Genomic DNA, 72,089 nt, shown 5'->3' on the forward strand with positions numbered 1-72,089 from the left:
TCCAAACTTCCATTAATGTTTTTTAATATATATTCAAATAACATAATTGTTTGATAAAAAACAAATTCTTACCTAATATTTCAAATTTAATCATACTAAACATTGAATTCATCTATTTTCTTCAAACCAAACCATGCCCTAAATTGGAGGGAATGTAAACATTGTATTGGAATAATTAAAATGTGTGTTAAAAACCATGATTATGTTAGTGTGTTCAATTTGGCATTTTGGGGTTGCATAGTTTTGGTTTGAGTGAACATAAATACATTCATTCTTCATACTTCAATTTCCTATACATAGTTTTGGGGTTTGTCTGGTACATGCTAAAAAGGTATAATTATGAGATTTAGGAGCTACCAAAATGCAAACCACAATTTTCTAGATTTAATAGGATTATGTTTTGGCAAAACGCATTACGAGGTTTTTCATCAATTTGTTTGATTTTAGTTATATTAAGTTTTTTTTTTTTTTACTTTGATATGTTAAGCATTTAGGTTTTTATTTTTAGCACATTAAGTCTATAATAATTAGAAAATTCAATTTTTAATATAAAACTCGATTAATAGAGTATTATTCATTTTATGTACGTTTAAAATTTATATTTCTAGAAGTTCAAAAATAACATTTTTTTTTATATATAGAGGGCGAGCCTTGGCGCAACGGTAAAACGTTGTTGCCGTGTGACCTGAGGTCACGGGTTCGAGTCTTAGGAGCGGCCTCTTGCCAATTAAATTGGCAAGGGAAGGCTTGCCCCCAATACACCCTTGTGGTGGGACCCCTCCCCGGACCCTCGCTCAGCGGGGACGCGTAATGCGACCGGGCCGCCCTTTTATAGTGTACAGAAACTATAAAAAAATTATTTCGAACGGTAGAAAAAAAAATTCAAACACAAATAAAATGAGTAACGCTCTACTAAAATAAATTAGAAATTTGATATGTTAAAATACAGAATTAGAAACTCTATCTAGTAAATTGAAACGATTAGATTATGTTTTTATCTTATATTTCACATGATGTTTTTTAAATAAAAAGAACAAATGATTATAATAAATCCAAATGGTGAGTCTGCCCATTAAAAAGAGGAAAGGTGGAAGCCTACTCAAACCGACCAGAAAGAGAGTCAACGACTCTAGTTAATGAATGAGTCACATTGTTTGTTGCTACGAAGCAAAAAAAAAATACAACAAGATAATTACTATGGATGGAAGAACGAAGGATCACCAAGAAAGAGTAAATATCATCTTAGAGATGTCTCTTGACAATTTTATTAAAAAAAAAAAGACAATTTACTGTAAAGATTAATCGTTTTACTAGAATCTAATAGAAGACTATCCCTAATCTAAAACACCTCCTCCATACCAGCCCTAAAGAAAACAAAGTCGCCATCAACAACAAAAAAAACAAAAAAAAAAAAAAGTCTCTTAGTGATTTGAGCAGCCACTAAGAGGCTGTTGGAGCTGAATTTTCATTCTCCCTCCTCAAATTTTAACTTAAGAGTCTCTTCATCCCCTCTATTAATAGAAAGTCTCTCTCCACCTCTTAGTACCCCCTAACTTCATTTTTTATTAATAGTTTTTTATTAAAAAGTCTCTCTCTTTTCACTATTGGTAAATATAACATCAATTGATAATTTTAATGATAAAATAATAAATAAAGATTGAATATAAAGAGTATTGTTGGAGATGATATGTCTTAGTCACTCTTAAATCACTAAGAGTCAATTATTTATATTATTTTTAGAGAGTATACTAAAAGTCTCTTGAAAATGCTTTAAGAGGCTCTTGAAAATGCTCTTAAATAGTTAGTATTGGAAATGCTCCTGACTATTAGTAATTCACATTTCAAAAGGAAAGTATTACAATTCAAAATTAAGAGGTGCAATGTATGAGTATGATTTTTGCCTTAAGCTTAATACATCAGGTGCCCCTTGTAGTTGGCCTAAAAAATTGATTGACAATCTAAACATAGAAAGTGTCCCGTTACTTGCTGAACTTACTTGAATGACATGGTTGCTACATATAAGAATAATAGAAAATTTGGACAAATTAAAAAATATATAACTTTAAGCAAGTCCAGGAAGACAATAGATCACTATGCAATTTCAAGAGGGCTAATATGTCACTTTAAACAAATCCAAGTCCAGGGGTGTAGACAAAGGAGAGCCTGGGGGCCCGAGCCCCTCCGACCGCTAGAACCACCTTGACTCGGGTAGTTTCGGCCTCCTGTCTCAAATTTTTTTTACCGGGTGTTGAATCAGCCCTCCAAAATGGTCCATTACGTGTTAGACTAGTCCAAAATTCAAAATTTCAATATTTTGAGCCTATTAGGTACTTCCTAAATCCAAATTTCTATTTTTTTTTTGCCTGTTAGATCTCTCTAAATCCAAATTTCTATTTTTTTTTACCTGTTAGGGCTTCTTAAATCCAAATTATTAATTTTTTTTGCATGGTAGGCCCTCTAAAGTCAAAATTTTTAATTTTTTTTACCTGTTTAGCCCTCATTAAATCAAATTTTTTTACATGTTAGGACTCTTAACGAAATCTAACTTAATTTTAAGAAATTGTATATTAATACTTAAAAATTGGTTCTTGAACATTTAAATTATAACACGCATGTATACAAAAAAAACTGAGCAAATTCAATTTAGCAAATTTTTTTTTTTTTTTGCAAACACAACCGTGTAAAATCGGCCCTCCAACCGAGTAATCCTATATTTGCCACTGTAAAACCCTAAAGCACTTGGAACTGGAAGTTTCAAGTGAGACATTTGATATCACACAATTTTTTATGAATGCATGTGGACCAATGATATACCCCGTTCATCAAATGTAACCGTTAGAGCCATGTGATGTTTTAAATATCATGCACATTCTGATCCACATCTAGCGTTGTGATTATCAGAATCATAGATACAATTATTGTAATTGTTGATATCTCTAATAAATGACTGTCACTCACATTTAAGGTACACAACTTTAATCTTCTATTATAAATAGAAGATATACAATACTAAAAATATATTAATTTCATTCTATTTATTCACTTAAGTATTACTTCACATCAATGATTTAGACAATAAAAGTCCTTTTTTACCATTTTTCTATTTTATCTCATATATTTTAAGCAATCATAAAAGCTTAGTTGAGATTCTTTTCCATGAGGGCTCAAGATTTTTTCTTTGTACCTAAACTAATGATAATGATAATGGAGATGCACAAGAACATGCATACATCATCCTAGTACTAGACAATTAATTAATTAGTCTTCGTGGTGCGTGAGGATAAGATTATTAATGAGTGGGATGGGTTCAGCAAGACATTAATTTGTGAACCCCAACATTGCCCTCTTCTTCTACCTTTAATCGCAACTCTGTCCCATATCATATGGATATGCCTCTTCTCGGAATGGGATGTTGTACTTGTACCCCCACCATACCCACCATCACCATTTAAATAAAAATATGGCTTAATACATCATTTGCCTCCTGAACTTATCCAAAATGATTGATTGGCTCTCTTGAACTTTTAAAGTATCTCGATAGCTCATGAATTTACAAAAAATGTTTATTTAGCCCCCTGAACTTGCGTAAAACGTAATCAATTGATCACTCGGTTGCAAAAAAGTAAATTAAATGCGGAAGATTTATTCCACGTGTCTTAAAATGTTATTATATAATTTAAGAATAGAGTAAAAATGAAGTTATTACTTGCTCAACTATTAACCTTGTATTCTCTAATATTACAACCGTAATACCTCGATCTTGATTGTTTTACTTTTTTTAAGACGCGTGTAATACATTTTCCGTATTTAACTTACTTTTTTTTGCAACCGAGTGATCAATTGATTACGTTTTACGCAAGTTCAGGGGGCTAACTGAACATTTTATGTAAGTTCAGGGAGCTATCGAGACACTTTGAAATTTCAGGGGGCCAATCAACCATTTTGGACAAGTTCAAGGAGCAACTGATGTATTAAGCCTAAAAATATATATTACAATTAAAAATATTATAATAAATTGTTATATTTCTATTAGCAAGGTCCAATGATCGGGACTATAATAAAATTTCTCCAACTAGATGGTTAAAATATTATGTGAAAACTACAAGTAGGGCTGTAAATGAACAGAGCCGCTCATGAGCGGCTCGATGATCGGCTCGATAAAAGCTCGGCTCGACTCGGTTCGATTTGTAAACGAGCCGCTCGTGAACACGATTTACTGGCTCGGTTCGTAAACGAGCCAAATTTGAGCAGGCCAAAGCTCGCGATCAGGCTCGATTAGAACATTTATGAACAAATTTTAGTTTTGTAGAAAACTATATAGTTTTGTGTTAGTTCATAAATATTTAAACTTGATATTATTTCATTTGCTATTAGATGAGTTCGTTCACAAACATAATAAATGAGTAATAGACGAACTATTTGTAAGCATTTTGTTTATTTATTCACGAACTTTGCTTGTGAGCTTGTTTATGTACACAATTAAAGAGTTATTTGCGAGCAAACTTCACAAATATAATTAACATTTTACTCACAAACAATTCATGGTTAGATAATTTTCTTAATGAACCAAATCCAAAAGATGATTTTGGGCTCGAAACAAGCTCGAAGCTCGGTTCCAGCTCGTTGAGCAAGCCAAAGCTCGGCTCGGGCTCGGCTCGTTAATTTTATAGCAAGCTCGGCTCGGGCTCGAGCTCGTTAATTTTATAGCGAGCCGAGCTTGAACATGCCAAAACTCGGCTCGGCTCGGCTCGATTACAGCCCTAACTACAAGACATGATCAGTTGATGAAAATATGATTGAAATTAGACTAAAATTAGTCGAAAGAAAAAATAACAACAAAGCACAATAAAAAATAAACAATATACATCGTGTGAAATGTGAAATGTGAGTGAAAGTATGTGAAAGTAACTCAAATTCGATGAAATGGACTAAAATGGGATGATATCACTTAAAATAACCAGAAACAAAATAAATAAATAAAAAAATCTATATATGAAAATTTTGATATAACTAGATGAAAAAATATTAGTAAAATTGGGTGTAGCGTAATTAACTGAATCGATTAGAAAAAACATAACACGACAAAAACCAACAAAAAAACAATATATATCATAGGAAATGTGATTAAAAGTGTATGAAAGTGATTCAAGTTGGGTGTGAAATTGACTATTATTTATTAAAATCCAATAAAATTACGAGAAAAAAGGCTATATATGTAGTGTTGTAATTGAATCAAACTTTGGTCTGTTTATACTTGACTTGAAAGAAAATGGACGACATTGAGTCCAACTTCATTAAGAAAATTATTTCACGAGCTGCTTGCGAACAACTCGTTTATTCTTTCACGAGCTTTGCTCGCAAACAACTCGTTTATTTGTTCACGATTTTTACAATGGAGAAGATGGAGGACTCTGATACTTTGAGGAGTGAGTCGAGTGAAGATAAGGAAGGCAAGGAGCTATGCGGCGGTGGCCCCTGAAAATTGACGAATGAAGAATTGAAGTCTCTCATTTCAAATTTCTTTAACACAAAACTACATAGTTTCAAAACTTCACAAAATAAATATTCACACAAAATTATATAGTTTTACGTTTTCTCCTCACCGTTATTAAAATAATAATCGAAGCAAACTTCCTCACAAGTTTGTTCATGAACATTGTGATCAAGGTTGTTCATAAGCTTGTTCACAAATATATAACCGAGTCTGCTCGTGAACTTTCGAGTGGAGTTTCGTCATGCTCAAACTCGACTTATTTATGAACCGAGCCTCAAAATTGTGCTCTATTTCAACTTGTTTATAAATCGATCTGAACAAGATTGAGTTTTTATCAAGCGGCTCAGCTCATTTACAATTTCATAAAATTTTAGTCAGTTTTAATCTGTTTCACACCAATATTATCTCTGAGGGCAAATATTAAAGCTAAAATTACTCCTACGTGTAAACGTTAAAGATATTTTTGCAATTTATTTTTTCATAGCAATAAAATAGAAGCTAATTAATTTAGAGTAAACAAAGTTAATGAAGGAAAACAATATTAATTAAAAAGTTAGGACAGTAGATAGTATAAAATTCAAATCTCAAAACTACCTGTGACAAAATGCCAAGAGCAAGAAGCATCTCCAGAGAGTTTGAACACAAGAAAGAGACGTTTGAAAGAAACTAAAAATAAATATTATAAAATATGATCTAATCCTAATCCTAATTAACAATTCTGTCTCTTCTCATACAAACACTATTTTTTTTTTTTTTTTAAGGATTTTGCTTCGTACGAGAACATGTAGGTCTAATTTGTTTGGTTGAGAGGTTTTTGCTTTCGTCATCCAAATCCAATTTACAAATAAAAACTAATTAACCTGATTTACATTAGTAGATGCGAATCTAGCTAGGATTAGGATTAGGATTAGTTGCTACTGCTTTGTAATTTGAAACTTCTAATTTTGAAACTAGGGTTTCTTTGTGTGGATATCATTGGAATAGAATTTTAAATGCTTTATCTAATTTTATTGGAAAATTGTATCCTAATTAAGGTCCTTCATTATTCCAATTTTTAGTCCGATTGAGTCTTTAATTTTTTTTTTTTTATTTTAACACATCAAGCTTGTGATTTTTTTTGTTGTATTAAACTCATGTGATTAAGTTAAAAGAACATTACTCATTGATATGGAACTTCTTGAAAACTTCACTTCCGAGTGCTTCTGATGACTTAAGATCATAAAGAACGTCAGAAAAGGGGATGGTGTTCCGGCGAACCCTCAAGTTAACTTAGAACAAGGAAATGAGTAATACAATGATTGAAGTAAGTGACGGTTGTCGAATCCACCAAAAATAAAATATAACTTCACAGCCCTTAGGCTTGCACAAGGGTAAGCAAAGGTCGTACCCAAAGGACTAATACTGATCTAATTTGTAAATATAACCAAGCAAATATAAAAAGTAGAAAGGGGGAATTGGAATAGTTGATTGCTAAATTAACAAAAGCAATAGAGTTGAGTTGAAATTGAATAAAATGATTAATTAGAATTTCAGCTAAGGGATTCTCAGGCAATGAATTCGGTTAGTCTTGATCATTGACAGAAATGATGTTTCTTCTAAATTGCATATCAGATTAGTTTGGTATATTCTTCCTAAATAATGAATTAACCAAGTAAGACTGTAGTTAACTCCTAATTAACGAATAACCTTACCTCAACGGCTAAGATTCAACTCGTTAACAGCGTTATGAATTAGAAGAAACTAATCTAAGCCAACCGATTCTCAGCGATATCGGTTCAGAAACTTAATTACTCATTCACTTGATGTGATAAAGTCGGAAATAGATGTATTAATGTCACTCGAAGAGCTCTCAGATTGTCGACCTGATTATCCCCAAATACAATCTAGATTTCAACTTTATAGCATCAATTGCTACTAATTCAGATTTAACTAAATAATGATTCGTTGATTATCTAGTTTAATCCGACAGCTATATGCCAGTTTAATCAAATGAACAATCGGCCTTATCATTCAAAAGCAAACTAACAAGTGAGATAAAATCTCTAAACACAGTGAATCAACGAATGATATGAATAAAGAGAAAATACTAAAAGAGAAACGATCTCACAATACTTGAAGATTCCTGCCTTCGAATTATCCCTTAACCGAAACAAAGGGTTTAGCTACTCATAACCATGGAACTTGGCTATGATAGCTTTACAAAACCTTGAAGATAAAACAAGTTCTCCCTGTTCTGGAATTCTCAGCAAAGTTTAATACTCAAAGAAAACCTAAAAACAAAAAAAAAACATCGTAATCCCCTTTTAGTTATCTAAATCTAAAGGAAAAAGGTCATAAGAGTCCTATTCTAACCAAAACTCCCCATTCCCCACGGAATCAGATGATTTTGAACAGTCCTTCGCATACTAGGATGCTTGTACACAAAGTAAATCTTGAATCTGCTGAGTTGGCAATTCTGCTGTTGTCGACCTTCCTTAGTCTTGGGCCAGACTAAGTCATCTCTGATCAAAATTCTGCAACTTAGGTAAAAATGCCCAATTAAGCTCCGAATAGCTTTACTTTCTCCAAATTGACTCCTGCAAGTACCTTATGATAATAACAAGTAAAAAGCTCCAAAATCAAGGAATAAAATACGAATAAGTACGAAAATAAAGCATGTTTACTTGTTACTTTTTGCACTTATCAGTAAGATACATGCGAACGTGGGCTTCCAAGCTATTTATAAGTAAAAATATGGTGTACCTGGACATGTGACAACATTTGATTGGTCTTCAGACCCTATCTTTCTATGCTATGACATATATGAGATTGGGGAGCGTGTTTTTGGAATCCAGAATGCTCATTGGTCCACATGTCTCCTTAAGCAGCTCCCGAAGAGAAACTTTCGGGCGTCAAGTGGCCGAAGTCATGGCTTCGGCCAAGAAGAATGCAATTATGGACTTTGGTGGAATCGAGCTCATATGACGACTCCGGATTATGGCCAGGACTCAACTGCCAAAAGCCCAATAACTTAATATTATCACTTATTTTATCTGTGTTTGAATTTTTTTTTTTTTTGTGATTTAAATAAGATTTTTATAATTCTTTATCGCCACATCTCACATATAAGAAGCTATTTTTAAACTATAGTTTCTTATCCTCTTAGAAGGCGATCCTCTCGATTTCACTTTTTGGTATCAGAGCCTGGGGGGAAGGGCTATCTAAGTTAATCTACAGTTTTTTAGACTGTGTAAGATTAAGATCTAGCAGGTATAACAAGAAGAAGGAACTAAAGTGTGGAAACGTTGGTCCGCCCTGAAGGCTATGCGTTGGTCAGCCAAAGTGAGCTTAAAATACGCGTAAGTGGTCCCGCATTGGTTGGGTGGTCCCGTCAAAACACAGGGTCAATTTCTACTGTTTAACCTCTAGTTAAATTTAATACAGTCTTAAATGAGTAGATTATCTAGATTTCTTTCTCGAAATATAGGCTCTAGTTCAAACTCAGAAGATGATAATAATTCAGACTTAAACTCCATGGAAATAAATGCTGCACAAATCGAAAATGACCTATTTGACTAGACAATACCTAAACAGGATGTTAAAACAATTTATTCAGTTGGCACATTTGAATTATTGACTGATTATTCTATTAAGACGACAGAACAAACTGTAGCTATAAATCAAGAACATGAAAACATACAGTTATTTTCAGAAAGAGCAATAAATGAACATAAAGGTAAAAGATACAAATTTTTACATATTGGATCTGTTCAGATTGCAATAAAACCATTGTTTAGATTAGGTCTTGATATTCCTGTATTAATGTGTTTAAGAGATGCTAGACATGTAAACTTCACTAATTCTCTTTTAGCTATGGCAGAAACTAATTTAGCTAATGGTCCTGTATATTTTAATTGTTATTCTGGATTCTCTATAAGTCTCTATGATCCCAATATATTAGACACATTAACCCTGACAGTTAAAACTAAAAACTTAAATTTTAAGGATAATGTTAGGTCAGTAGCAGTAATTTATAGAATATATTATAAAGTTATGACCACAACCTTGAACCCAAGATCAAAAAGGACACTAAAAAGGGATGAAACCCTATTATTTGAAGCAAATAAAGCTCATTCTAATATACAGATTCCTAAAAGGCTAAAATGGAACGAAATTACTAGGTCAGGAAGCTGGGATTTTCAAGAGATATGTGAACCTAGTCCAATTAATATTGATAATCAATTTTCAACTATAACTGAACAAAGCGATGGTTCGGTCAGAATTGACTTTTCAGCCAGTATGTTTCAGCCAGCCAGAATTTCCACCTATTCAATAATAGGCCTTCAACTAGTTCTATGAGTTCTATCCCACGTAGTGCTTCAGTCAGGAATTTAGATATAAGAGGAGTAGATTTTAATGAAAATATTCCTAGGCCAATTTATACTGAAGAACAGAAAAGTGAATCTTCAATAAGTCCAACTAGATCTCAAATGGAAGCATTTTCCCAAATAAATTAAAAATGAGAGATTTTCAAATAAATAAAGAATACTTAAGAGAAGAATTGAAAGCCGAATATAATAAAGAAAAAAGAGAATGGTATTTTAGTAATTTTACCCAACAGGAATTAAACACATTTAGAACGATTTGGTATGAAAATATGGAAAAAATGAAAATTAACATTCCGCTATTCTTATGGTTTGAAAACTACTGTTATGAAAATAAAATTGAGTTTCCTTTTAACAAAGAACTCAATACGTGTTCTAAAATTACTAAAACTTGGACCATAGTAGATAATAAAACTGTAATTGCCATACATCCACCATTAGAAAAGATTATTATAAAAGGGGAAGAAAAAGCATATATATTGCAGAACCATTCAGAGAAATAAGAGGTGATCTAGATGTTAATAAGGAAGTACAACATGTTATTTTACAAAATAATTATACAAATAAGATTCTAAATACAGTGACCACTCAATTAAATAGAGTAGAATCTATAGTTCAAGATTCTAATATAATTGATAATAAAACAGTATCATTCCCAAGTACTTCAAAATCAGTTAATGGAGAATCCATTTGAATTTTCTCCAGGAACAATGATTAGCCTAAAAGGTGAAGATTCAGTTTTAAAGAAAATTGAAGAAAAATTATCACTATTAAGCCTAAACGAAAAGTTAAATGATAAGCAAATTACAGTTATTAATAAGAACAATCAATCAAAGACTGATGATGAACAATCTGATGAAGAACAGCAAAATATAAGAAATATAGAAGAGCGATTTACAGTTCAAAAAATAAGGTTTAATACATACACTCCGAGACCTGAAACAAAAAATTTTTATCCACAACCAACACCACCTGATGTTCAATATGAAGAAAGAAATATAGTTCAAGCAAGAGGAAATACTGAGTTACAAGTTGTCCAAGCCTTAATATCTGGTTTTACTGGTCAGTTAAAAGGATGGTGGGATTACTATATTTCCTTCCATGATAAGCAAAAGGTTTTAACTGCAAAAAAGATAATTATTAAAGAGGAACATGGTCAAGTAATAGAAACGTCTCAAGATGATATGGTAGCAACTTTAGTCTTTGCTATTATGAAAAGTTTTGTAGGAGACCCAAGACAATACCAAGATAGAAATTCAGAAATCTTACAAAACTTAACTTGTCCTAAATTACAAGATTTTAGGTGGTATAAAGATTTATTTTTAACCAAAGTAATGTCTAGAGAAGATTGTAATAATGCTTATTGGAAAGAAAGGTTTATTACAGGTTTACCCAAATTATTTGCAGAAAGAATTCGAACTAAATTGAAAGCTGATTATAATGGAATGGTTCCTTATCAAGAGTTAACCTATGGACAGTTAATAAATTATATTAATAATGAAGGTTTAGCCATTTGTACAGATTTAAAACTTAGAGCCAAATTGAAAAAGGAGAGTATGCTAGGAAGGAAGGAATTAGGTTCATTCTGCCAACAATATGGTTATGAACAAATAAGTGCTCCATCAGCTAGACATAAGAAAAGATTAAAAAGAATAAGTGTTCCTAGAAAAAGGAACCCTATGAGTTATAATAAAAAAGGAGAAAATTATCAAGAGAAAAGACCCGTAAAAAAGAGACATTATAAAACTAAAAAACCTAAGCAATATTCTAAAAAGGACATAGTCATTTGCTATAAGTGTGGTAAACAATGACATTATTCAAGAGACTGTAAGGTGAAAAAGAGAATAAATAACTTAGATATAACAGAAGAATTAAAGGAAGAAATAATGAAAATAATGATTAATGACTCTTCAGAAAATAGTGAAATTTCTGATTACTCTGATGATGATTTGAATATTATAAGTGAAGAGGTAAGTACGAGCACTGAAACTGATTCATGTGCTTGTGAAGGGCCCTGTCAATGTAATAGTATAAATATGTTAAATAATGAAAAGAAATTTTTATTAGATATTATTGATAAAATAGATGACCCAGAAGTTAAGAAAAGTTATTTGTTAAAGTTAAAATATATTATAGGAGCAAGAGATAAGAATTTTAAGCCTTATAATTTCAAAGAAATTTGTGACAAATTTAATGTTCCCAAAGAAACCTCAATTCAAGATCTACAAGAAGAAATAAAAAACATAAAATAAGAGATAAGGTATTAAAAGGGAAAATTCAAAATTTAGAAATAGTAAATTTTCAAATAAATTTAAGCAATATCATTCAAGAAAAGAAGAACGAAGCCTCTTCAAGTAGAATTGTAATAAATTATATCTCTCGAATTAATTATCAAAAATGGTATGTAAAATTAAGTATAATAATTAATAATGATTTTCATTTAGAAACTTTAACACTCATTGACAGTGGAGCTGATCAAAATTGTATTCAAGAAGGAATTGTGCCAACCCAATATTATGAAAAAACCTCAGAGAGACTAAGTACGGCTAGTGGTGCAAAGTTAATTATAAACTATAAATTACCTAGAGTAAAGATTTGTAACAAAGGATATTGTTATAAGACTCATTTGATTCTAGTAAAAAATCTAAACTCAGCCCTAATCTTAGGGACTCCTTTTATAACTATGTTGTATCCATTTCAAGTTTGCGATAATGGTATTTTAACAAAAGTCTTAGATAAAGATATTCTCTTTGAATTTGCTTTTCTAATGATAACAAAAGAAGTTAGTCAATTAAAAAATAATATTCAGAAAATCAATTTAATTCAGAATAAGCAAAAACAAATTAAATATTTGATAAATGAGATCGAAGAAAAAAGGATTGGAATCCAATTAGAAGATTTAGAGATTAAGAAAAAAATCAAAGAAATAGAAGATACATTTTCGAAAGACATTTGTGTTCCTGTTCCTAATGCTTTTTGGAATAGAAAACAACATATTGTAAGCTTACCATATATTAAAGAATTTGATGAGAAGAAAATCCCTACTAGGTCTAAAGCTATTCATATGTCAGAAGAATTAGAAAAGTTTTGTAGAAAAGAGATTCAAGATTTAAAAGAAAGGGGTTTAGTTAAAGATTCTAAGTCTCCATGGTCTTGTTCTGCCTTCTATGTTATGAACGCATCAGAAATTGAAAGAGGAACTCCTAGGTTAGTTATTAATTATAAACCCTTAAATAAGGTACTTCAATGGATTAGATATGGGTAAATTTCATCGATGGTGTACAATCTTTGTCCCATTTCACACTTTGGTGTACAACCTTCAATTTGTCTCACTAATATGTACAAACTTATAGGTGACCTCCCACTATGGTGTACATCAGGTAAAAATGACCGGTCAACGCTCAGTCAACGCGCCACCTCAGCTTTGATCGGTCAAAAAGTAACAAAAAAATTAACCACTTAATATAAAACTACTTCTATACCCCTATCTCTCCATCTATTCATCTTCTTCCCTCCATTTCTTTCTCTATCTTCAAATTTCTCTCTCTAACTCCTCTCTGTAACCTCTTTCTCTCTCTTCCATCAAACTCTTATGAAGTGATCTTTGGGAGATTAGGAATCGGGATTGAAAAGAGCAGTGGAATAGATGGTTTTATGCATCCCTCGGAAATTATTTCAACCGCCATTTTCATTTTCCTATTGAATGAGCTGAAGAAAAAATATATATCCAGGCATAAATTATGGATGAATATAAGTTCAAGAACAATGACTCAACATACACATACTTATTAAAATATATAGAATACTTTATCAAAATATATATATATATATATAGCAAATGTTACAGATAGAACAAAATCATAATATAAATCCAATAAAATTATTGTATAACATGAGTGGGTGAATAAAATCCGTAAGTGGCAAGTTAGCCAGAATTACATCAGAAACTGGTGATAAGAATGGCCAGGTGTCTTCAACTCGGGCGATAAATTCTACATCGGGCGATAAATTCTAACAGATACTCTTCTCTCAGCTTCCCCTTATATGTCTTTAACTCAACACTAAAAGGCTCATAGTGGGTAAGCTTTTATTGGGCTGGTGTCAAATTCCGATTACTGATATTGGTTTTCCGGTGGATTCTCTTAGGTTCCTTAATTACCAGTTACGGGATATAGTTGGAACAAGAGGTCATGTGATTATCAATTTTGCTATCAAGTTGACTGGTTTAAGAGTTAACTAAAATTAGTAAGAGTTATATGAAAATCTTAATTACATAATCCTATACAATGCAAATTACAATAAATCTTAATTTTCAGTTAGAAGGAATAACTTCAGTAGTCAATTAAGTTCAAAAGGTTAGAGAGAGAGTTTGATATAGAATAAATCTTGTTTTGGATATAGAATTGATGAGAGTTTGATGGAAGGGAGAGAAAGAGATTAGAGAGAGAGAGAGGAGTTAGAGAGAGAAAGAAATGGAGGGAAGAAGATGAATAGATAGAGAGATAAGGGTATAGAAGTAATTTTATATTAAGTGGTTAATTTTTTTTACTTTTTGACCAGTCAAAGCTTAGGTGGCGCGTTGACTGAGCGTTGACCGGTCATTTTTACATGTTGTACACCATAGTGGGAGGTCACCTATAAGTTCGTACATATTAGTGAGACAAATTGAAGGTTGTACACCAAAGTGTGAAATGGGACAAAGGTTGTACACCATCGATGAAATTTACCCGATTAGATATCCAATGCCAAATAAAAGAGATTTATTAAAAAGGCTTTATAATGCAAAGATTTTCTCCAAATTCGATATGAAATCAGGTTTTTGGCAAATTCAGATTGAAGAAAAAGAAAGATATAAAACTGGATTTAATGTACCTTTTGGCCATTTTGAATGGAATGTTATGCCTTTTGGCTTAAAAAATGCTCTATCAGAATTTCAAAATATTATGAATGATATACTAAAACCTTTAAATGAATTCTCAATAGTTTATATCGATAATGTCTTAATATTCTCATCTTCTATTAATCAGCACATTAGTCATTTAAGAAAATTTTATAATGTTATACACTCAAACGGGCTTGTTGTTTCTGCTAGTAAAATGAAACTTTTTCAAACGAATATTAGATTCTAGGACTGACATTGACCAAGGGACGATAAAACCTATCAATAGGAGTTTAGAATTTACCAGTAAAATTCCCAACGAAATGAAAGATAAAAACAACTACAAAGGTTCCTAGGATGTTTAAACTATGTTCATGATTTTTTCAAAGATTTAGGAAAATTATGCAAGCCATTATACAATAGGTTAAAGAAGAATCCAGAACCATGGACCGAAGAACATTATAAAATAGTTAGAGAAATTAAAGAAAAGATCAAAAGTCTTCATTGTCTTAATATCCCTCATCCGGATGCTTTTCTTATTGTTGAAACCGATGCAAGTGATATAGGATACGGGGGTGTTCTTAAACAAAAAAGAAAAGGATTCGATAAAGAAGAATTAGTAAGATTTTATTCAGGAAGTTGGAATCAGGCTCAAAAGAATTATTCTACTATTAAGAAAGAAATTTTAAGCATAGTCTTGTGCATTACAAAGTTTGAAGACGATTTATATATGAAAAGGTTTTTACTTAGAATCGACTGTTTATCGGCAAAGCATGTTCTAGAAAAAGATGTTAAAAACCTTATTTCAAAACAAATTTTTGCTAGATGGCAAGCTCTATTAAGTAATTTTGATTTTGATATTGAATTTATAAAAGGAAAAAATAATAGCTTACCTGATTTTCTTTCTCGTGAATTTTTACAGGGAAAATGAGTCTAAATTCTAATAAGAAAGTTATTTTAACTAAAGCTACTCTTTATCAAAATTCTCCTCAGTCAACCAATTCTAATCAGTTTATCTCCCCTAACCAATTTGCTCCCCTTAGCCCTATACCTAGACATCCAGCCTTTGCCTCACCTATACTAAGACCCCAATTACCACAAACCAAATCCTCTACATATTCATCAGTTCTCGCACATTCTCCTAATTCTCCAAAGTCTCAAACCTCTTCCTCCACCTCTACTCCCAAGAAAACAGCTACTCAATATTTTCAAAATCCCAATCGACAGTTTGTCAAAATCCTTGAACCTGAAGAGATCAGCTTGGTAGAAAATCAAAGCTTCTATAGGTTGATCGGCTTTATATTCCCCAATGGATTTCATTTTCATGAAGACGATATGAACAGATACAAGAGAGTTTTATCAGACGATTCTAATAGATACCGAGTCAGTCGAAATTGAACACAATTCTAATTCAGAGGATGCTACCAGAATTGGATATAGCAAGGTTAAAATTATCAAGGTGATCACTCAGAAAGAATGGAATCAGAAACCTTATTCTATGAAGACATTATCAGGGAATCCCGAAAGAATGATCTACAGCTACTATGATTATCAAGAAGCTTGGTATAAGGCGTTTTATTTAAGGAATTATAATCATTCTTGGTTCTTTTAGTTTGGAAACAAATTTTCTGGAGAAACTCCAAATTGGTTCGTCAGATGGTTTAAGTTTTTTGGGACACGAGAAGAAATCTTCCCACGGGCGGTTCAACCGGGATATTCGAAATTTTTAAGCTACAACAGTGGAAGTCCTCAAAACCCATTAGCTCCACATAATATGCTTTTAAATTTTTCTGCTACATTTCATGTACCATGGATTATCACCTGGACGTATCATTTCTCATCAGAAAATTCTCTCGCAGTTCTTTATCGAGAATACAGGGTTAAATGGTGGGAATCATTCGACATCAGCAAAGCTAATGAAGAAGCAGTATTCATTTATTATTCAAGCGAAATAAATTCTAAACAGCAGCAATAGCAGCCACAAGCATCAGAGTTTCAAAGAACTAAAAATCAGTTAATCAACTTATTATCCTCAGCTAAATCAGAAGCAGAAGTGGCAGATATTCTTTCAAAGGCATGTTCAGAAATGAGTACTTCAGACGATGAAACTCCTCCTCCTCAACCACGTCATTTTCAAGATTCTCAAGATCCTTTTGCAGATATTGTCATCTAAATAATTTTTGAATCAGTAATGTAAAAATTAAAATTAGTGAAATGTAAAATAAAGAGTCATGCTAGACTGAAAACCCTTAGGGGCAGTCTAGGCAAAATTATGACTTAAAAAAAAAATAATAATAATAAAAATAAATAAATAATAAAAAAATCCGAAATGATGAATTATTATCCACAGGAACCCACTCAGCACAAGCAGACAACATTGTCAACAGTCACAATTGCATTATTCAAGAAATTGGCAGACACAACATCATCTCGAAGATAAGGTTACCAGATCTAGATAAGATTATTAGATTTCCAAAGGATAAGAGACCATTCAGAAATCGCCAACTCAACAGATGATAAGGCTCCTCATCAGAACAATTACACTTCTCTTCAGCTATAAAACAAGGCTTTCACTCTTCATCAAAGGGCAGAACGAATACAGCAACCCAACATCCTTCAAGATAGATAAAAAAAAACAGAAAACCCTTCTTCTTATTTCTACCTCTCATTGTAATAAAACCTTAGACTTGCAACTTGTATTCTCAAAAGCTTGTTCATGTACTACCCCTCCTTCTCCTGTCGACGATTGTAATTCTTCTTCAGATATTAATAATACTTCAGGTATTTTATTCTAAAAATGAGTACTTTTGTTGAAAAATTTGTTGATCGTTTTTACAGATTAGAATTTTCAAATGATCTTAGAGAATTAAGAGAAGAACTATTAAGTTCTCTAGATTCGTTACATGAAAACTCTATACAATCACATTCAGATGATCATTGTGATTGTGTTGATGTTTTTATAAAACGTTGTTTTGTTGGTTCAATGATACGTTTTATTGATAGTATGTTAGCAAACTGATTTCTTATAAAAGTACACAATATGAGTTTTTCATTTTCGAATTCAGGACAAAATTCTAATTCTAATTTTATATCTTCAGATATTGATCAGTTTATTTCATCCCTAAATAGATTGTGTTTTACAGAGGAACATGAAATAGTTTTAATATTAAATAAATTAGCCCTTTTGAAAGTATATAATCATGCTGCTAACAGACTTCTTCATTACAAAGGAAAGTGCAACTGTCAAACTTATAATAAGAGGATGAAAATATTAGATGTTTTAACAGACACACTTTATAGTTTCTTATCCTCTTAGAAGGCTATCCTCTCGATTTCACTTTTTGGTATCAGAGCCTAGGGGGAAGGGCTATCTAAGTTAATCTTTAAATAAGATTTTTATAATTCTTTATCGCCACATCTCACATATAAGAAGCTATTTTTAAACTGTTAACAAGTTGCAAATACAACGAAATAAATAATATTTTATTAATCGGGGTTTATTATCAAAACTAATTTTATGGTCATCAAATATTATTTAATGCGATAAAAATAAAAGATTAAAAAACTTAATGTGTTGAAATAAATAAAAATAAGCTCAATCACACTGATGAGAATGGTAAGAGTTCTCAAGATACTAGTTTCTGGACATGTTTATTTTGTTATTTAAAATCTGTCTACCGAGTTTCAAATCTACCATGTTTATCTTGGAATGTGGCTTTACTTACGCTTTTATCAAAGGTGACAATTATCCGAGAAGTTTTGTATCCATGTCATTATCAAGTTAGAAATGAGTAAATTCTAATTCAACCTAGAAAATTATGTGTTATAATAGTATTAACCTAATCAGATTAGTGTTGATTTCATGTCGTATTTTTGGGTCACATTAATTTTACTATGTACTAATGTTAATGGTGAAATTTAAAAATATAGGAAGATATAATTATGTTATTTTTGGAACAATAGGTTAACTATAATCATCTAAAAGTCCATTAATATCATTTTCGTATAATGTGTTTACAAGTTAAGGATAACCTATGTAATTTAGAAGATTCGAGTTGTGTTTGTCAATAATAAATATATTTTATTACTTTTATTAATTAAGTTTTTTTAAAGTGATGTGGACATCTCCAACACAAGAGCCAGAATGAGGGTGAAAAAGGGCATTAGAGTAAAAAGTCCTCACTCTGCATGTGACCTTGCTCACACGCCGTGTGAGGCCGAGACTGTAAATGTGGAAGTTTGATTTTAATCCCCACACGTCGTGTGAGGATCGAAGGAGCTCCAACTTGGAGCAGAATGCCAACCACTCGGCGTGTGCACCATCACTCAGCATGTGAGACTCGAAGGGAACTCCAACTTGGAGCAGAATGCCAGCCACTCGGCGTGTGGGATGATTTTTCAGCAAAACGAACAAAGAGCCACAACCGTCAGTTTTTATGTTTCTTTCTGTAATTTACTGTTTTTCCACTCATGTAATTACTGTCTTACCATTTAAGGATAATAACCTAAATATCGTTTTCCCTTTATCCTTCCCTTTACCCTATCCTTTGTCTATTGAGTTGTTTTGCTCTTGAACTATGAGAGGTATATAAGCCTCTTTTTGTATTGAAACACAATTTTTATGAAATCAATAAAAAAATCAGCCTCCATTAGAGCTTGAGCTACTATTCTATTGGATTAACTCCTTCAAGTCAGGCTTGAGAATAAAATCTTTATGGATTTAAGATCAAAACCCTCTATTTTGACTATTATCCGTATTGGTTGGTATTAGAGCCGAGTCATTTTCCTTCCTAGAGACTTATTCTTGGCAATGGTTCAACCCCGTCTACCACAAGAAGCAATGGAGTCCATTGATAAGAGATTTGAATCCATTGAAAAGAGATTTGAAGACATGGAAGCTTGTACGAGAGGGTTTAGAGAAGCCCTAATGGAGCAAAATGAAAGGCATGACACAAGAATGAGGGAAATAACCGTTTTTCTTAAGGAGTTCAAGATAGAGATGTGAAATACTTGTCCACAACATGTCGGAGGTCCTCACCAGAGGCAAGAAGATGTTATTCAATGATGAGCCATGCTTCTCTCCCTATCTCATTTTGGGGAATTGCTTTAGAAACTATTGCTCACATTATTAACAATACACCGATCAAGGCATTTGAAGGAACATCATATGAATTATGGTTGGGCCGAAAGCCAAATATTTCCTATATGAAGATTTGGGGCTGTGATTCACATGTCAAGAAATTGATAAGTGGCAAGATCGAGTCCAGATCTGTTAAATGCTAGTTTGTGGGTTACCCTAAGGAAACTAAGGGTTATTACTTCTACAACCTAGTCGAGAATAAAACATACGTGGCTAGGAATGCAGACTTTTTGGAGAAGTAATTCCTTTCCAAAGAAGATAGTAGGAGCAATATTGAACTCGCTGAGATTCAAGACTCACAGACTCCTGCAGCTACTACCGAGGATGCTTCAGGAACTGACTTAGGTCCTCAAGAAATTGAAGAGGCCGAACTAGTTACACAAGAACCTAGAAGGTGTGATAGGACACGTCATCAGCCAGAGAGGTATAGCTTTGTCGTGACTGGTGATGGGGACTTCATGGTTATTGACCAGGAGGAGCCCAAGACTTATTAGGAGGCTATTGAAAGCTCACATTATATCAATGGCATAAAGCCATGGAGGCTGAGATGCAGTCTATATGTGATAACCAAGTGTGGAACTTGGTGGATCTACCTCCAGGTGTTAAAACAATAGGCTGCAAGTGGTGTTTCAAATTGAAGGCCGATAATGCCTTCAAGGGGCGACTAGTGGCAAAAGGATACACGGTAGTTCAAAGAATTGAGTATGATTAAATCTTTGCACTAGTTTCTATGTTCAAATCCATTAGGATAGTACTGGCTATAGTTGCATGGTATGACTTTGAGATATGACAAATGGATGTTAAAACCGCTTATCTAAATGGAAAGCTACTCGAGGATGTCTACATGACACAACTTGAGGGTTTTATCAATCCAAACTATCCTAACCGAGTATGCATGCTTCAAAGGTCCATTTATAGATTGAAGCAGGCATCTAGGTCTTGGAATCGGAGATTCAAAAAAGCCATTACAAATATGGATTCATATAGAATCATGATGAACCCTGTGTGTATAAGAAAGTTAGTGGGAGCACATTCATCTTTTTGGTATCGTATGTTGATGTATACTCCTCATTAGAGGTGATATAGCAACACTGCAAGGCGTAAAGTAGTGGTTGAGTAAATGCTTCACAATGAAAGACTTAAGAGAAGTCGAAACAATCTTAGGGATCAGGCTCTACAGAGATAGATCCAACTAGCTTCTAGGCTTGAGTCAGGCATCATACATAGACAAAGTTCTTGGAAGGTTCAACATGGATAAGAATAAGAAAGGATCCGTGCCTATGCACCATGGGTTGAAACTTGGTAAAAAAGATTGTCCTCGGACAAATTAGGACAGGGCGAACATGCTGAAGATTCCTTATGCATCAACTATGGGATCTATCATGTACTCGATGTTATGTACAAGGCTAGATGTTGCATTTCACTAAGCATGACTAGTCAGTACCAGTCAAATCCCAATGAGGAGCACTAGAAGGTAGGGATGGCAACGGGTAGGGTACCCGTAGGTAATGCCATTCCCAAACCCTTACCCTTTTATTTTTTAATTATCCGTACCTGTCCTATTACCCTAACGGGTATACTTTTTGCATCCCATACCCTTCCCATTTAATTCGCGGGTACCCTTACCCGTTAAGAATCAATAAATAAAAAAATATTACAAATTTAACAAACTATAAATTTAATAAATCATCAATCTAAAAATTGAATAAATTGAACCTTAATTAATAAGAATAAAATAGCTTAGTGGCATCACTCAATTATTGAAATGGTCGGGGTTTAAATTTCACGTCTTGCATCTAAAAAACAATGATATTTATTAATATAATTTTTTTTTATGACGGGTAACGTGTACCGGGTACCCTAGGGGGTATTCCCATACCCGTCCCATTACACTAACGGGTAATGGTTTTGATCCCATACCCGTCCCACACCCTTTTATACAGGATACGGGTAGTCCCATAGGGATCAGGTAGTATCGGGTACCCGCGGGTACACTACCCGTTGTCATCCCTACTAGAAGGCAGTCAAGGCAATCTGAACTACCTTAACCGTACCAAGGATGTTTTCTTAGTGTTTGGTGGTCAAGAGGATCTTGTAGTATCATGTTACACTGATGCGGCTTTTGACACTGATAAGGACGAGAACAGTCACAATTTGGTTATATTTTTCTCCTGATGGCGGTGCCATTAGTTGGAGGTCCTCGAAGTAGCCAACCATGCCGATTACAATGGAAGTTGAGTATGTAGCTGCATGCGATGATGCAAAGTAAGCAGTTTGGATCAAAAAGTTCATACTAACTTAGGTGTAATTCCAACTATTCTAAGCTCGTTGATGTTTTCTGTGACAACAATGGTGCCATAGCACAAGTACTGGAGCCCCGATCATATAAGAGATCCAAACATGTACTTAGAAAGATTTAAACTCAACGGATTCTAAAATTTTAAACCATCATCCTGCTGTGCAACTTGATTAACTAGCTAGAATCCCTAACAATTACGGCACCTTGAAGATATTTCAAACAATCAATTGATAAATTAAAACATAATCAATTGAGCTCATTGTATCATCTGCAGTATCAATTCTGATCCATACTTGAGTATCATGATTTTCGAGTCCGACGTCCCAAAGAGCATCGAAGACGGGTCCCAAAGTCCCGCAACCCTAGCATTATTTTGTAGGTTTAATAGATGTATATATATCTAGGACTGTCCCCGTGTTGTATATCCTAGTTTGGAATTTTGTATCCCCCATTTATCCATTCTTTGTAAATATGTAATTAATTTAATTATTTACCGCTTTCCATAACATTCATATCCACATTAATTAATTAACTGTAGTACCATTCGAAGTAAATCAAGTAAAAAAAGTTTAAGTCAATTCAACATTAGATATGAGTAAGTGAATGTCTCGCACCTATCTCTAAAGGGTGTAGTAGATGAGCGCTTAATCTACTATTTCAAATTTCTCAATCTAGTGGATAGAGTGACGACTTTATATCATTCAACTATAAGCTATTTAATGTCACATTTCACCATAGCTATTGCTAGAATGCGTGTATCCCGAGGATGACTCCAGGTGATGTCGCCTGTTCGGAAAAGTATCGTGCGCTCACACTGACAAACAATATTTTTAAATGGTTATAATTAATAGAGGTAGAACCCTTTAGGATTTCTATTGATCAATCAGAGTATGAATACCCAAGAGTTTACAAAAAAAAAAATCCCTATAATTATGCCTATGATTATGGTATTATCACATTATGGTATTATCACATTACTATAATTATGCTTATAATTATGGTAATGTGATAATTCTATTTATTATTACATTACTATAATTATGCCTATAATTATGGTAATGTGATAATTGAAAATCAATCAAATAGTAATTCCTAAATAAGATAATTACATATCTAACGATAATTACTTCTCTATTAGTTTTATTTTATTTTAAGAAACAATATGCTAGTGGTTTTATTTTATTGTAATATTTTCATATAAGAAATCAATTATTAATTTTGAAAAAAAAAATAGAATTAGTGAGTTAGGCCAATCCCTACAAGTTACCAAAAGAACAAAAAAAAAAAAAAAATTAAGAGTTTTCTTTGTGAAAAGATTCGTGACAAGATCATATTTGTGGACTAATAATGAATGTTTTAAAAAATGGATCGGAGATAGAGGCCCTGTTTGGCAAAGAGCGTTTTTAACCAACTTTAGCGGTTTGACCACTGAAACCGCTGATTGGAGTGTTTGGTGGAGAGAGATTTGGAAGAGCGTTTTGGGATGAAAACGCTAATTTTGAAAAAGCTCATTTTAGGAGCTTTTTCAATTAGCGTTTTGAGATATTAAAATTAATGGACTTATTTGACCCCAATAAATAGACTATCTCTTCTCCTGCGCCAAAATTAATGCCCTTATTTGTCTTTTTGCACAAACCGCTATTATCAATCAGCTAATTTTTACCAAACAGGTCTAACAATCAGCTAATCAAATCAGCTAACAGCAAATGTAATCAGCTAACAGCTAACAGCTAATTCCCAAACAGGGCCAGAATATGATAGATAATTTGGTTAGAGGTCAATAGGTTCGACCAATTAAATTAGATTGGTTGAACCGGGTGATATTATAAATAAAATAATATATATACAAATTGATAAATATATATAATAAAAAAAACTCAATTAAAAAAACATACATCCAAAAATTAAATAATGTGCCAGATTTTTTTAATAAACTCTTTTATGTGGGCTTATTCATTATTGTTTGAAAATTCAAATTTTCAGAAAGCTTGGAAAAAAAAAAACAGAGCCAAAAATCCTAATTTTTCAATTCATGGCTTCATCCTTAACCCAGTTGTTGTGAATTTTTATTCTCACACCTTAATACAATAGAAATCATAGAGCTATTTATGGAAGAATAGAGACACAAATCGAGTTAGAAAGTGTTACCATGAGCCTTCTGAAAAATGACTTTATGCCTTAAAAAAAAAAAGTCCAGTGACAAATTGACAAAAGTAGCATAGATATTTTAGTATCATTAAAAGGTTAAAACTTTAGTACTAAATAACTGTTTCCATAATTTTTTTGGTAATAAAATATATTTTTTCATTTACCATAATATTTTTAGTAATAAAATAATTTTTTTTCTTGAATAGAAACCAAGGTGAAATTAATTCTGGTTCGTCAGTTTTCTTCAGTTCAATGAAATCATTAATATTGACCCCAAAGTAATCTAAACGGACTAAATATCTGGCCAAACATAAGCAGGTTATTTATTGAGAAAATTACATGAAAAAACAAGTTTCAAATTTATTTTACAGTTAACTAATCCCATGAAATTTCTTTAACACACATATCAGAAATTCATCTTTTTTATTTTAGTTTTATCAAATTGGCAGTTATTAATTTAAAGTCCAGCAAAAAAATCTTTAAATTCATCAGTTTCTAATACTGATTTTCGGCCAAATTGAATGAATTTGACATAGTTATAATTTTTTTCTAAGAATGACACATTTGTAATAATTTACAAAATTAGGGTCAAATACATGAATATCATAATTAAGTACAAAATTACAACTAAGTCATATCACCAAATTTAATTCTTAATATGTTATTATTTTCTATATATTATGATTTTATACCATAATTTAAAAACTTTAGACTCCAATTCATAAATCATAAACCCTAAAAAATATATTCTAAACTTCTAATTTATAAATTTTAATCCTTAAAATATATTAAAAGTACTAATTTTACTAGTTTGACATAATCCAAAATTATGACTTGACATAATTGTAAATAATTTTTAGAATATGAATTTCTGTGTAATTTTCCCTTTTCCCTTTAATTAGCCCAAACAGACCTCAAGCAAGGCCCAAACTATATTTAGGCCCATTACGGTCTCAAAAACTATCCGTTGTAGACACACTTCTTCAACGGTCAAAAGCACTGGGATTCAAATCCTATCCCCCATACCTTTTTCATGAACTCGGTTTCATTTTACTTTCTCGAATTACACCTCTCTCTTTCTCGAATTATTCCTCTTTCTTTCTGGAATTACACCTCTCTCACTGTTAATTCCACCTCTCTCACTGTTTTCGTAGATTATTATGGACTATATCACTTCGTCGTCCTCAAATTCGAACCAAATCTTAGGAGAAAGGATCAATCGGTTTCATGACATGTTCATCCCGCCATGTGTTTTATTAATTCCACAAATTAATGAGGTTGCCGGAACTCGAACCCTCGACCGTTTGGTTCTAGAGGCTCTGATACCATGTCATGTAACCGATTGAACTAAAAGCTCGAGCTTAGACCCAATCATATATCTTATATTAATCTCGACAGATTAATATAAGATATATGATTGGGCCTTAACTATAAGCTCCAGCTTTTAGTTCAATCAGTTACATGACAAAGAGGAGTGTTAAATTTCCTGATGGTGGTTGGAGTTTTAGTGCTTTCTACCTCATACATTTCTGGTATGAATTCTCCCATATCTGCCCCTGTTGTACTTGATTTTGGTAGTCTGAGAGGTGGAGGATATCATATGAATACATCTTTGTTGTTATTTGAACCCTATGGACGGGTTATTGAAGAAGAAAGGACTATAGTTATAGATGCTGGTATGGAAGATAAGGCTAGGGTTACAACCATGCTTGAAAATGGAGAAGAAGGGGAAGGGGAAGGGGAAGGGGAAGTGGCTTGGACAGCAGGGGAAAACCAAGAAGGGGAAACAGAAATACATGCATTTATTGAAGTAATTGAAGAAGATGAAAGGATTGTTGAAGAAGAAGAAGAGTGTAATGAAATTACTGAGTTACTGGATTCTGAAGTGTCACTGATGAAATTATTGACGGTCTCTAACCAGGTTTCTGAAATACCAAGTGTTGCTATTGCACTTGAGAAAGAGGATTTTGTTCATGAGTCTTTCAAAGGAGGAATCCATGAGGCAGAAAAGATTCCAATTGGAAATGTTACTCATGTTTACAAAAATTGGGATGAAGGAGGTAGTGATACAATCAAAAGCTTTATTACAAGTATGGATACTGAATCAATTATCAAAATTGTAACTGGTCTGCTGTCAATAGTGTTGTTATTGTGTTCAATTATTACACCAATGGCACCTTCTTCAGGGAGGAGGCATAGGCGTAAGTCTAGAAAGAGTAGAAAGCCAAAAGAGAAATTCATTAGTTCTCTAATTGCTGCTGATGAGGAAGAAAAACAGCCCTTTGAGAGTGCCACTGCTCATCTTGGCATCTCCGGTTCTCTAATTGCTGCTGATGAGGAAGAAAAAAAGCCCTTTGAGAGTGCCACTGCTCATCTTGGCATCTTGGCATCTCCAGTCTATCTCAACACCAAAGCCGAGGTGCACCCGTAATTGAGTTTCTTGGTGAGCTTGAGTTTCCAGAGATGTGGCATAAAAAACAACAGGGATCTTGAGCTTTCGGAGATGAGCACATCATCTCTCAGGAGGAGTTGTGGCATAAAAAACAGCAGGGAGCCTGAGCTTTCAGAGATGAGCACATCTCTCACTAGGAGTTGTGGCATAAAAAACAGCAGGGAGCTTGAGCTTTCAGAGATGAGCACCTCATCTCTCAGGAGCTGTAGCATAAAAAACAGCAGGGTAATTGATCCTCAAGTGAGCAGCAAGCCTGTTCATGTGCCATCTCCAGCTTTCTCGCACACCTCAAATTCATATACTGATGAAAGGAAACAATCTATGAAGAAAAAGGTAAACTATAGTCTATAACAACTAACTTGTTTTCTCATTTTCATTATAATTAGAGGCTGAGAAATTCATAGATTAAGCTTTGATTTAGCATTTTGGCTTAGATAATCATTTTGTTTCCATTTGATATTGCTTTTGATCAGGGAAAGGATACAGGGAATGCAGAAGGAAAGAATGTGCTAGCAACTCCAATGAGGCGATCAGCCCGAATTAGGAATCGAGCTCTTTCACCATGATTAATCAATCTACTGAAAATTGAAACAACAGCTTTCTCAGTTGTTTAGCTCCTTAATCTACAGATATGAAACAGTTTAGTCTATTTTTTTGCTGTTTTTGAAAGAATTCAGCTACTGGTTGCTTGCTTGACCAAGATAAATTTATAATCCTAATTATCATTTTCTCAATTCTCTGAAATAAATCTGTGTATATATTTGCTTTGTTTCAATTATTTCTAGCATTTGTGTATAGATAAGAGCCTTGTCAAATATAGTTTAGCTTTAAGACAAAAGGTGTATAATGGAAATGAAAAGCTCAAGATAAAGTTTTTAGCTTCTAAATTTGAAAAAACATGGTCTTAAACCATCTGATATAAAATTTGAAAGTAGATGATGTTTTCAATTGATCATCTCTACCGGTCTTGTAATGTTTTTTAAGATCTAGCAGCAAACAGATACAAATGAAGCAAATTTCCTATGCATTCATTAAAAAGAACTTGTGCAAACATATACAAATACTCTCAGAACTCATAATCAATAACATATCCTAATGAAAAAGCAATATTTCATAAGAAACTTCCTTACAATCTCATTTCTATTCTTCAAGTGTCCTTTTTGTCTAATTTGAAATATGAAGACAAAATGGACAAAAAATTGTACAATGTTGTAGGTCAAGGTCTTATTAAGCACTCTAACAAATTACCACATGTGTCATTTTGAAGTTAGCTGGAAAATGAGCAAAACATTGTGCTCTTACAACTTGATATTTTTACTTGGATTTATTATTACCAAGTTGCTGAAGAGCTCTTTGTTGCCTAAGCTGCTGATCAACATACCCGAGGTGAGTTATCCCAACACCTTTACTGTTTTCAGAAGTTCCTTGCTCTCCGAGGCTTTTACGGGTTGCCTGAATCTGGCCGCTTATTGCATCACGCAAACACCGAAAGTGGCAGGATATAGTCTGCAGGGCAAGAGCAATGTATGGTTAGCTGCTCCACATCCAGCTATTACATCAAATGAGGACACCACAATCTATTTGTACCTCCTATCAACCTGTGATTATAGAAGATTCGGAGTTAGATCTCATAGGAAAATAGAAGGTCAAGATATTAAATTGATGAATAATAAGTGTAGGTCTAAGGCTCTGAATTAAAAAGACGTTATGGATGTATTTCATATATTGACATTATTGTCATACTGAAAGAAAAATTGAGCAATAAGCAAAATAGGGCTTCAAATGGAAAGGCAACTTATCAAAGCTTATCACAAAATAGATTTCAGACTAACCTACCTCACTTGCTGAAGCATTTAAGACATTGATATTTTTTGTTGCTAACCATTCCTTTTTCCTTTCCTCATCTTCTCTTGCTTGAATATAAACATTGTTTAATGGCTAGGTGCAGTGAGATATTAGAAGTAATATGGAGTGGGACATCAAATCTGAGGAGAGAAACTGATCTGATAAAAATGTGCTCAAGCATGTATATAGATCATGCAGAAGCATGTAAAACACATAAAGGAAGACATAAGAAAACAGAACCCTTGCAATTAAAATACAAAAGCGTAGATTTTTTTATCAAATCATGATAAATATCCCCTGCCCCTTGCAATATAGCTCACAAAGTTCAAAATTGGTCAAATCATGATAAAGCTTAGGCCTTGATTTTCAGTCTCTGTCACGACTCCCTAAATTTGATTTCAAATGATCATTAAAGTTTGTTCATCACTTTTAACTATTTTCCTGAAAGATTTGCAGATTCATAATAATAATAATAAAACATGATTCTGAATATCGTTAATTGATTGACCTAATAAACTCTAATTTTTACATATTAAGCAAAGAATATACTAAAGCCTCATGTTACTGCAACAAATATATTAATCAAGAAATCAAAGTAATTGTACTAACCAATGGCTCAGTTGGAACTGAAACAACTCTGGGTGCCTCTCTTATGTACTCTTCCATGGTTAAAAGAAAGTACTGAGGGGGCTGCGAATAGAAAAGAAAAACAATACAATTAACTGACTGCGGATTGCTAGAAGAAAATGAAACCAAGAAAAATAGTAGATTATGGCATTGTATCATATACTTCTCTCAGAACGGGAAACTGGAAGTTCCTACCAAGTTGCAGTCCTTTACAAACTTTATAAAAATCAGAAAGACTATAAGACTGCATGAAAAATAAAGAAAATTAATGCAACTATCAATTGTTATAATTAATGAGACCTCACTTTCATAGTCCCTAGTAAAATATAAGGACCACTTGCCAAAAAAAGAGTAAAATATAAATACCTTCTTTACAATATTGAACTTTTGACCAAAATCATGTAACATGAAACTGAATTAGGAATTTTTTTGCGACATGACCTGTTGGCCGGCTCGTTTGTAGACATCAAGGGCATTGATAGCCTCATGTCTTGGCATCTCAAAAAACTGCAAGCATACAAAAACTCTGATTTCAAAATAATGACAACAAAATATCATCCCATTTAACAATGCAACTTTTGCATAACAAATATACTATAAAACCAAATTACCTTATCCACAAGATTGATAATTCTATCATTAATAACACAATATATGTTAAAGCACTCATTCAATACCTGAAAATTCGATACATCAACAATTTTCATAAAATCATTACAAATATATACAGGGGGCAGCCCAGTGCACTATGCGTCCCCGCTAAGCGAGGGTCCGGGGAGGGGTCCCACCACTAGGGTGTACTAGGGGCAAGCCTTCCCGTGCCAATTTTTTGACAAGAGGCCGCTCCTAAGACTCGAACCCATGACTCTTAAAAGAATGGGATAATACAATATAGAATTACAATATATATATATAGAAGATACATAAAAATATTCTTAGAATCAATTATAATTTGTTAAAGAATGGGATAATACAATATAGAATTACAAAATTAGATAGCAATAGTACAACTACACAAGGTTAAATAACATAACAATTTTACCTCTATTTTTTGTCCAGCAACACAGTGTCTTTTGCATCATATGCTTCAAACTTTTCTGTAAGTTAAAATCAAAAGAAAATGTCAACAAAGCTACAAAATTACAACAAATTCACGAACAACAACAAACAAATTAGAAGATAGTTGCTGCAAACCATAGCATCGTCCTTCAATTACAGAAAATGAGTAAACTCACTATTATGTAATTGCTGCTAATCAATTATGAGAGGCTTTTCAAGATTTAAAACAACATTGTTTTAATGAACATTATATACTACAAGTTATCTAATCAATGGTAGGTGGATTTGTAAATTAGTAATCTAGTGCCTCTTTACTGTCTTGAACAGTTGCAGTCCGTCACTTTAAAACTACCGATCTACCAAGCATTCAGAGATTCGAACTTCAAGAGACTGAGTCAGTGTATTAACCGAACTGAAAAATGTGATTTTCGTTTGGTTCGAGACCGACTGTAGAGTAGAGGAAGACATAAATCAAGGTAACATCAATTGTTTTTTAGCCATGTATTTACTCGAATCATCCAGAACTCCATATTTCACGTCAAAATCTCACTTGAAATTTCAATTCCATGAAATTAGGATTCATACTTACATGAATGAAATTGACTCGTTATCTTAACGGAGAGAGAAGGATCGAGCTTCAAATGGCTTCAATAAAGGTCGACGAGGGACTACCGTTGTGATTGCGTTACGCGAAGCCTAGAAACAAGGAAAGGGAGCCGATGAACCGAAGTGGTGGTGACGGTGGTGCAGTCGAGGGAGGTGGGTCATTTGAGAAGAGAATGTGAACGGAGAATTTGGGCAAGTAGAAAGGGGGAAGCTAGAAATTGAAGTGTTTTTTTACCACTATAATAGTGTTAATCAAGAGCAATAATAACTCTAATTTAAAAAAGGCCGATGCTTCCTCAGCCCTCTTAACTTGTCCAAATTGGTCACTTTACCCCCTCAACTCATTAAATGTTCTATTTACCCCCTTAACTCCATAAAAATTGTATTTCTCACTCCCTCAACTTGTCCATTTATCCCTCCAACTCATAGAATGTTCTATTTACCTCCTTAACTCCATAAAAGTGGTATTTTTCACCCCTTACAATTCGTTATCGAAGCCTAAATTGATAACTTTTTTAAACGTTAAACCTATATTTATGCTATTTTGTAAGTGGAACCTAAATTGATACTTCCCCAAAAATCATAGGCCTATTTTGGTACATTAACTTGTTTATATTAATGTTCTTGTTATTTGTATTTTTGATTCGTTCTTTTTCTTTTCAACTTTTTTTACTACTATAAATGGATAAGAAATACTATTTTTATGGAGTTAAGAGGGTAAATAGGATCATAAGTGGTGAGAAATACCACTTTTATGGAGTTAAGGGGGTAAATAGGATATTCGATGAGTTGAGAATGTGTAAAATGACAAATTTGGACAAGTTAGGGGGTGAGAAATACAATTTTTATGGAGTTAATGGGGTAAATAGGACATCCGATGAGTTGGAGGGGTAAAATGACCAATTTGGACAAGTTAAGGGGGCTGGAGAAGCATTAAGCCTTTAAAAAATAGTACAATTAAGGTCCTCTAGTTAACAACTTTATTCAAATGGGCATGTTTGGTTCAGCTGTTAGCTAATAGCTGTTACGGTTGCTGTTAGCTGTTTGCAGTTGCAGTAAGCTGTTAGCTGTTGTTGTTAGCTGTTTTTTATTAGTTGTTTAATTACTAGTGTTTGGTAAAATTATATTGAACTGTTGCTGTTCGGATTTAAAATGTCTAAAATGGACATGTTTTAAATTAATCAACGGTGAAATTATAAAAGGAAAAATGTGAAAAAATGCTCACAACGTTTACAACTAGGAATAATTTTACTTTTAATGTTTAAAATGATGCAATTTTATCCATAACGCTGGCAGCTAAGAGCAATTTTACCCATAATATTAGCAAGTTGGATCGATTTCAGATATTATTAGAAAACATAGATATTTTATTTCTTATTATACAACAATTGCACATCCGGTGGTTCTAAAAAAAGAGAATTCATATTTTTTTTGTGATTTAATAATGAAATTGAAAAATTAATATTTATAAATTCGATTAAATATTGAAATTTTTTTTGTCCAATTCGTACAAAAGACAATATATTTTTTTATTTTCTTAAAAAAAATTCACGTCTAATCATATGTGTGATCTGTTACTAACGATGATAAAATCGTGCACATGTGAAGTGTAGATGACAATATTCATGACCAAGAAGACAGTTTGATAAATTATTTCTCAAATTGAACCAGCTTGTCAATGTTATGGGTAAAATTGCTTTTGGCTGCCAAAATTAAAAGTATAATTGCACCATTTTAGACGTTACGGATAAAATTGCTCATAACTATAAATATTGAGGGTGTTTTTGCACCTTATCCTATTATAAAATAAAAAATGTGTTACACATATTAATAAAAATAATCTATATAAAAAATAAAAAATTTATTGAACGCAACAAAACCTTGTTTTTCCGGTAATTATATTGTAGAAATATAAATAATATTAAAGAATAAACATATTTTGTGGAAATAAGAAGGATAATTCTGTCAATAACAACTAACTACAAACAGCTGTTTATGAAAAGCTCCAAATAAGCTTTTCGTGAAACGCTCCAAAACGCTGCAGTTTTCAGAGAAAATGCTAAACGTTGCGGTTAGATAAACCTAACCAAACACTGTATTTTCTGCGGTTTGGAGTGAAACGCTAAACGCTCATCCGAAAAGCTGAAACAAACACCCTCAAAATCGTTTAAAGTAAAAAATTTATATGTTTGTAACAACTAACAACTCTTAAAACTAACACAAGAGCCTGCCTGTTTGGTTCACTTGTTAGCTAATAGCTGTTGCGGTTGCTGTTAGCTGTTTGCAGTTACAGTAAGCTGTTAGCTGTTTGTTATTAGCTGTTTAATTACTAGTGTTTGGTAAAATTATATTGAGCTGTTGTTGTTCGGATTTAAAATGTCTAAAATGGACATGTTTTAAATTAATCAACGATGAAATTATAAAAGGAAAAATGTGAAAAAATGTCCATAACGTTTACAACTAGGAATAATTTTACTCTTAATGTCTAAAATGGTGCAATTTTACCCATAACGCTGGCAGCTAAGAGCAATTTTACCCCTAACATTGGCAAGTTAGGTCGATTTCAGATATTATTAGAAAACGTAGATATTTTATTTTTTATTATACACCAATTGCACATACCAGTAGTTCTAAAAAAACAGATTTCATATTTTTTTTGTGATTTAATAATAAAATTGAAAATTAATATTTATAAATTCAATGAAATATTGGAAATATTTTTGTCCAACTCGTACAAAAGATAAAATATATTTTTATTTTCTTTAAAAAAAATTCACGTCTAATCATATGTTTGTGATCTGTCACTAATGATGATAAAATAGTACACATGTGAAGTGTAGATGATAATATTCATCACCAAGAAGACAATTTGATAAATTATTTCTCAAGTTGACCCAACTTATCAATTTATGGGTAAAATTGCTTTTAGCTGCCAAAATTAGGGGTATGTATAATTGCACCATTGTAGACGTTAAGGGTAAAATTGCTCCTAGCTATAAATGTTGGGGGATATTTTTTCACCTTATCCTATTATAAAAAAAATGTGTTACATAAATTAATAAAAATAATCTATATAAAAAATAAAAAATTTATTGAACGCAACAAAACCTTGTTTTTCCAGTAATTATGTTGTAGAAATATAAATAATGTTAAAAAATAAACATATTTTGTGGAAATAAAAAGGATAATTTTGTCAATAACAACTAACTACAAACAGATGTTTATGAAAAACTTCAAATAGGAGCTTTTCGTGAAACGCTCCAAAACGCTGCAGTTTCCAGAGAAAATGCTAAACGTTGCGGTTATATAAACCTAACCAAACGCTATATTTCCTGCGGTTTGGAGTGAAACGCTAAACGCTCCTCCGAAAAGCTGAAACAAACACCATTTTAGACTATCATGGGCATATTTCTTAAGAGCATTTCTAAGACTCTCTCTTTAAAAAATAATATAAACAATTAACACAATGGTTTAAGAGTTACTAATACATATCATCTCTAATAATATTATTTATATTCACTTCTTATTTATTGTTTTATTATTAAAATTATTAGTTATTTGTTATTTACCAATAATGAGAGAAGAGAAACTTCGATTATTAATAAAAAATGAAATAGGGGTCACTAAGAGTGGGGAGAGGCTGTCGATTAACAGAGATGATATAGCGGCTCTTAGTGATTTGATGAGTCACTAAGAGTTTTTGGATCTGATTTTTAACTCATTCCCCTCAAATTTTAAGTTAACAGCCAAACTAAGAAGTTGTTGGAGATGCTCTAACCTTAAATGTTCCTACTTATTCAACTACTCTGGTAAGAAATCGAGGCCTTGTTGATACGAGCGATAATACATTGGAGCCATTTCATATCATTCTAGTGTTGGATCAAAAGATTGAAGCATGCTTAGGATCCCTTGATCATGAACAACATCGATTCTTCGAGCTGAACATGTACAGATGGTGGTGTGCGCGGAGCATAAAAAGGCAAACAAATATGTTAACAAACATGATTCTATTGCCTATTCTACTCGACATCTCATTGTCCGTACTTGCCCTCGGAAAAGAAATGCGTTAGACGGTGGTAGTGTGTAGAGCTTAAGGAGGCAAACAAACATGATTCCATTGCCTATTCTACTGGATATCACATTGTCCGTACTTACCCTGGGAAAAGAAATGCGTCAGAAGAATCTCAGTACGATATTGAGTGAGAATTTTCTTTTGAATATTTGTGATATATGTAAATTTGAGAAAATCTCATACTCGTCGTATACATAAGCCTTTTAAACTATGAAAACATCTTTTCAAATGTGTAGAGGCACAATATTTATTTGTATACCTTACCAAAAAATTATTATTACACTATTATAGAAAGACATGAAATTTAACGATATTTTTCTATTATTTAGGTAAATTTATTTTATTATAATTAATTGGACAATATTATCTTGTTTAGACGGTAATACTTTATTTACTTAGATGGTTAAAATTACTTCCCTAATTACTTAGATAGTTTTATTTTTATTTTAAGAAACGATATGTTATGATGTTCTTAAATAATAATTTTCCTAAGTGTGAGCACGAATGTACACATATTAACCTTGTGTGCACGTCTGATATGGTGAGAATCCGCCTGAAACACCAAGCCATGATCCTCTTTTCAAGCAGTACAACTTAGTAAGGTTAAGTGAAAGCAAGCGAAACTAAGTGAAACTATGCAAAAAGAGGGGAATTAGGTTGATCAGTTACAGTGTTGGGCCGATCACCCATCACAAGGACCGATCGCCCATGTGCCTCCCCCTTTGACTCCCCATCACCTGGTACGCATCTTGATCGAGCCTGAGGTTAATGTATACACCCCTACATGGGAGGAAGACATGTTTGAACACATCATGGTGAATAAAGAGACAAAAAATAGACCTTAAATGATCAACACTTTTAACAAGAAAAGACAAAAGAACCTACCCTTTTGCAAAAGAAAATGGGAGAACTTGAGGATTCCTATGAGCTAATGAATAATCGAGTTGGCAATGGTGCACGTGTAGAGGCTTTGGAGATCGGAGATTATCCTTTAGAGATGCCTAGTGGATTAGTTTTAGAACTTAGAGATTGCTATTTTGTACATTCCATGCGCAAGAATATTATTTCGGTTTCTATGTTTGGATATTTTTGGATTTATATTTAATACTAGACATGGTAGAATTTCTATTCAATGTGGCAATATTGTTTATGGAACTGCATTTCTTGAAAATGGTTTATATATCATTGATCTAAAACGCAGTAATTCAATTTATAACATAAATGCTAAAAGGTATAAGACTAATAAACTAAATCCTACATATATTTGGCATTGTCGACTTGGCCATATAAATGAGAAATGCATAACTAGGCTTCACTCTAGTGGAGTGGTAGGGTCATTCGACATACAATCTTATAACACGTGTGAATCTTGTTTAACAGGGAAGATGACAAAGGCACCTTTCACCAAACTGGTATAAGGGCCACAGAGCTATTAGAGCTGATACACTCAGGTGTATACGGTCCAATGAGCTGTATTGCTAGATCCGGTTTTCTGTACTTCGTTACTTTTTCAGATGACTATAGCCGATATGGTTATGTGTATCTGATGAAGCATAAATTTGAAACTCTTCAGAGATTCAAAGACTTTAAAAACGAAGTAGAAAATCAACTTGACAAGAGAGTAAAAGCACTCCGGTCTGATAAAGGGGGCGAATACTTGAGCCAAGAGTTTGACTCATTCTTGAGAGAGTGTGGGATTGTATCCCAACTCACTCCTCCTTGTACACCCCAATGGAATGGGGTGTCAAAATGGAGGAAGAGGACCTTGTTTGACATGGTCCGCCCAATGATGAGCCATTCTTCTCTCCCTATCTCATTTTAGGGATTTGCTTTAGAAAATGTTGCTCACATTATTAACAATACACTGATCAATGCATTTGAAGGAACACCATATGAATTATGGTCAGGCCGAAAGCCAAATATTTCCTTCATGAAGATTTGGGGTTGTGATGCACATGGCAAGAAATTGATAAGTGGCAAAATCGAGTCCAGATCTATCAAATGCTAGTTTGTGGGTTACCCTAAGGAAACTAAGGGTTATTACTTCTACGACCCAATTGAGAATAAAACATTCGTGGCTAGGAATGCAGACTTTTTGGAGAAGGAATTCCTTTCCAAAGAAGATAGTGGGAGAAATATTGAACTCGCTGATATTCAAGACTCACAGACTCCTGCAGCTACTGCTGAGGATGCTCCGGAAACTGATTCAGGTCCTCAAGAAATTGAGGAGGCCAAATAGTTACACATGAACCTAGAAGGTGTGATAGGACACGTCATCAGCCAGAGAGGTATAGCTTCGTCGTGACTGGTGATGGGGACTTCATGGTTATTGACCAGGAGGAGCCCAAAACCTATTAGGAGACTATTGAAAGCTCGCATTATATCATAGAATAAATCCATGGAGGCCGAGATGCATTCTATGTGTGATAACCAAATGTGGAACTTGGTGGATCCACCTCCGGGTGTTAAAACAATAGGTTGTAAGTGGTGTTTCAAACTGAAGGTCGATAATGCATTCAAGGGGCGACTAGGGGTAAAAGGAAACAAGGTAGTTCAAGGAATTGACTATGATTAAATCTTTTCACTAGTTTCTATGTTCAAATCCATTAGGATATTACTAGTTATAGCTGCATGGTATGACTATGAGATATGACAAATGGATGTTACGACCACTTATCTAAATTGAAATCTACTCGAGGATGTCTACATGACACAACTTGAGGGTTTTTGAGTATGCATGCTCCAAAGGTCCATTTATAGATTGAAGCAGGCATCTAGGTCTTGGAATCGGAGATTCAATAAAGCCATTACAAAATATGGATTCATTTAGAATCTTGATGAACCATGTGTGTATAAGAAAGTTAGTGGGAGCATATTCATTTTTTTGGTATTTTATGTTGATATATACTCCTCATTGGAGGTGACATAGCAACACTGCAAGGCGTAAAGTAGTGATTGAGTAAATGCTTCACAATGAAAGACTTAAGAGAAGTCAAAACAATCTTAGGGATCAGGATCTACAGAGATAGATCCAACCAGCTTCTAGGCTTGAGTTAGGCATCGTATATAGAAAAAGTTCTTGGAAGGTTCAATATGGATAAGGCTAAGAAAGGATTCTTGCCTATGCGCCACAGGTTGAAACTTGGTAAGAGAGATTATCCTCGGACAAAGTAGGATTTGGCGAACATTCTGAAGATTCCTTATGCATCAGATATGGAATCTATCATGTACTTGATGTTATGTACAAGGCTAGATGTTGCATTTGCACTAAGCATGACTAGTCAGTACCAGTCAGATCCCAGCGAGGAGCACTAGAAGGAAGTCAAGGCTATCCTAAACTACCTTAACCGTACTAAGGATATTTTCTTAGTGTCTGGTGGTCAAGAGGAGCTGGTAGTATCATGTTACACTGACACGGGTTTTGAGACTAATGAGGACGAGAACCAGTCACAGTTTGGTTATATTTGTCTCATGAATGGTGGTGCCATTAGTTGGAGGTTCTTTAAAAATAGCTTAATATATTTTAGATAATTACAAATATATTTTTAATAACTAACACTACCCTTTAATAACATTTGACACGTTGACAATCTCATACTTATTTCTAGAGTAAACTGATTTTCATATTATTATGGCAAAAAAAAAAAAAAAACGTCATTAGATCCCTGCTTTTTTTATTTTTTGGTTCATTAAGCGCTTGATCTTTTATTTGAATGTATTAAGTCCATGTTTATTTTTAGTTTCATTAAGCTCTTGATGACCAAATTAATAAGTTATGAATATGTAATTCTATTAAAAAAATGTTATTAACTTCATATGTACTTATTCTTGATGACCAAAATATTTTTTACAGTTTGAATTAAGGTTTTTACTGTTTTCTTATAGCTACATTACATCCAAAACTATTTTTAAACAGTAAAAAAATATAAATTTTGAATACAAATGCAATGAATAACAGTCCGTTAACCGAATTTTATATTCGAAATTACTTTTTTTTTTTGTCATCAAGAACTTAATGTATTTAAATAAAAAATCAAGAGCTTAATGAATAAAAAAAATAAAAGAGCAGACACCTAATAATATTTTTTTCTAATATGATCTAATTAGTAAATTCTGTAAAAACAAATCTATTATTAAAATATAGCGTCAACCGCTATACTTGACAAAACTAATATAAAAACTGAACTCTTTGATAATACTATTAAAATAAATAACAAAAGGAATTGATAAATAACAAAAGGATGCATGTATAATTTGTAAATTTAACTAGAAACCTGATTTACCGTGTAAATTCCTCAAAAAACTATCCGTTGCAGATACCCTTCTTCAACGGTCAAAAGCACTGGGATTCAAATCCTATATAATACCCATACCTTTTTCATGAACTCGGTTTCGTTTTACTTTCTCGAATTACACCTCTCTTTCTCGAATTATTCCTCTTTCTCTGGAATTACACCTCTCTCTCTTTCTCGATAAAATCCTCTCTTTCTCGAATTACATCTCTCACTGTTTTCCTAGATTATTATGGACTGCTCAAATTCGAACCAAATCTTAGGAGAAAGGGTCATGTCTGTTGATGATCTGCAAGATGATGAGGTCTACGAGGAGGTAGAAAGTGTTTGGAGCTTGAGAGGAGTGTTAAATTTCCTGATGGTGATTGGAGTTTTAGTGCTTTCTACCTCATACATTTCTGGTATGAATTCTCCCATATTTGCCCCTGTTGTACTTGATTTTGCTAGCTCTGGGAAGTGGAGGATATCATATGAATACATCTTTGTTGTTATATGAACCTGATGGAGGTATGCAAAAGAAGGCTAGGGTTATAGCCATGCTTGAAAATGGAGAAGAAGGGGAAGGGAAAGGGGAAGGGGAAGGGGAAGAAATTCCAGATTTCACCAATCCTCAATTGGCTGGGACAGCAGAGGAAAACCAAGAAGGGGAAGCAGAAATACCTACCTTTATTGAAGCAAGTGAAGAAGATGAAGGGATTGTTGAAGAAGATGAAGAGTGTAACGAAATTACTGAGTTACTAGATTCTGAAGTGTCACTGATAAAATTATTGACGGTCTCTAACCAGGTTTCTGAAATACCAAGTGTTGCTATTGCACTTGAGAAAGAGGATTTTGTTCATGAGTCTTTCAAAGGAGGAATCCATGAGGCAGAAAAGATTCCAATTGGAAATGTTACTCATGTTTACAAAAATTGGGATGAAGGAGGTAGTGATACAATCAAAAGTATGGATACTGAATCAATTATCAAAATTGTAACTGGTCTGCTGTCAATAGTGTTGTTATTGTGTTCAATTATTGCACCAATGGCACCTTCAGGGAGGAGGCATAGGCCTAAGTCTAGAAAGAGTAGAAAGCCAAAAGAGAAATTCATTAGTTCTCTGATTGCTGCTGATGAGGAAGAAAAACAGCCCTTTGAGAGTGCCACTGCTCATCTTGGTATCTCCGGTTCTCCAATTGCTGCTGATGAGGAAGAAAAAAAGCCCTTTGAGAGTGCCACTGCTCATCTTGGCAACTCCAGTTCATCTTGGCATCTTGGCATCTCCAGTTTATCTCAACACCAAAGCAGAGGTGCACCCGTAATTGAGTTGCTTTGTGAGATTGAGTTTCCAGAGATGAGCACATCATCTCTCAGGAGGAGTTGTGGCATAAAAAACAACAGGGATCTTGAGCTTTCAGAGATGAGCACATCATCTCTCAGGAGGAGTTGTGGCATAAAAAACAGCAGGGAGCCTGAGCTTTCAGAGATGAGCACATCTCTCACTAGGAGTTGTGGCATAAAAAAAAGCAGGGTAATCGATCCTCAAGTGAGCAGCAAGCCTGTTCATGTGCCATCTCCAGCTTTCTCGCACACCTCAACTTCATATACTGATGAAAGGAAACAATCTATGAAGAAAAAGGTAAACTATAGTCTATAACAACTAACTTGTTTTCTCATTTTCATTATAATTAGAGGCTGAGAAATTCATAGATTAAGCGTTGATTTAGCATTTTGGCTAGATAATCATTTTGTTTCCATTTGACATTGGTTTTGATCAGGGAAAGGATACAGGGAATGCAGAAGGAAAGAATGTGCTAGCAACTCCAGTGAGGCGATCAGCCCGAATTAGGAATCGAGCTCTTTCACCATGATTAATCAATCTACTGAAAATTGAAACAACAGCTTTCTCAGTTGTTTAGCTCCTTAATCTACAGATATGAAAAAGTTTAGTCTATTTTTTTGCTGTTTTTGTAAGAATTCAGCTACTGGTTGCTTGCTTGACCAAGATAAATTTATAATCCTAATTATCATTTTCTCATTCTCTGAAGTCTGTGTATATATTTGCTTTGTTTCAATTATTTATAGCATCTATAGATAACAGCCTTGTCAAATATAGTTTAGCTTTAAGATAAAAGGTATATAATGGAAATGAAAAGCTCAAGATAAAGTTTTTAGCTTCTAAATTTGAAAAAACATGGTCTTAAACCATCTGTTATAAAATTTGAAAGTAGATGATGTTTTCAATTGATCATCTCTACCGGTCTTGTAATGTTTTTGAAGATCTAGCAGCAAACAGATACAAATGAAGCAAATTTCCTATGCATTCATTAAAAACAACTTGTGCAAACATATACAAATACTCTCAGAACTCATAATCCTTGATTAGGATCTATAATCTAAAGTCAAAAATTTTGGTTATGTACACAATCATAATCTACTAAACTAAAACTCCCTCAAAGTTTCTTTTGAACAGAAGAAGGAACAGGAGGAGGCCTACTACTAGTAAAAAAACTACCTCCTCTTCTTCTACCTTGAAAAGATAAAGATGAAACACAACTTCTTGAAACCTTCTTTGATATGTTTGACTTTGGTAGTGTATAATAGCTCTTTGATGCCTTAATCTTTCTTCCCTTCTTTGGCACATCTTCAATACTTATTACTCCTGATAAAGATGTAAATGACTGAGATTTTCCTTCATAATACTTTGATAATCCTCTCCTGCACATATAAATTAGACGTTAGTGCCCGTTTTGGTAAAATTCGGAAACAGCTAAACAACAGCAAACAAGAACAGTTGAAACCGACCCTTAATTTAAGCAATTAACATACAAAAGATAGGAGCTTGATAGGAATTAGTTAAGTATGTGAGTTCTTACTTGATAGGAAGATGTGCCATGAGCTCAGACAATTGAAACAAAGGACCATTATTAGATTTTGAAGATGCATCATCCACATGATCTGATGATGATGAAGAAGAACAAACTGAGCCATCTTCATCAGTAGTTGAATTATCATCAAATGAAGATGCATCTTCATCTTCCATGATCATCATCCATTCATCTTCATTCTTTGCATTCTTATTAAACAAAAAGGAAGGAGCTTGAATCATTTTTTCTTCAGCTTTCACCATGGATGGAAGTGCAATGAACATATATATAAATCTCAGGAAAGAAAATCAGCCACATATATATTTATATAGAATAGAAGAAGAGTGTTCAATTAAGGAGAAAGAATAATGTAGTTTATCTATAGGATAATATTTAGAAAAGGGGAAAAGGAAAAGTGAAGGATGAATAAAAGAGTAACATGTGGAGAAAAGTGTATGGAGAAAGGGTACACTGTGATGTAAGAATAGAAGGTTATAGTCACAACTCATGTTGACATATATTATAGGTGTATTGCCTTATCTATAGATTCGTTATTATCTTCTCTTATGGTTTGAATTGATTGACTTTGTCTACTATTAGCAATGGAAAAGATAAGATTTATGTATTGACTCATCAATCCCTTAATTTATTTAATTAATACATTTTTTTTTTCAATTTCTTCAACTGAGAGGGGAAAATAATTATATAATTATTTTATTGCATAAAATCTCAGACTTGAGTCAAAGAGAAATTAATGATAATAAATTATAGTATTAATAATCATAATAATAACAGGGATAAGATTGTTTCTAGATTAGGCTGCTAATTGTTGTTGTTATAAATGGAAAGGACATTATTATTGTTTGAATGGATTTGTTCTGTTTTTATAATTTTAATTAGATAGACATTTTTAAAATGATAACTTAATAAAATTGTAGATATAAAGATAAGGGTTGAGGTGATACTAATGTCTTTGAGATGTATAATGTAATATATGAAAAAAAAATATTGGCAAAAAGCATCAGTAGGCTCGTGATATTATTTTTTTTTCATTAAGCCTTTAATTTTTTATTTGGATACATTAAGTGTCAGATCATTTATTTTTGGTCTCATTAAACCTTTGATGACCAAAAAATTAATTTTGAACATAAAATTCGATTGACAGACTATTATTCATTGCACCTGCATTCAAAATTTGTATTTTTTCATTGTTTGAAAATAGTTTTCGATGTGTAATGTGGCTGTAGGAAAACTGTAAAAACCTTAATTCAAACTGTAAAAATATTTTTTTAATAATTTAAAATACAGATGAAGTTAATAATGTATTTTTTTAACAGAATTAGATGTTCATAACTTATTATAATTTGGTCATAAAGGGCTTAACGAGACCAGAAATAAATGATCAGAGGCTTAGTGTATCCAACTAAAAGATCAAGGGCTTAATGAACCAAAAAATGAAAGATCAGAGGCCCAATGATGCTTTTTGCCAATTTTATTTTATCTTTTAATATCTTCGATTTGAAATAATTTTGTATTCAAATACCATTGTATAGAGCGATTTGGACTTAGATTACAGAATTTATAAATCAAGACTCTTATTAAATCTAAAAATAAAAGTAGATGGACACATATAGAGAGATGATGTCCAAAACGGAGATCTCGGTTTCAAGGGAAAAGTGCCCTCATACAATCACTTTTTGTTAAGTCACATTGCCACAAACACCTTTTAAGAAAGGAGGTTCATCGAACTCCCTGTGTCGATCAAGATGCGGTGAACCATGAAATTCTTAATGGGTAGAGAAACGGTAAAGCCCTTGTTGTGGGCCGTTCGGAGATGAGGGATTACTAATATAGACTCGCCGAAAGGGCCCTTTAACTTTTTCTTTGCTGGGGGATCTCCTGGGTAGGCAGGAGCACCTTCCCTAATGACTTGGATTTCCCCCTGATATTGTGGTCTCTTAGGATCGTCTTGGTGCGAAGCGGCATCCTTTGTGTGGGATCTTTTCCTACGTTGTCCGCTTCGAGGACTTGGTCCTTAGAGAATAAGCTTTTCACATTCCCCGCCTTTCTTGTCATCCTCTTTTTCTTCATAATTTGCTGATCGCATGATGTTTTCATAACGCATGAAGCTCTGACCTAGGGCCATGAGCTTTTGAAAGGTTTGGAAGGATTGGTATAGTAGCTTTGTCTCAGGGGTTGACAAGTCGTTCCATTGTCTAGAGCATCGATGGTGACCTCCACATTCATCGATTTGACCAACGAGGATATGTGGTGGAAACACGCCAGATAGCTTCTGAGGGGCTCGGTCGAGCGATGTTTAACATCGTTGAGCTTTGAGCTGATTCGTTTGGCTTTGATCATGGCAATGAAGTGGGCTACGAAAAGATTTTTGGCCAAGTCGAAGGGATTGACGTATTCGGGCTCCAACGCTATATACCATTCTTGAGCGATGCCGACCAAGGTGGTGGAGAAGACCTTGCACATGGCATGGTCTTTCTTAGACTAAAGGTTGATCATACTCATGAAGGTTGCACGATGTTCATTGGTGTACTCAACACTAGTGTAGGAAAGAAGGTGGGGTTTTCCAGTTCTTAGGGAAGCGGGCCCAATGATCCGCTAGACAAGAGGGGTCTTAACGGATGTCACATTGCCCCTCATGGCTCCGCCTAAAGTTTTTTTATCCAAAAAAACGTTGGAACCGGGCTTGCCAATCTTCTCCCTACTCGGGGGTGCCTTGTGTATGACGACTGTTATCTTAGGGTGGGTGGAGCTGTAATGGTTGTTCTCCCATGGGGACAAGGCTGTTTACAACCGTTTTCACGGTGGCGGCCTCCTAGACAAGCAATTTTTTTTTTACGTGAAGGAGCTCCCAAATCTTCATATGTCTTTTTGCTTGGCTTTTTGGGTGACCATCATCTGCCTTTGTGTTTCAGCATGCCGCATTTGGGCTTCTTGGAATTTCTGTAGTGTCTTCGTATCTTCGTGGTAGGGTCATATGATTTGTCTTCTAAGTTTGTTACCCTATCCTCGAACGTGAGGACACTCATGGTTCTCTTAATCTCTCTCTACTTGTGAGACTGACTTGTGCCCACCATCTCTTTGGTGGGGGTTGGACTCGAGGGGAGGGGCGTTTATATCATGCAATCTGTTTTTTAGATGATTATAAAGGAGTTTTAAGTGATATGTTCATGCTCACCGTACCAAACGATAAGAAATTGGGATGGGTGGACTCTTGATGGGCTTGGGCTTGGTGACCCTTGGTGAGCAAGAAATGTCCTGACTGCCCCTAGATTGGATTTGGATCCCTTCGTAGTCGCTACATATTGTTGGACACGATGGGTATTACATAGTGAATGTGGGCTGGAATAATAACATCAGACCCAATATTATTCATGGGCTTATATCCTTCATCAATAATGTTTTTGAGATATACATGTAATAAATAATAAAATTTGATCTTTTAACATTTTAAATTTGAAATAATTTTGTATTCAAATAATAGTGTATAGAGTGATTTTGAGTTTAGATTACAGAACTCATAAAATGAGACTCTTACTAAGTCTAAAAATAAAAGTAGAGGGACACGGGATTCCAACAAGGGATAAGCTTCCCAGTGCCCAACCGTTGTCTCCACTTGTAAATAGTAGAGCTCTTATTTATTTTTCTATATACATATACGGGTTGCTAATTGTAGTTTCGATAAATAAAAGTGGTGCATCTTTTCATTTTTTATTACCCGAGACCAAATAAAAACATCATGGTTTTAATTTCGGAATGAAAATAATAATAATAAACTATATTGATTAGTGTTATGAAAGCGGAACCCAACCAACTAATAATTTTAATTTATAATAGAAATTGATAATTTATTGGGACATTATCTCCAAAAATAAAACATCTTGGTAGTTAGCATCCAGCAAATTGAAATAAGAGGTTTAAGATTGGACGTGTAGCTTCTTAAAAGAGAAGAGCATATACACAATTGATTCGGAGGCCATATTTTGGGTGATGATAAATAAGTAGAACACGTAAAGGAAAGAGGTTGGTTAATTTAATGGTAAAGAAAGGGTGCATTTTAGGATATGAAAAATAAAATTAGGATGTGATGTAATGTGTCTGTTGCTAAATCAAGGGGTGCCCCCCTACTTTTACAATTAATACCATACCGACCACTTTTTTTTTCCTTGCTTAATAATAGGATTAATCTACAAAATTAGCTTTACGAATATGTGAAAAAAAATCAAATTTAACTTCAACTTGTAAAATAGTGTTATATTTAGAGATGTTTGGTTTCAGCTTTTTCGAATCAATATTTAAGGTTTTACTTCAAACCACATGAAATATAATATATTTAATTAGGTTTATACAATAGTAGTGTTTAGTACTTTTATGAATATAACAGCATTTTGGAACTTTTCACGAAAAATTCAAAAAATAATTCATAGAAAATTTATCTTTCTAATTTTTAAATATATTAGTTAGCAAAACTAAGAACTTTTAGGTTGGCACTTCTAGTTTTGGCTGTTGATAACCTGAAATTAGAAAATTCCAAGAATTAAAATGTGTTTAACTCCACATTCATCATGGAACTACGTTTTCGATTTTTCAAAATCATAATTTTCTATTTTGAGTTCATTAACAGTCAAAGTTGAGAGTGTCAACCTATAAGTCCCTAATTTTGCTAGCGACGAGGATCTCAATTCTCTTTTTACAACAAAAAAAAAAAAACTATAAATTGACACATAATTTGAGTTATAAAATTATTAATCAGCTCTTTACAGTCTCAGCTATATAGATTGACACATAATTTGAGGATTGAGATTAATTTCAGTTATAAAATCGTGTCGGTTACTAATTAGCTCTTTACAGTCTAGTATAATGGAGCCAAAGTCCGACAAATCGGACGTGGACGAATGGACCCCGTAATTACCTCTTTTGCATCACATTCAAATAGAACAATTAACACAATTTAGATTAATAACCTATTGGATTGTCTCCCATAGTGTAAGAGCTTCCACAATGTGTGGTTCTATGTAATTTAAAAACACGTTGTTGTGATATGTCATGAAAGAGTCGTTCGAACTCTTTATGACTGCACCCATTCCATTCGATGTTGACTCCGGTGAGAGCGCTCCATCTACGTTGCATTTGACGTACCTAGTAGGAGGTTTCGTCTAGCGAGCTAGGCTACTGTTCCGCCTGTCTTGAATAATGTTGTGTTTGTGTCTTGATTAAATGCTTTCTCTTTTAGCTTGTTGTTCTTTAATTTTGAGATGTAATAATGTTATTTATTTATTTGTGTGTAAACTATATAAATTTCAGTTAGATAAATTGTATTTGGGATTTTATCACAAGTATTGCTTCATGGACTAAGGAGATGGATTTTGAGGGCTTGGTTGCGAACAGTTGGTACCAGAACCGACAGGCAGGATTCATAAAACGACTCGAACTGTGTTGTGTGGAGATGTCGGTCTGGGGAAGAAATTTTAAAGCCTGGTTTGATAAAAAGATGAGCAGGTGGAGATGGATCATGGAACAAACTCGAGATTGTACTGATCATGGGAGAGTAGAGACGTTTCTGCATGCTCGAATGAGGTTGAATGAGTTACTTGAACAGGAGGAGAGTTACTGGTATCAGAGAGCGAAAGCTTTCTGGTTGAAGGAAGGGGACTCCAATTCAAAGTTTTTTCATGCAAGTGTAAAGGCCCGTAAACAGATGAACAGGATATCAAGTTTGTTGAATGAGGAGGGAGTTGAAGTTTCGGGTGGTCATGATATTTGTAATGTGGCCAAAGTTTATTTTGAGAGGGTGTTCTTGGGGAGTGGGAGGGCCAATTATGATGAAATTGTGAGTTTACCTGTGAAAGTATCTGAGGCTATGAATGTGGATCTCACTTGTGCTTTTACTTTTGAGGAATTTTCAAAGGCAATACACCAAATGCATCCTGATAAGTCTCCTGGACCTGATGGGCTTAATCCGGGTTTCTTCCAACATTTTTGGCCTGCAATTGGTCGTGATGTGTTCGATGCCTGTGTTGACTGGTTGGAGAAATATGAATTCCCTCCAAAGCTGAACGATACCATCATTACTTTAATTCCTAAGTGTCAAAATCCCCGAAGTATGGCAGAATTGAGACCGATTTCCTTATGCAATGTACTCTATAAGCTAATTGCAAAGGTACTCGCCAATAGGTTAAAAGTTATCCTCCCTGAGGTCATCTCGGAGAGCCAATCTGCTTTTGTCCCTGGCAGGTCCCTAATTGATAGTGTGCAAGTAGCCTTTGAAATCCTTCATCACATGAAAAGGAATAATAGGGGAGTTAAGGGTGAAGTGGCTTTAAAGATTGATATCAGCAAAGCCTATGATAGGGTGGATTGGGGTTTCTTGAAGGAAGTGATGAGAAGGCTGGGCTTCTGTGACAAATGGATCAGATGGATTATCTTATGCATAAGCACAGTTTCTTATTCAGTTGCAGTGAACCACAATATGGTTGGGCCAATTTATCCGGGGAGAGGGCTCCGGCAAGGGGACCCGTTGTCTCCATATTTGTTTCTTTTGTGTGCAGAGGTCCTTTCCCAAATGATAAAGAATGAGGAGGAGGAAGGTAGTATAAGGGGTTGTCAAATTTGCATTGGAGCGCCAAGTATCACTCATCTATTTTTTTTTGCAGATGACAGTTTCCTGTTTTTTGGGGGTTCGGAGGTTGAAAGTATTCGAATTAAAGAAATTCTAGATAGTTATGCAAGTGTATCTGGCCAGGCTATTAATCTGGAAAAATCTGGGATTTTCTTTAGTTCAAATGTCAAAAATGATATTAGGGAAACCATCTGTGGTATTCTCCAAATCCAAGCACCTTTGGATACTGGGAGATATCTTGGGTTGCCTTCCCTAATTGGACGTTCGAAACGAGCCATCTTTGGTTTCTTAAAGGAGAGGTTGTCGAAACGCCTCAATAATTGGACCTTTAAATTTCTGTCGGCAGTAGGTAAGGAGGTCCTATTGAAATCTGTAGCTCAGGCTCTTCCTACATTTTGTATGAGCACGTTTCTGCTTCCTAAATCTACATGTGATGAGCTGCAGAAGATGATGAATTCCTTTTAGTGGGGCACGAAGGCAGATGGGAGGAAAAGGATTCATTGGCTTGAGTGGAAACGTATGTGTGGTAAGAAGTGTGTGGGTAGCCTGGGATTCAAGGATCTTAGAGAATTCAACATGGCATTACTTGGGAAGCAAGGTTGGAAGTTAATTGATGAACCTAATACATTGGTGAGTCGAATGTTCAAAGCTAAATACTACCCTGGGAGGACTTTCCTTACATCCAAATTGGGCACTAATCCCAGTTTTGTTTGGAGACGTATTTGGTGCTCAATTGATTTACTAAAATCTGGCCTAAGATGGTGCATTGGTAGAGGAGATCAGGTTATTGCACACCAGGATACATGGATTTGGGAAAAGGACAAGTTATGGCTTGATCCTGTGGAGAATAGGGCAGGAAGGGAGATGAAGGTCGGGGAGCTGTTTATCCAAGGGTCTAGAATCTGGGATCGTGGAAAACTGGAGAGCTGTTTTGATGGGGAAACGGCTAGGACTATTGAGACCATGGTTATCCCGTTCTCTGTAAAAGATGATAGACTCATCTGGCATTATACTGCAGATGGTGTGTATTCTGCCAAGTCTGGATACAATTTACAAGGCTCAGGTAGGAACAATTCTGGGGATATTGCTGGATGGAAGGTTTTGTGGAAGTTGGAGATACCTCCCAAAATTAAACTATTTGCATGGAAGCTAATGTCAGGTATACTTCCTCTTCGAACTAAACTGGCTAGTAGAAGGATCCCTATTGCAACTAATTGTTTGTTATGTCCTAATGATATTGAACATGGATGGCACTTGTTCGCTGGTTGTGCTTTTGCCAAAGCATGCTGGGATTTAGTTGGCTTAGCTCCACCTGGGGAGGATTGGGAGTATATCGAAGAGTGGATGCTTAATTTGTGTGCTGGCTCACAAAATATAGTCATACAGAAAAGCATGACTGTACTTTGGGCTATCTGGCAGGCTAGAAATAAGATGTTATGGGATCAGGATGCTTGTAGGCCGGAAGTGACAATGAGATTGTCCGGGCGTTTTGTGGAAGAATGGGAGGAGGCCCAAAAGTCCAAAAAGATGGAGTTGAGAAGGGTAAGGGGCGGGGGTGAGGTGAGTAGAAATGATGGGGGAGGTGGGTTGGCTAGGGTGGAGATACCACGGGTTGGTGAAGGGAGGAGGGGATCAGGAACATTTATCCTTAACAACTTTTGTTTTGCAGGGCCGACGGAGAGACGCCGACTTAGTGCTGCGTTTGCAGCTCCGGAAAACGACGGCGGACATGTTGGAACCTCGACCGCGGGAGCAGACAACCATCTTCTGGTAGCTTATCATCAGGAGCAGATTAGACGCGACGAAGCTTTTGGAGTTTCTTCCGAACAGCAGAGCCGTAACGCAGCTTCAGGAGCAGTCAATTTAGGAGATGTCGCAGCAGCTACGCCCATAGGTGCTCAAAACAGTTTCGTTTTCAACGAAACCTTCAGAATGCAGCGGAACAGCGAGGTCAGGCTCGGAACTGAAAGCAATAGATTACCTCAAAATCCCAAATGGTGCCCGCCACCTTGTAATTATCTAAAGTGTAATGTTGACGCCGCAATGTTCAATGATGAGGGAGCTATCGGTGCAGGAGTAGTTTTGCGCGACTGTATGGGTAGTTTCATCCAAGGCTATAGCACACATCAGCTGGGTGTGGTGTCGGTCAAAATGGCGGAAGCAATGGCACTTAAGGAAAGTATGGGTTGGGTTCTATCTTTAGGTTATAATTCAGTTATGTTCGAAAGCGACGCAAAGGTTGTGCTAGATTCAATCCAAGCACAACATCGAGATCTTACTGAGTTTGGGCAAATTATTCAAGACATTAGAGATTTCATTCATGATCACCCAAATTTTAAGGTGAATTTTGTTGCAAGGTTAGCGAACGAAGCAGCTCACGCTATGGCACGAAATGCTCGTTTCTATGCTAATTCTTTAACTCATTGGTCTAGTCCTGTATTTATTCGAAGCATTCTAATTCGGGATGCTTCTTTATGTTATTAATATATTGAGTTTTTCTTTTAAAAAAAAAAAAAAAAAAAAACAAGAAATATACTGCTTATAAAATGATATACTTATTTGAAGTATGAATAAATAAAGTTATTATATCATTTAAAAAAGCTTAATAGGCACCCAACTCTCTAAACTTGTAATTTTTTTTTACCCAGCTCCCTCAACTTAGGGGACAACCTCTCAATCCCCTCAACTCTCCAAAAACATCACATACAACCTCTTACACCCCTATGTTCGGTTAAAATATTGACCCGTGTAGAAAACGTGTTTGACTATTGACCACACCAATGTCACGTGTCACTTTTTTATTAAATTTTTCCAAGTGATTTCACCTCGACGACCACTACCGCTAACCTCAGCACCTCGATAAGGCTGCGACGACAAACAACGACAACACCTCGCATACAATAATCACTTGGAAAAATTTAATAAAAAAATGACACGTGGCATTTGTGTGGTCAACAGTCAAGCGCGTTTTCTACACGGGTCAATATTTTGACCGAACATAGGGGTGTAATGGGCTGTATGTGATATTTTTAGAAAGTTGATGGGGTTGAGAGGTTGCCCCCTAAGTTGAGGGGTCAGGTGAAAAAAAGTTACAAGTTTAGGGGGTTAGGTGTCTATTAAGCCTTTAAAAAAATAGCAACAGTTAATCATAATTTGCCAAATACTAATAATCAATCACTTATTAATAAGCAACTAACAGCAACCACAAACAACTAACTGCAATAATAAACAACTAACTGCTAACAACTAAGACTGTAGATAGGGATATGCAAGGAACTCTAACCCCAAAATTTAAATCGTGCTTAGTTAAATATAAATATTAGCTTAAATTGAAAAAAATAATACTCCATTTGTTTCATAGTACATGTCTTTTTAGAGACTTACATAGAAATTAAGAATATTAAAAGAAAAAAAATTTGCTACCTCTTATTTATTGATTCCACTATTTATTTATTTTATAATAACTTCATTACTCTAATTAATCTCCATAAACCCACCTTTTATAGCAGAAAGAATGTGATTTAATGTGTATTAATCATATCAAAATAACATGTATTATGAAAAAAAAAACTCTAGAAAGACCTGTAATATGAAACGGATGGAGTATAACATAATAAGATCTATTTTCCACCATTTCACTATATTGAGTGTATTTGTGATTTAGGTATTTAACTATTTCAAATTGACACACTTCCAATTAATTCATTTCTCTTTATATTTTCTTATTACAAAAATTTATTAAATATTAATAGTCTCACAAAAATTTGCACTAAACACTAAAAGTTTAAGACAGACATACTGCAGGGGCGGATGTAGGGGGCCAAACTTCATCCCAAATAGGAAAAAAAAAAAATTTAGTCCAAAACGACGCCGTTTTGCCTTGTGGGTTTTTTGATATAAAAAGAAGGGTTAAAGTACAAAAATACCCCTAATGTTTTGGGACAGGAGCAATTTTACCCCTAGCGTCTAAAATAGTGCAATTTTACCCCTAATGTTGGAAGCCAAGAGCAATCTTACCCCTAACGTTGATAAATTGGGTCAATTTGAGAAATAATTCGTCAAACTCATGAATCTTGTCATCTACACTTCACACATGCGTTATTTTATTAGTAACAAATCACAAACATATGTTGGGATGTGAAAAAATAAGAAAAAATATTAAAATATACTGTCTTTTGTACGAATTAGACAAAAAAAATTCAAAAAATTCACCGAATTTATAAATATTAATCTCTAATTTTATTATTAAATTACAAAAAACATTATATCATTTTTTTAGAACAAATTGATATGCAATTGGTGCAAAATAAAGAAAAAAATGACTGTATTTTATAATAGTGTCTGAAATTGATCCAATTTATCAACGTTAGGGGTAAAATTACTCTTGGCTACAAACATTAGGGGTAAAATTGCACCATTTTAGACGTTAGGAGTAAAATTGCTCCTCACCCAAAACGTTAGAGGTATTTTTGCACCTTAACCCTAAAAAGAAACAGTATATAGAGGCATCAGATCGTTTTCAAACTATGACAGATTATAGATGTTGCATCAAAAAAATCACAAAACTATATTTATATACACACAAATAAATCAAAAAGAAAAAATAATAAAGTATTATTTGATGTTGCATCAAATTTCATCCTAATTACATTTGGACTAACAACCCGTATATATTAATTTAATGCTATGATTTGATTATTGGATTTATAACATCAGTTTGATTTTATATTGGATTTGAATGATAGTATTGTAGTAGTTGTATAAATAATTATGAATAAATAGATTAAACTCCATCTTTATAGTCACATAGATGATAGATGTCTCCAGAGAAGATAAATATTGTTACCTAATATAATTGACAAGTCCAAGTCTAGATTTTAATAGAAAATTAGAAATGTCAAAAAAAGCAGCAGATGTCTATCTTCAACAACAAACCAAACAACCATTCTTCAAGCTCCCTACTTGGAAACAAACAATATCATCAATCCCTCAATAACTCTATATCCCATCCCATCTTATTTAATTACTCCATCCATTTCATAATAATTATCATTTTGAGAAAATTTTTTTGTTTCAAATTATTTAACGTTTTACACTTTTCAATAAGTATTAAATGTGTTTTTTTCAACTTTGTCCTCATATAATAAAAGAAAAGAAATTTGCAAAGAAATTTAAGCATTAATTGCATGAGGGTAATAAGGTAATGTTCAAATACTTTTTAGGCTAATTAATATGTTTCTTAATATATGTGTAGAAACCTTAAAAAACAATTAAAATGAAACAGATGGAATATTATTTACTTTCTCCCTCCCTAAATTTTTAAATATTTAGGATGGGAGAAAGTAAAATTAGGTTTAACTGGCCAGTTCAACGGGTTTTAAGCGGGTTTTATTAGTGTTAATTTTTTAGTATTTTTATATCGGTTTGCCTACTAGATTCGGTTCTACCAGATTGAATCGGTTGGATCAGTCTGGGTCACCTTGATGCAGAAGGTCTTGCATGTGTCTTACAATGTTATTATATAATTCACGAAATAAATTAAAACATATTAAAAATGAAGTTTTTATTTGTTCAACTGTAAAACTTATCTTTTCTGATATTAGAATCGCATAACCCGCTTTTAATTGTTTTACTTTTCAAGACGTGTATAATAAATTATCCGTATGTAACTTACTTTTTTTACAATCAAGTGATTAACTAATTAAATTTCGCGCAAATTAAATAAGTTATCTACACATTTTTATGTAAGTTCATAAAACTATTAGAATATATTGAAAAAAAATCAAACTTTATTTTGGACACGTTGAAACTGCATTTAGTGTGTTAAGCCAAATAAATAAATTGATATTGTTAAATGGAAGAATGAAAGAGGAAGTAGATAGGATAAGAAAATTGAGACAAGAGAGAAGAAGGAGACCTACCAAAAAGTGAAAATAGATTGAAGAAAAAAGGGAAAGAAAAGGGCACGTAAGTATCAAGGCCATCCCCATCTAATCTTCCACCTTTTTCAAAATCATATAAATCCAATCTAATCTAATCTTATCCTTCATCATTCATGGCATTCACTCACATTTCATATCACATGCTAGAGTTAGAGCCTTCCATCCTCCACCAATTAAGATTGGTGTAGTTAAGTCTAAGAATTAATTAATTAGATTCGGTGAACCTAATTTTTTTTTTGTGGGTACAAAAGGCGGGACGCCAAAAAAAAAACAAAGGAAAAAAGGAGAAGGAAAGAGTGGTCTAAACATGAATCAAACGACTAACTACAGAACTTTTGCAATCAGTTACAAGAGTTTTCTGGAGGTTTCCAGGAGGCACACCAAACTCATGGTGACCCAGCAGATATAAACCTAGGAATTTCGCCAACCAATCAACTGTCATGTTTCCTTCACGATAGATATGCATAAAGAGAATACTTTATTGTATGTCCCGGAGCGCAGTACACCTATGGATAAGCCAGGAGAACGGGTGATGCATTTCCATACCCCCTGTCATCTACTGTAGTGTAACTTTCGAATCCAATTCCAGAGTTAGCTTTTTAATACCTGAGTCCCAGGCTAACTGTAGTCCAAAGAAGAGGTCCTATAGTTCCGCAGCAGTTGAAGTACAGTAACCAATATTTGCACCAAAACCTCCACACCAACGTCCATGCTCATCTCTTAGCAAGCCACCTGCTAAAGTCATCCCAAGATTCCCTTTACAGGCCCCATCAGTGTTCAGTTTCATCCATCCCAGGCCAGGTGGATGCCACGAGATGCATATCATCTATTTGTGAATTAGCGGGCCAGTGTGCACGAGCTTCTAAGCTCGGAGGAATTTATCACAAAAAGGTAATTTTGTCAATAGAGTAAGCGTTAAGAGATACAGAGGTAAATACCTTTTCGTTCCGCCATTTCGATAACCAACCACTAGATACTGAACACTAAGAAAGTGGGCCACGGGATGTCATGAAATGTCCCAGATTGTACTAAGTTTGACTTTAGCCATCGATTGAAAGAGGAAGTGTAAAACATCATATGTGTACTTGCTGGAATCACTTTATCCCAAATTAGACATGCTACGTGACAGTCCTCAAGAAGGTGAAGCAGAGTTTCGGGTTCCTAGAAAAAGGGGCATGCTTCATCACTTGAAATATGTCTCTGTACTCAATTCACATTACAAAGTACAACATTATGTTTGAGCTGCCTGATGAAGCATTGCATTTTTTTTGGACTTCCAGTAGCTGGACCTAAGGCCAAATCGAATTTGAATTCGAGACTTGAGAGGTATGGCCGATGCAATCATAACCAGATCGAATTTAATATTCTTCTAAAGAATTAAGAGATCAGTACCAATACTCTGCTATTGGAGTATCGGGACAAACTGCCAATGAAGCAAGGTGTAGAACTGTCCTATCATCTAAGCAAATAGGTCCCATTGCCAGGTGTTGGGGCTGATATCCCAGAAAAAGATACAGGCTGATTGCGCAGATGCTCGGGTGGTAAGATGACAAATTTAAGGATAAGGGGTTCATCAGAACACCAGATGTCAAGCCAGAATCTTGTTGCTTTCCTATTGAAAATAAGCTTGCCAATGCCTTTGTTCAAGACACAGTTTCTTGCTACGAAGCTCCTCCAAGTGTATGAATGGCTTGCTGATGCACGGAAAATTTCCCGACCCTCCTGGTTACCGCAATATTTTGTATGAAGAACTTTTGCCCATAATGACTGCTTATCCAGTAGCAGCTTCCAACCAATTTTTGCGATCATTGCCAAGTTAAATCTTCTCATAGTTTTGATGCCTAGTCCACCATCTTGAACTTTTGAACATACTAGATCCCATATTAAGAAGGTTAATGTGCTTTTTATCCCCTTGAGATCCCCAGAGGAACGCATGGTTGCAGGCATCAATCTTATTGCAAATGTTTTTGGGGAGGAGAGTTGTCTGCATGGAATAGCTGGGGATTGAAGAAGTAATAGATTTGATGAGAGTTAATCGCCTAGTGAAGTTCATACACTTTTCTTTCCATCTAGAGAGCTTGCTATGAACTCTTTCCATTACCTGCTTATAAGTCTCCTTAGTCACTCTTCCGTGTAACAGTGGAATTCTTAGATACATTCCCAAGTCAGTGGTTCTTGGGAATCCTAGTATGTCGCAAACCCCATGTCTTATTGAATGAGAAGTGTTATCGGAGAAGAATACTCTTGATTTCGCAGCACTCACCTTTTGTCCCAAGCTTGCACAAAAGTGATGTAAGATGTTTTGTATAACAAGTGTTTGATCAATAGTAGCCCCTGATAGCAGTACTATGTCATCAGCAAAGAAAATATGGGAGAGGATATATGGCCTCCTCGAGATAGACGGATTGGTAGCCACTCCCCATTTTGGACTGCATCTAGAATGAGATGATGTAGTCTCTCCAGACAAAGTACAAAGAGATATGGGGACAAGGGATCACCCTATCGGAGCCCTCGAGTAGGGAAAAATTGCTGGAGTTGGTCCCCATTCTAGAGCACTCGTATGTTAGCTCCAGTTACACAACTCATAATAAGAGCAATCCACTGATCATATAATCCCACTGTAATGAGGGTTTCATGAAGAAATTTCCCGAAAACTCTGTCATAGGTCTTCTCTAGGTCTAGCTTCAAAACAATAAGCCCTTTATGCCCTTGTTTTTTTTTCGAAAAGAGTGGAGAGTTTCTTGTAGCAGAGATTTTTCTGTCTAGGACAAAACTGCTCTGCATAGGACTTACCATTGTCTGAAGGTAAGGTTTTAATCTATTGACTATACATTTTGTTACTGTTTTGTAAGCCACGTCACAAAGGCTCATCAGTTTGAAGGTAAGGTTTTAATCTATTGACTAAACCCAAAAATACCAAACATAATCAATATCAGAGAAAACTCTCTGCCTTCCTCCCCTCTCTCAATGTGCATTCTTAGTTTGTGAATCAATCACAACTCCTCATAGGCTTGTCCAGTGCAATTGTTGTGGGATCTATAATATGACATTCAGCATGTCTCCTTCTGTTGTTTCAGTGGTTTTGCGCCACAAGAGGTAATCATAAATCGTTATATTTGGGTTCTTGACCTCGTATATTTTTCCTTTCTTAAGGGTCTTAAGTTGTTTAAGCTATAGATTTCGAATTTAAATTATAATATACATAAAAAACTTTAATTAAAAAAGAATCTATATAAAATATGGCTGACGAGTTTCGAAGGGAATAATCAAATAACTATAAAAGAACTTTCATCCTCAATCTAATCAAGGAATTACATTATATAGATTTTTGTTTTACTCCAATTGATTTCGTTTCAATCCAAAATTACTCTATATTGTAAATATTGAAGCTAAAGTTTATTATTTGTTGTTTTTTTTTAAAAAAAAAGAATTTTATTGAATAAGGTCATCATAGAAAGTTTGATGAATCAAAGAATGACGGTTGTACATCCACTCCATAGATCCTGACAAAGGATGGTTAGCTCTAGCTAAGACATAGATTACTGAATTTACAGAACAATTAGACCTGTCCACGGGCCCGGGTACCCGCCCGGTCCGTCCAGGCCCGTGTCCCTTGGGCCGGGCTTGGACAATGAAATTTACTCTTAGGCCCAGCCCGGCCCAGGCCCGCTAAATCCCGTCTATTTTTTGGGCGGGCTTGGGACATATGAAAATATCACGGGCCGGCCCAGCCCGGCCCGCCTTATTAATATTAATTAAAAAATTTATATATTTATAATTAAATATTTATTTTAAGTATAAATTTGATTTTTTATATTTAAAAAGTATGTATATTTTTTTAGGTGGGCTTATATGGGTTGGGCTTGGGATTTGATTTTTAAGCCCGGCCCGGCCCGAGCCCGCCTAAATTAATACTGGGCTGGGCTGGGCTTGGGACGAGCACTTTTACACAAAAACCCGCCAGGCCCGGCCTGAACCCGGCCCAGCCCGGCCCATGGACAGGTCTAAGAACAATTAATAGAATTGATTTTCACATCGATAAATAAACTTAACAAGAACTTACCGTCATCAACTGAAACACCATGGAAGATCGAAAACTTGGCTCAGTTATGATGAGAGATCCCCCCTCCCCCCCCCCCCCCCCCTCTTTCAGAAGCCAACAAGAAATCATTAAAATCTCTCATGCAACATCAAGAGAGAATGTAAGCGCCTGAAAAACTACACAGTAGATTTTAAGAAGCAAACTGACGAGCACGTTCAGACATCCCGTCATTGCTAAAGCATACTACTCCCAAATTGATTTCTACATCCACGAATTTTAACCATTTGCGGTAGATGGTAGATGTTAAAATACACCCAAACAGCCACTCCTTCCTTGACCGTCAACACTCATTCACCTAATAACTTAACTGGCATCTATCAGAATATATCTATACTTTTCAACTTTCTTAAAAACGTAACCAACAAATTTAATAAAAGATTAGAATCTCAATTAATTTTGTTTTAAATTCCATTCATCCACCTCTCTCTCCTTATGAAGTTTTTTTTTAATAATAGACTTGGTGCAATGTTTGTTCAACTTAAACTTATCTCCATTACCAACATCTCTCAAGTTGCTTCTTACATGACACGTGTATATATATACACCCAAATAAAATAATTATATAAATAATTATATCTCAATACTATGTATGTAATAACGTGGACCAATTGATTATAAACATGTTCTATACTTGATTTTGGGGGACATATTTCTTGTCAGCTTTATGTATACCAATAAGGAAATAAACACAAACATACCTACAAGACATTTCTATTTGGAACTATCTATGGGACTAGCATAACTTAACCTTTTTTTTTTTTTTTTTGATAACGCATAACTTAACCTTTGATAAACTACTTTTCATTAAAAAAAAAATGGGGAAAGTAAAAAAAAAAATCTGTTGTTTTGACAATTTTACAAACATACTGTATTTATAAACAGAGATATATGGTATATTTTATTTATATAATAAAGTATTTCAAATTGGATTATTAAGTTCTGATTATAACTAAAGACAATTTTATCTTAAAAAAATTATTTTTACGTATCGACAAAACACACACTTCCTCAAAACGTATTACTAAATCGAAACCATAAATCATATGATGAACATTTTACGTTTTTAACTAATTTAACAGTTTATAAACTAAATTGATATTTAAGTTCATTTTACACCGCTGTAATTCGATTTTTGAGTATGTGTTTTGTCAATATATAAATGTAAATTAAAAAAATTGTTCTTCATTGTAATCAGAACTTAGTAATTTCAAATACTTTATTTTGCAAAAAAAAAAAAAACAAATATATACCACATACTTTTATTTGCAAACTTTTAAATAACAGGTGTATGTCTGTAAATAGGGCAAAACACATACATTTTTTATGTATTTTCCCAAAAATAAATCAATATTTTTTTATTAGGGTTAATTACATAGGTTTCGCCAATTTGCATATGAGTATCTGTGGTAAAAAAAATTGGAAACACAACCCTGTGGTTTGCAAAATTTTACATTTAGATTCACTTTGTTAGAATTTGGCTGATAACGACCCCGAAATGAAATTTTCAAAAGTTAACTAATATTTTAAGCAACTTTAATTTTTCAACTTTTTAAATTTGATGTTATTTAGGTGTTGTTTTTTTATGAGAGAGAAAGTTAATATTTAAAGTGAGAAAACTCTACAAAATAATGATTTTGAAAAATTAAAAATATGGTTCTATAGTCAATATGACACTAAAAAACTTTAGTTCTTAAAATTTGTTATTTTGAGATCGTTATCGGTCAAATTTGATGGAATTTGGCAAAGTAAAAGAAAATGTAAAGTTTTTATGTCTCATTTCAATTTCTTTTACATTTTTTATTCAAATTTCTCTATAAATTTATTAAATGATACTAGTATTTTCACTTTTTCTTATTGGAAAAATAATTATTTACTATTTTAATTTATAAATAATCTTTAGGCAATTTTTACAATAGCAAATGTGAGTCCATCTCATTTTGGATCCGATGTCTGGTATCACATGCTTCCATCACTCAATCTTCGAACCTGGACTCAAATATTATTACTTTGATTTTTATTTTATGGTTGATCATATGATATGGGAATAATATTTGTCCTATACTTAGGGATTTTTTCAACTTGCTTTTTACCTTTTAATTTTGAAAGGAAAACAAAATGTCTTTTTTAAAAATTTGAAATAGTTACTTTTAACTAAAAAAAAAAACTATCTACTGTATATCAGTAAACAACTATAAATAGAGTAATGGCGAAAGAGCGAGAGAGAACGGCGAAAGCGAGGGCGAAAATGGCGATGGGCGGTGCAGGCGGCCGATCGGAGCAGGGGTTGGGGGATCGGGCGGCTGGGAGGGTGTTGGTTGCGGATCCGGGACCGGAGGGGGAGATGGCGGAGGGCGAAGGGAGATCGGCTTCCTCTCCGCGTGATAGACGTGGGAGTGGCGAGAGGGTGAGGGATCGGAGCAGGGAGCGCGAGCGGCCGGCTCATAAGGGGGATGAGGGGTCGGATCCGGCTGCTATTTTGGTTAGCGCAGGGGTTGCAGGGACGGTGTGGGCCAGGGAACGGATCGAGAGGGCTGCGGAGTATGGTTTTGTTGGGGGCGGGGTGCCGGCGTCTGCTGCGGGAGTGCCGGTTAGGGGATCCGGAACTGGTGATCTTGTCGAGCGGCCCCTTGGACCTGGTGAGGAGATGTCCTACGCAGCGGTGGACATTGATCTGGCAGGGGCGCCTGGCAGGAGTCGCCCTGTTGCTGGTGCGGTTATGGGCAATTATGCTGTGGAAGTGTCGGCAGCGGTGGAGGCTGCCCAGGCAAGGGGGCCGGCTGTGTCCACGAATTCTAAGGCAGTAAGGGATGTTGAGGCAGCCCCGATGGGCGGGTCGTTGGCCCAGGGGGCTGTGGGTAAAAATGTTACTTTTACTATTGCTAATCCGGGCCCGCAACAAGTTGGGGATACGGTAGATAATATTACTTTTGAGAAAGGCTTGGGGAAATCCTCCTGGAGAGATAAGGTGATGGGGGTAGTCGAGGAGGAACCCATGATGGAGGATGACATTATCGAGGATGAGTCGGAGGAAGTCTTTTCCGATTCTGATGTTGAGGATAGTGAACAAGAGGACCCGCTGTGTCCTGTGATCCGACTGTCCTCTGAGGATAAGCGCATTCTCAAATCAAAATGGAAATTAGCCTTAATTGTCACTGTGCTTGGGAAAAGGATTAGCTTTAATTACTTTGCTCAGAGGATCCGGGCACAATGGGCAAAGAAAGGGAAGGTTACCATTACGGACCTGGAGAATGACTATTATGTCATTAAATTTACAAGGGCAGAGGATTTTAATACAGTAGTTAATGGTGGCCCTTATATCATATCCAATCATGTTTTGGCGTTGAGGCCATGGGTCCCAAATTTTAATCCTCACGACTGCTCTGTGAATAGGATCCTTACTTGGGTTAGATTCCCAAGCTTACCTATTGAATACTATAACGAAAGATTCCTTAATAAAATTGGAGGCCTTGTTGGGAAAGTTCACCATGTGGACAAAACTACCGTTGGGGCAGTAAGAGGCAAGTTTGCCAGGGTTTGTATCGACATTGATCTTGCTAAGCCTCCTCTGTCTAAATTCTGTGTTCAGAATTCAATTTATCATATTGAATACGAAGGTATTCACAATATTTGCTATGAGTGTGGCATGTTTGGCCATACTTATGATGGCTGTCCTAAGAGAATGAAGGTGGCAGAGGAGGTGATGGTGACTAATAAAGTTAGAGCTGAAGAGAGTCAAGGGGAAGAGAGGAATTTTGGACCCTGGATGCTGGCTAAAAGGTCGGTTAGAAGAAAGCCACAGGCAAATGTTGTTCGTACTCAGCCCCCTGATATCAGCAAGGAAATGAACTCTCTCCAAATTGCTCCTGAGATCAAGGTCAGGCCCCCCGATATCAAGATTGATGCTGGTGTAGAGTTTGCCTCCGGCTCAGGGTCAAGGTTCGGGGTCCTGGCTATTGAGGATGGCCAGGATTCGGATTTATCTAATGAGCATTTGGAGTTGAGTATGCCAAGCCTAGAGTCTGTTGAGCCAACTACTATCCTAGGTGACTCTATCAATCCTCTGTTCGACTCCAAAGTTGTTGCCATGGGGAGCTCCCAGAATATTGGCTCAACTGGAATTTTGAAGACCAGTGAGGTTAGTAAATTGAAAACTTTTGTTGACATTTCAAATGGGAAACCTATGGGAGTCAATAAGTTAAATATGAAGAAACCTTAGGCTAATCCTAAAAAGAACCACAACTCTTTGGACTCTTGGGATAAAAGGGGGCCTGCGGGTACCTCTTCAAGGCTCTCAGGAGCCCCGAATAAATACCGGGTCTAGGGTTTGGGCCTGTGGTCAGTAGTCTTCATTTCTGATGGACCTTTTTGTTTGGAATGTTAGAGGTGCGGCTAGTAAGGTTACCCGCATCCATGTTAAAGATTTAATTAAACAATTTAATCCTTCTTGTTTTGCTTTGCTTGAGACCAAGATTAGTGGTTGCAAAGCAGATGAGGTGGTTAGAAAGTTTAAGAATTGAAGTTGTGTCAGATCTGAGGCTACTGGTCGGGCCGGGGGATCTGGCTTTTCTGGAAGCCAGATCGTGTTAAAATTGACATTATCAGTATAGATAAACAATTTATTCATAGTAAGGTTTGTTACCCTGGTAATAAACCCTTCTTTTTCACCTTTGTTTATGCCGATCCTGTTATGGCTAACCGTAAAAGGCTGTGGGAGATCCTGTATTCTATTAGTATAAGCATGGTAGATGTTTGGATGGTGGCCGGGGACTTTAATGATATTGCCCTTATGAGTGATCAGAAAGGGGGGGGGGTAATCATTATGTGAACCGGTGTCTCAATCACAAGCAGAATATGGATTTATGCGGGCTGTCTGACCTGGGAGCCGTTGGTCACAAGTTCACTTGGAAACGGAACAGCGTGTTTGTTCGGTTGGACAAAGTTTATGCGAATGTCGCTGTGATTTATAGATTTCCCGAAGTAAATGTGCTGAATCTTCCTTTCCGCCACTCTGATCATTGTCCTATCCTTGTTAAGCTGGTTAAATGTCATCGGCTTAAAGGGGACAGACCTTTTAGGTACCAGATAGCCTGGGAGTCCCATCCTGAGTTTAAAAATTTTGTCAAGGACAATTGGCAGCCTCATTCTAATGTTCTCCTTGCCGCTGAGGGGTTTCGAAGGAATGTGGTGGGATGGAATAAAAACATCTTTGGCCACATTATCAGAAGGAAGAATAAACTTTTAAGAAGAATTGAAGGCATTCAACGCTGTTTGGAGATCCGTTTTGATCACAGTCTGAATTGTCATCTTAGATCTCTCCAGAACGAGTTGGAAGCTGTACTTAGACAGGAAGAGCTTCTTTGGTTTCAAAAATCTAGGAAGACTTGGATCAAGGACGGTGATAGGAATACCAGGTTTTTCCACCTTTCTACCATTATTAGAAGGCAGAGGAATCGGATCGATGCTATTAAAGATTCTAATGGTGATTGGGTCTATGAGGATGAAGATATTCGTCGCTTGGCCCTTGACTTTTATAAAGACTTATTTAAAGAGGATGATGTGGATCTGGATAAAGCCCTTTCTGGGATTTCCTTCCCTAGGTTGAAGGAGGAAACTTTTAAGGAAGCTTTCCATCCTATTGACCAGAAAGAGTTTGATCTGGCTTTCTCTAGTATTGGAGCTACTAAGGCCCCGGGAATCGATGGTATTCCTGCTAGCTTTTATCACAAGCACTGGGAAACTGTGAAGGAAGGCATTTACAGTTTTGTTAAAGGTGTTTTCGGCGGATCCAATGATATTAGGCTGGTGAATAAAACCCTTCTGGTTCTGATCCCCAAAGTGGAAAAACCTTCCTCCTTTTTACAAATGAGGCCTATTAGTCTTTGCAATGTGTTGTACAAAGCTATTAAAAAAATTGTGGCTAATAGACTCCAGTGTATTCTTCCTGAGATTATCAGCCAGAATCAAGGCAGTTTTGTTCCTGGCAGACAGATGATGGATAATGTGGTTATTGCCCAGGAGATGGTTCACTCCATGAAGATAAAGTAGGGTAAGAAAGGAATTGTGGCTCTCAAACTGGATCTGGAGAAAGCTTATGACCGTTTAAACTGGAGTTTTCTTCTGGATAGTTTAAAGAGAGCTGGTATGTCAGAGAGCTGGAGGAGTTTGATTAAGGATTGCATTTCTTCTCCTGTTTTCCAGGTCTTGATCAATGGAGATATGTCTGATGAGTTCTCCCCTTCCAGGGGAATCCGTCAAGGGGACCCTATGAGCCCTTTTCTTTTTGTTATTGCAATGGAGAGGTTATCGCACCTGATCCAGGAGGCTGTGAGCAATGGGAATCTCCATCCTGTGTCCATCAACAAGTTTTGCCCTCCTATTACCCATTTGTTCTTCGCTGACGATGTGATGATCTTTGTGGAAGGGAATGAGGAGCAAGTTGGTGTGGTTATGGATATCCTTAATTGTTTCTGCGCTGCTTCTAGCCAGAAGATCAATATCCAAAAATCTCGGATGCTTTGCTTTAAAAACATGGTTAAAGGCGTTTGTAAAAGGCTAAGTGATTTATCTGGTATTCCTCTTACTCACTCTTTGGGTAAGTATCTTGGGGTCCCCCTCCATAGCGACAGAGTTTCCAAAGCCTCTTTTAAAGAGACTCTGGATAAAACTAATGGGTTGTGTGCTAGTTGGAAAGCTAATTCTCTTTCCCTGGAAGGCCGTCTAACTTTAATTCAGTCTATCAATTGCGCGGCTCCTAATCATATCATGCAAGCCTGCAGACTGCCTGAGCCTGTTCTTAATGAGCTTGACAAAATTAACCGGCGTTTCCTTTGGGGAGAGTCTGGAGAGGGGAAAAAGATTCACCTTGTCCCTTGGAAGGAGGTCTGCCAGCCGAAAAGTATGGGGGGTCTTGGAATAAGACAAGCTAAGGATAATAACAAAGTCTTATTAATGAAGCTTCTCTGGAGAATGTGGCAATGCCCCTCCTCTTTTTGGGTTCGTCTTCTCTGTGGTAAGTATCGAAAAGACAAAATCTTTGGGGGCCCTAAGGAGAGAGTTGTCAATTGTTCTTTCCTCTGAAAAGGGCTTATCGCTGTGTTTGCAGAGTTCTGCTCGGGGGTTGGCTTGGAGGTGGGTAATGGCAAATCCATCAGTTTCTGGAATGATACCTGGATTGGAGACAAAAATATTATTAGAAGTGTGTAGCTCCCCTCCGCCTAGTAATATTCGTAATTGGAGGATAGCCGATGTGGTGGATTCTAAGGGGGACTGGATTTGGTCAAAGTTTGATACCTTCTTTAGCCTGGATACTCTCCTTAGAATTAGGGGAGTGAAGATAAGTAATCAAGAGGAAGACAAGGATAGGCATTGCTGGGCCCTGACTAACAATGGAGCTTATTCCTGCAAATCGGCCTTTGAAGCTTTTACCCTCAACAGGTCCGATCCTCTCTCTGATACTTGGAAATCCATTTGGGCCCTTAAAATCCCTTATCGTATTAGGAGTTTCCTGTGGCTGGGGGTTAAGGACAGGTTGCTTACTAATTCGGATAGGCACAGACGACATTTGGTAGATTCAGGAGCTTGCAGTAGATGCAGAGGCCATGATAAAACTTTGTGCCATGCTCTTAGGGTCTGCTCTAAGAGTAAAGAGGTGTGGAAGAAAATTCTCCCTCACCACATTCTTTCTTCTTTCCTTACCCACTCTGAGCGTGACTGGTTCTCTGATGGTGTCAGTGGGAAGTTACTGGCTAACCTGGAGCATGGTGATATTTTCTTTGCTATCATCTGTCACCAAATTTGGAAGTGGAAGAACGAGGAAATTTTTGGTGATAAAGCTGTTTACATTCCTAACTTAGCTGAGTTCTTCTCGGTCAAACTCTCTAACATTATTGAGAGTTTTAAAGGGGATTCCCTTGTTAGGTCTACCCAGAAGAGAGATGTCCACCTCCTTGGTTGGAGCAGGCCGAGAGAAGGAGTGGTGAAATTGAACACGGATGGCTCATGCCTCAACGATGGGAAGATTGTTGTCGGAGGTGTTCTTAGAGATGCTGAGGGAGCCTGGCTGTCTGGGTTCACCCAGAATCTGGGGATGGGCTCTTCCTTTTCAGCAAAGCTTTGGGGTATTCTCTCTGGTATAAAGCTTGCCAAGAGTCTGGGTTTGAAGATGTTATCTGTTGAATCTGATAACCTGGAGGCCATTAAAATGATTTCTGATAATCATGCTATTTGTCTTAATAGCCATAACCTTATCAAAACTATTAAAAGGCTCTGTTCCTCCTTTGAGTTCATAAAGTTCAGCCACATTTTCAGAGAGCAGAACCGAGTTGCTGATCGCTTGGCGGCGGCTGGTCATGAGGGGATGTTGGGCGTCACTACCCCTTCTGATCCTCCTATTTTTCTTTCTTCTCTTCTTTTAGAAGATAGGATTGGGGTTAGCTTTCCTAGGCTGATCCCAGGTTAGGTTTCGTTTTTGTTGTTGTTTTTTCTTTTCCTGTTTCTACCAAAAAAAAAAAAAGTAAACAACTATAAATAGAGTAAATGGATTTTGACTCATTTACTAATCCATTTATGGTTCGCCCGTAACCTATTATGATTAGGATTACGGTTAGAGTCAGGTTTAACCTAGCTATAAATAGATAGTTAGGGATACTAAAACCTCAACACAAATTAAAACAGTATAATAGAAAAGAGACCGTCTCTTTCTTTCTCTCCTATGTGCCCCCCTCTCTCTTCTTTATCTTTGAGTTTTGTTCTTAGTTCGTAAATTACGCTCCTTTGGTATGGTACTAACCTCCTAGATCGGTGATTTAAAGTTAAGGTTAATTACTTCCGCTGCTATTTAACGGATCTGCGTTACAAAAAGTAAATCTAAATTTGTTGATTTACTTACTGATTATATCCGAATTTATTGAAGCCTTCAAAGAATATATAAACTAAACGGATCCTAAATGAAGTACTTACTAGTGATCTATAAACATTTAATTAGATTTTTTTTAGCAAAGATGGTATCCTTTGATTATTTTAGGAGAGACTTATCCATTACATGTAAATATGTTCAAAAAGTCAAAGTCTAAAAGCATTTCCAAAACTCTTAATCTATTTTCTATAAATAATTAATTCTTAAGACCCGTTTATTTTACCTACTGTTACGGTTTGCTGTTTGCTGTTAAAAAAAAACTGTTTTTCTAAAAACAAAGATTCGCTGCTTTTGTAAAAGGCTACTTTACAGTTATATTGACTCCTTATTTATTATTTTATCATTAAAATTATTATTATTATTATATTTACCAATAGTAAGAGGAGAGAGGCTCTCTATTATAAATTATTAATAAAAAATGATAAGAAATTATTAAAGGTGGAGGAAGGCTCTCTATTAATAGAGAAGATGGAACAACTCTTAGGGCCCGTTTGGTATGATGTAATGGACCTTGTAATGGAATTGCCATTACATTGAAAGTCCATTACCATGTTTGGTTGTAGATTAAAATTTTGTTGTAATGGAATGACAATTCCATGAATTAAATTTTGTTAAACAACTCTTGTAATGCTCATTACATAAAAAAAGGACTTGAATTCTCATTACATCCAAATCATGTAATTTTAATTCCTACATTCAAAGTTCCATCTAATCTCTCATTTTGTCAAATCTCACATCTCATCCTTCTCAAAAACGTAAAAAATAGAAAAATGTGAAAAATTGAAAACGAGAAAAAAATGAAAAACACGAAAATTGATTAAAAAAACGGAAAAGTGAGAAAATAGAATAAACGATAAAAAACGTTGCAAATAAAAACCGAAAAAACGATAACAATGTAAAAAAAATTGAAAACGCGAAAACTATATACTAATTCAATGGTTTTTAAGTTTTCATGTTTTTTTTTTGTTGATTTTAATTGTGTAAATAAAATTTTATGATTACATTTAACTTAGGCAAAAATAAGTATTGTAATGATAATTACATTTCACCATCTTCTTTTAGTTTGCCAACCAAACATGGTAATTGAATCACTATTCCATTCCATTACATTGCAACTTTGATTACATTACAAGTTTGATTACATTACATTGCATTACGACATACCAAACACACCCTTAGGTCCCATTTGGTAAGATGTAATAGACTTCATAATGGAATGGCCATTACATTCAAGGTCTATTACCATGTTTGGTTGCATGTTACATTTTTGTTGCAATGGAATGAGAAAACCATTAGTTAAATTTTGTTGAACAACTCTTATAATCCCCATTATATAGAAAAATGATTTGAATTCCCATTATATCCAAAACATGTAATTCTAATTCCTATTTTTAAAGCTCAATCTAACCTCTCATTTATCAAATTTCATATCTCATCATTGTCAAAAACACAAAAAGAGAAAAACATGAAAAATTGAAAACGAGAAAAAAAAAACAAAAAACGCAAAAAATGAAAAAATAACAGGAAACTGGAAAAGAAACTAAAAAACGGTGAAAAATGTTGAAAATGGAAACTAAAAAACGAAAAACTATTCATTAATTTATTGATTTCAGTTAATATAATTTTGTATTTGATTTCAATTCAATTTTTTTTCATTTTGTGTTTTATGTTTTTCACGTTTTTCTCATTTTTCATATTGTTCGTTTATTTTAATTATGTAAATAAAATTTTATAATTACATTTAATTAGGAAAACATAAGTATTGTAATGGTCATTACATTTTGTTTTTATTTGTACCAAACATTGTAATAGAATCACCATTACATTACAAATTTGATTACATTACAACTTTGATTACATTACATTGCATTACGGTAATACCAAACGGACCCTTAGTGATTTGAGGAGCCACTAAATGACCAGAGCTAATTTTTAACTCTCGCTTCTCAAATTTTAACTTATGGCGAAACTAAGCTTAAGTTAAAATTTGAGAAAAGAGTTCAACTTAGTGACTTGACTCTTCAAATCACTAAGGTTCCGTTTGGTATGTCGTAATGCAATGTAATGTAATCAAGGTCGTAATGTAATCAAAGTTGTAATGGAATGGAATGGAATGGTAATTCTATTACCATGTTTGGTTGACAATTATGATGTAATGTAATAACCATTACAATATTTATATTTTCCTAATTAAATGTAATCATAATTTACATAATTAAAATCAACGAAAAACATGAAAAGCACGAAAAATGTGAAAAGTCGAATCGAAATCAAATACAAAATTAGATTAACCGAAATCAATAAATTAGTATATAGTTTTCGCTTTTTCTTGTTTTTTTTTTACATTTTTCTCGTTTCTTTTAATTTCCATTTTCAACAATTTTCACCGTTTTTTTAATTTCCATTTTGCAACATTTTTCACCGTTTTTCTATTTTCTCATTTTTCGCATTTTTTCGGTTTTTCGGCTTTTTTTCATTTTTCTCGTTTTCAATTTTCATGTTTTTCTACTTTTTGAGACGTGAGTAGGGGTGTGCATCGGTTCGGTTTAAACCGCATACCGAACCGAGTGAATTCGATTTTTCGATTCGGTTTTTTTAACAATTCGGTTCGGCATCGGTTTTAATTTTAAGTGTATTTCGATATTCGGTTCGGTTTGACAGAAAATGTAAAAAAAAACAAACCGCACCGAATTACACATATTTTACATTTATATATATATTATATAAGTTTAGTTTTTTTTATTATTGTTGAGATAATAATCCAATATAGATATATTTTGGAATTATTTCAATTTTTGTTGTTGTTGAGGTAAATTTAATGAGAAAATATAGTGATTTTTATTTGTTATTTGTTATTTTTAACTTAATTCGGTTTGTTCGGTTTAAACCGAACTGAACCGCATATTTCGGTTCAGTTTTAATTCGATTTTACCTATTATCCGGTTCGGTGTCGATTTGAATTATTTTGATCATTTCGGTATTCGATTTTTTTGATTCGGTTCGGTTCGGTTTTGTACCGATGCACACCCCTAGACGTGAGATTTGAGAAATGAGAGGTTAGATGACAATGTAATGAGAATTCAAGTCATTTTTCTATGTAATGGGGATTACAAGATTTCTTCAATAAAATTTAACTTAAGGTTTTCTCATTCCATTACAATGAAATTGTAATATGCAACCAAACATAGTAATGAGCCTTCAATGTAATGGCCATTCCATTACGAAGGTCATTACCTCTTACCAAACGGCACCTAAGAGCCGACAATATTTGCAATATAAGTAATATAAGTGGGTAACAAAACTGTGTCTGGAGCTACAAACTAGATCTTCAAATGTCAATCAAAGTAAGGATGAGCACAATCATTCATTCCTATTCCTGTTTGTTATGAGACAGTCTTGCCCGGTGCCTGAGTTCAGCTCTTTTCTATCTCACAATAAGGTAACACAAGGAAGACAGTGTATTTATCTGCATACAACACAATCATCGGTTAAGAAGACATAACCGAAAATCAGTAAACAAAAAGAATAGGATCACATCTATAATGGCTACCAACACAATTATTGCCATGATGAGAAGAGGCCCGGACCAGAGTGTCGAAAGAAAGACTCCGTGTGGGTCGAAATAATTCTGCAACTCTTCCAGTTGTCAGCCAGAACTTTATTGAGCCTTTCAGCAAAGTATACACCACCCACTACACAAGATTAGATATCCAAACATAAGCGTTTTTTCTTATGTGTACATGAAAAACAGGACCTATGCTATGGTTATATTCATTTGCTTCTAACAACAAACACGTTTGACATGGTTGAGAATGAGATGAATCATATCCTGTGAGTGGCAAGGAGAGCTCAATCGGCGGCTAGTATTCCAAATTTCAAATTGATTCAAGAAATCTTCCACCAATATAGATTTTACTGGAATTTAGGCATGAGAATCCTTATGAACAAGTATGAAGAATCAAGGAGAAGCTAATACAAGCTCCTAACTATAGTTTCTGCCTGAAGCATGGGGATAGAGTGGGTTGCCAAGTTTAACAGTAGCAAGTGAATAATCAGAAGCAATTTAAGATTAATATATCATGTTCATAAATTCAAGTTATAAAAAGGACATGTTTGAATGCTCCAATCCAAGAGATCATGTTGCAACTGAAGAAACCAAACTATAATAATGTATTGGAGATTTCTGGTTCCTTGATCCATCCAAATAATGGAATTACAATTGAAATTCAAAGTACACCGCCTAGGAGAGTCCATAACCTACATCAGAAACCGCTTCCCATATCCTCTTCATGCGAGAACATGACTGATAGAGATCATGCTGATTCTACAGTCACACTTGATCAAATGCCCAAACAGCCTAAAGAATAAGAGTT

At 34.7% G+C, this 72,089-nt stretch overlaps 4 protein-coding genes and 1 pseudogene across 10 annotated transcripts; 2 read left to right on the top strand and 3 right to left on the bottom strand.

Annotated features, from left to right (window-relative positions):
* The first annotated feature begins 25,368 nt into the window (after positions 1-25,368).
* LOC136224196 (uncharacterized) lies at positions 25,369-27,486 on the top strand. Its single transcript, XM_066012463.1, has 2 exons — positions 25,369-27,109; positions 27,250-27,486. Exon 1 carries the CDS (start codon positions 25,814-25,816, stop codon positions 26,753-26,755), a length of 942 nt encoding a protein of 313 aa, XP_065868535.1. The 5' UTR covers positions 25,369-25,813; the 3' UTR covers positions 26,756-27,109; positions 27,250-27,486.
* Positions 27,487-27,866: 380 nt separating this feature from the next.
* On the bottom strand, positions 27,867-31,139 carry LOC136221726 (putative clathrin assembly protein At2g01600). 7 transcript variants are annotated; one of them, XR_010685284.1, is made up of 7 exons: positions 30,897-31,139; positions 30,291-30,345; positions 29,615-29,755; positions 29,412-29,492; positions 29,231-29,311; positions 28,613-28,761; positions 27,867-28,282 (listed from the first exon to the last, which is right to left on the bottom strand). XR_010685284.1 is itself a non-coding variant. In XM_066009161.1 (6 exons), exons 3-6 carry the CDS (start codon positions 29,654-29,656, stop codon positions 28,091-28,093), a joined length of 396 nt encoding a protein of 131 aa, XP_065865233.1. In that variant the 5' UTR covers positions 29,657-29,755; positions 30,291-30,345; positions 30,897-31,139; the 3' UTR covers positions 27,867-28,090. The 7 variants fall into 7 exon arrangements, 2 of the variants coding, with proteins under 2 accessions (XP_065865233.1, XP_065865234.1); XR_010685282.1 differs by having other exon boundaries at positions 27,867-28,374; XR_010685285.1 differs by having other exon boundaries at positions 28,609-28,761.
* Positions 31,140-39,268: 8,129 nt separating this feature from the next.
* On the top strand, positions 39,269-41,183 carry LOC136224409 (uncharacterized). Its single transcript, XM_066012736.1, has 2 exons — positions 39,269-40,893; positions 41,033-41,183. Exons 1-2 carry the CDS (start codon positions 39,748-39,750, stop codon positions 41,123-41,125), a joined length of 1,239 nt encoding a protein of 412 aa, XP_065868808.1. The 5' UTR covers positions 39,269-39,747; the 3' UTR covers positions 41,126-41,183.
* A 374-nt stretch (positions 41,184-41,557) lies between these two features.
* Positions 41,558-42,605, bottom strand: LOC136224410 (protein OXIDATIVE STRESS 3-like). Its single transcript, XM_066012738.1, has 2 exons — positions 42,131-42,605; positions 41,558-41,972 (listed from the first exon to the last, which is right to left on the bottom strand). The coding sequence occupies exons 1-2, from the start codon at positions 42,403-42,405 to the stop codon at positions 41,708-41,710; spliced, it is 540 nt and encodes a 179-aa protein (XP_065868810.1). The 5' UTR covers positions 42,406-42,605; the 3' UTR covers positions 41,558-41,707.
* Positions 42,606-70,786: 28,181 nt separating this feature from the next.
* Positions 70,787-72,089, bottom strand: part of LOC136221677 (uncharacterized) — a 2,587-nt pseudogene continuing 1,284 nt past the window's right edge.

The sequence above is a fragment of the Euphorbia lathyris genome, chromosome 3 (assembly GCF_963576675.1).
Source record: "Euphorbia lathyris chromosome 3, ddEupLath1.1, whole genome shotgun sequence".
NCBI classification, from domain to species: Eukaryota; Viridiplantae; Streptophyta; class Magnoliopsida; order Malpighiales; family Euphorbiaceae; genus Euphorbia; species Euphorbia lathyris.

What these genes read in the sequence shown, in the direction of transcription:
- LOC136224196 (XM_066012463.1), top strand. Translation starts at nt 25,814, where the DNA reads ATGGTGGTTGGAGTTTTAGTGCTTTCTACCTCATACATTTCTGGTATG.
- LOC136221726 (XM_066009161.1), bottom strand. Translation starts at nt 29,656, where the DNA reads ATGTTACATGATTTTGGTCAAAAGTTCAATATTGTAAAGAAG. An exon ending in AGTTCAATATTGTAAAGAAG is followed by an intron (nt 29,493 to 29,614) that starts GTATTTATATTT and finishes TTTTTCATGCAG; the next exon opens with TCTTATAGTCTTTCTGATTT. An exon ending in AGTTTCCCGTTCTGAGAGAA is followed by an intron (nt 29,312 to 29,411) that starts GTATATGATACA and finishes TTCTATTCGCAG; the next exon opens with CCCCCTCAGTACTTTCTTTT.
- LOC136224409 (XM_066012736.1), top strand. Translation starts at nt 39,748, where the DNA reads ATGAATACATCTTTGTTGTTATATGAACCTGATGGAGGTATGCAAAAG. An exon ending in AACAATCTATGAAGAAAAAG is followed by an intron (nt 40,894 to 41,032) that starts GTAAACTATAGT and finishes GGTTTTGATCAG; the next exon opens with GGAAAGGATACAGGGAATGC.
- LOC136224410 (XM_066012738.1), bottom strand. Translation starts at nt 42,405, where the DNA reads ATGTTCATTGCACTTCCATCCATGGTGAAAGCTGAAGAAAAAATGATT. An exon ending in ATGGCACATCTTCCTATCAA is followed by an intron (nt 41,973 to 42,130) that starts GTAAGAACTCAC and finishes TTATATGTGCAG; the next exon opens with GAGAGGATTATCAAAGTATT.